General features: G+C 44.2%; 1 long non-coding RNA gene across 1 annotated transcript; it reads right to left on the reverse strand.

The window, feature by feature from the left end:
* Positions 1–5,485: 5,485 nt before the first annotated feature.
* LOC144264818 (uncharacterized) lies at positions 5,486–27,102 on the reverse strand. Its single transcript, XR_013346109.1, has 4 exons — positions 26,694–27,102; positions 10,320–10,436; positions 7,282–7,388; positions 5,486–6,927 (listed from the first exon to the last, which is right to left on the reverse strand). It is a non-coding gene; the product is annotated as an uncharacterized LOC144264818 (long non-coding RNA).
* Positions 27,103–72,089: the final 44,987 nt, after the last annotated feature.

Consider the following 72,089-nt stretch of genomic DNA (forward strand, 5'->3'; position numbering starts at 1 on the left):
AATTACAGGACTAATTTAATAATTGAACTGTAGCATCTTCCATAAGAGATTTTACACCATTTTAAAATGCTTGTGAGGACATTATTTTAAACATAAAAACACTCTGGGTGAAATTGGAGTTAATGGCAAAACTTTCATTGGTGTCAGTGGAATCAGGATTTCATTCTCTGGATCTAATCCTACAAGGTAGGGAATTCCAGACCTCAAGGAAATAGTTAGATAAGGATCAGTTGCTTCCTTTCTCTGGTCTGTAATGGGTATGAATGATTTTTAGGCTTATGGAAAATGTGTGAACTGGACTATCAAGGTGGAAAAGCAATGAAGGACTTCTTAGGGTAATAGAAGAATCTGCAGTCCCAATAGTGTGCCTAGACCTGAATTCAAACCACAATGTGTCAAAATGAGGGTGAAGATAGTTATAAAGCTAATGGGACATTCTTGCAATAACCTTTCCCTATAATATCAGCAATAGAACGATAATTGCCCAGATCAATGGGAATATAAAGATCTTCCTTTAAATAAAGGTGTCACAGACACTGTTAAGTGCAGGTGGTCACTCCTGGGATCTAAGAGAGGAGTTAATTACCACTGTAGGATGCCACAAATACTCCTGTTCTTTTTGCGGATACAGACTAACACGGCTGCTACTCTGAAACTGTAGGGTAGGCACTCCATGTCAGCACCATTACTTAGTGGTCAACAACCGATAAGGCAGGTAGTGGCCTGCAATTGCATAGCTAACACCATTACCATTACCACAGCTCCTATTCTGATTTATGTCTGCCTTTTAGTTTCCTCAGTGTATAAGAAACCTTAGCTGCCAGTAAGATCTGAGTAGGCTGTTGTCAACAACAAGTGGAGATGTCTATACGAGCCTGAAGGATAGACTCCCGTGTGGTTACTTTAGTACCCCTAGAGAATGCAGGAAGGAAGGGCCTTTAACTGTGCCCCTGAGGCTTGGCTTTCCTGCCTCATAATATTAAATCCAGAGCTACTGTTTGAACAAACAAGTCACCTGAGAGGAATAGGATCTCTACAACACCTCATCTTCCTTACCTTAGCAGCTGTGTCCAAGAAGTCATAAAATGAGCTTACTGCACTAACACCCGCACCCTAGCCTCTAATAAAGTAATTAAGTGATATGTGTGTCCTCCTGGCTGCAGAGACTGAATGATATTGGCTTCACCTTAAAATCAGACAACATGACACATCCTTGGATGGTCTAAAAGTAACAAGTAACCATCTGCATAGCTATCCACGTTAACATGGCATTTATAAACAAAGAAGACAAAGACTTGTTGCATTTTATCTCATCAGAGGCTTCAGTCGTTTGGGAAATTATAATTGCTGAGTGTGGAAAGCAATCAAAAGAACTTTGGGAACTCATTCACAGGTCACTCAGGCATCCCCCGGTGGAATACACACACTAATTTTCACAGTGGCAAATGTTGGAGACAGAGTGAAGATATCAGATCTAGCAACAGTGTAAGGTCATTAAAATAATTGAAACAATATAACTTGCAAAATAGACATGGCTCTCAATATTTTCAGCTACAATAGTGATCCACAGTTTCTTTCACAAATAACTACTCCAAAGCAAGTGAGTATATTATCAGGGGAACATACTAGCTTCTCTTAGATTATTCCTAACATCTAGACTATTTTATACTTCAGTGTCAAGCTCTCTGGAGGACTGGAAAGCACAACTGGACGTACAGCTATCCTGAAGATGATAAATGTTCACATCTCAAAGAGGAATAATCTCTCCCTGTGTTATCAACCTCAGCCTCTATTCCTCTCTAGTTAAAGCAGCTTGGTAATAATTCTGACACATGTTGGTGATGCAGAAGGATGAGGGCTCTGCAATCCAGCTCATTTGGAATTATCATTAATGACATGATTTTGGGGACAGTATATCAAAGTCTACAAGTGAAATGAGCAATGAAGAAATCTAACATTTGATCTCTTTTTTGGCCTTTATTAAACCTCAGCCAGCCTGAGCAAACACATGGAGTTAATGTAGCTTTTATTGGCATATTCAAGTGTAGGACAGTGTGGTGGTCTTTGTCCCTCACAAATGGCTGTATTAGCTGCGTCTACAACAGCTGTTGGCTAATGGAGTTACTCCTTTGGCTCAAGAGGCTTAGGTGTTGGAGGTCCATAGTTCAATACCAGCTGACAACAAATTATGGCTTTGGTGGGTAGAGAGTATTACTCAAGGAAACATATTGCATGACATAGTAAGCCCCAATCCACATTAGCGCTGTGTTATGTACTGGAAGATAAAACATATGGGTCAAATACTCAGTTTTTACTCACTCGTGCAAGCTGTCAGGACAGTGGGAATGCACCGAGTAAACACTTTAAGATCTGGCCCTGTCTGAGACGAAAGAATCCCACATCTCACTATTTTATAAGGAAATCCTTGACAATGTGTATGTAACTTTATGTGTACGTACCCTTCCGCTTACCTGAGTAGTGAATCCCTTATAAGTAGAACAAAAACAATTGTTCTGGGTTAGGTATCAACTTATCAAGATGTTTAGTGTAGTGTAGTAGCTAAAGCATTGACCGGGGAATCGGAAGACTTGGATGCTTGGCTAGTTCTGGCCTGCTGGGTGACCTGGGGCAAGTCATTTCCCTTTTCTATGCCTTCATTTCCCCATCCGTACAATAAAGATAATGATACTGACCTCCTTTGTAAAGTGCTTTGAGATCTACTGATAAAAAGTGCTCTATAAAACGCAGATGTTGTTATTAACTAATGGGTCTCTCCGTTGCCATTAAGCAAAGTGCTTGCCAACATAAACACTACAACACTGAACATGTATTGCTATTTGCTGAACTGAATGGTGCTTTGTGAGGTTTCCTTTAGCATTCTCTTTTTCCAGTTTGCATAGTTATCTGTGCAGTAATTTTTACTGCATTGTACTCTGCTCTCAGTTACTGTGGTGAGACACCTGTCACTTCAGGGAGTATGAAAATAATAATAAAAAAAAAAAGCAGACAATTGTGTCTGATCCAGTAATGATGCTCAGGGAAAGAGTGGGCACTGAAACTAATTTCCAGTACCAGAGTTTTCCCTCAGTATACTCCAAATGACAAGCAGAGATAGAGAGCCAAATTCCACTCTTTGTATAAATCAGAGCAGAACTTGGTTTGCCACATTTGTCTTTGCTGGTCACAAGTAAGCATAAGGCTATCATAGAGCCATAGGGCTAGAAGGGAACGCAAAGGTCATCTAGGCTAACCCCCTGCCAAGATGCAGAATTTGTTGGGTCTATACCATCCAAGACAGATCATAACTTTGAGGACATTATCCTACTGTTCTAATAAGTGTAATAAACATAATTGTGGCCCTGTGTAGTATATTTTCATTATACTATTTAATGAGTATCCAATATTCCCAGAACAATTAATTCCATAATCCCGATAATGGTGATAAAGAAATAAATATTGGTTTATAAATGGCTTGGCTATACAGTCTAAATCAGGGCCCAGAGATATGGAAGAGGTGCTGTTTCAAAAAGCAGTTTGCTGCTATGTCAGAGTTTTCTTCTGACCTTATATATTGCCATTGACTGTTGCACATAGTCTCCTTTTTCTAATTTTCAGACTAAAAATACAAAGGAAAGACTATTTTAAAAATGTATTTGTTTAATACTTCAGTAGTTAGGAGGTATTTGCTCATGAAAGGTATATTTAATCAGTGGTGATATACTCAGTTTGACTTGGAACCCTATACCTACCTTTCCTGATTTAGATCATCCAATCACTCAGCAATAACTAGCTATGCTAAATCTAAAAGGGTGTGTGTACTGCTGGTATCTTCAATGTATATAATGCTACTTGAAATAGTCAAAGTAAGTCTGTTCCTAAGCACAGAAATTGAATGCAGAACTAAGGCCCTAACCCTGGAACTGTTTATATACACAGGGGTGGCGAATTATATGGGCCTGTGGTGCTTATGCTCCAGGAATATTCAGGGCCCGGCTCCACCAATGTTTGCGACTGGGTCTCTCCTCCTGCCCCATCTGTGCACCTTTCCTGGAGCATCTCCTGGCCCTGCCTGCCACCCCCAGGCAATTTAAAAAGGGCCCTGGGGGAACCCGGCCACCACCGGCAGCACAATGGGGCTAGGCCTCGCTCTGCGCTGCTCCCGGAAGCGGCTGGAATGGCACTAGAGCCCCTGGAAGGGGTGTGTGTGTGTATGCTGCCCCCGCCCTGAGCGCCAACTCCACAGCTCCCATTGGCCAGGAACTGTGGCCAGTGGGGGTGATGCCTGCGGGCAGCGGCGTGCAGAGATCCCCTGGCCTAGGAGCTGCTGCCAGAGGGATATGCGGGTTGCCTTCCGGAGCTGCCTGAGGTAAGCGCCGCATCCCTCACCCTCTCCCCCTGCCCCAGCCCAGAGCCCGCACCGAGTGCCCAAACTCCCTCCCAGAACCTGCACCCCTCCCACACCCAAACTCCCTCCCAGAGCTTTAGGCAAGCGTGTGTGTGTGTGCGCGTGCAGGGGGTGGGTCTTGGACCCATTCTAGGCACCACCAAAAATTATACAAGCCTGCCACCCCTGTATACACATAACTTTCCTCCCTTGAGGTATCCCATACCAGTCAAAATGGGTTTTCCAGATAGGGCCTTAACAAAAGAGCAAACATTGCATCTGCTATGAGCTAACAAACTGCATAACTATTAGAGGCTTTTTGCACAGCCCCCACACTATAAATGTAAGTTGTGTGTGTTAATGTGGTGAAATGCATCTCTTGATAGTGAAAAAAACTCTCAGCTCCCCCAGAATGAGGACATTAACAGTGCCGAAATCCCACTGTCAACCCCACTGTCAACCCCACCACAAGAATCCAGTGGCATCACAGATATTGCATCACATAGTCTTGCATATCACACAGTCACTCTGCTTGGCTTGCTTGCTTTTGTCTTGAAATGTTCAGGTTTCTTGCTTGACACAGGGTGAACTGGCCCTTTAAGAGGGCTGGGGACACAGTCCCACAGGATGTTTAGATTGACGTATTAGCACATTCTGACCAAAAAAAGCTTTGAATTTTTTCTGAACAGTTCTAAACTGCTGTAATATCACAGCACAAACATGGCAAAGCAACATCAGGATGTAATGAGCACTCTGCCTGAAGCTTGACAAGAAGAGCACGTGGAGACTCAGGTCCCAGTCCAGCAACGGACTTACACACATTTAAACAGGTGAGTAGTCCCACTGAAGCCAAAGTTAAGCACCCACTTAAGTGCTTTGATGGATCAGGAATTTCAGTTGCTGATGTTAGTTATCAGCTTTTCAGGCAAAAACTGCAGCTAAATAAACTGTTTGAATATTTCTTGAAACTGACACAATATATTAATTGACTTCGTACAGAGTTAAGATAAAAATGTAATTGCCTCTTTTTTAACTCCCTTTGTGAGTAATGATGTTCCAGTTTTGCAATAAACGGGAGGAAGAAAAAATAAGGCTTTGACCTTTAACGTTTATAAACCAGACATGTTTTTATTCATGACTCTTTGGCACAAGTATATTTTATGCTGGACCTGGAGTTTTGCATTCAGGGGAAATTTTTGTTGCCAGCTCCAGGCGTCAGAATTGATTGACCCCCAGTTATGCTCTTCTCCCCTGGGGTTCATAAGTCAAATTGTTGTAAAGTGCTCTTACAACATTTGCTGGAAACTGTGACCCAAGAGTGGGAATTTATGTTGGATGCTTACCTTTAGAGAAGGGCTTTGTTACAGAGTGAGTGAGAGTGTGTGGGGCAATGGGGGTTAACAAGTGACAGTGAGAATAATTATTTCTACCCATAAAACTTCATATGGGGAAAAAACCCAACCAAACAGTCATACAAATTTTGGTGATGAACATTTTCTAAAGCAGATATACTAACAAATTATAAGTGCATTTAAGTACCACAGCTTTGTGTAGTATTGCGCCAGTAAATCCTCTCTCAACAGATTAGAAGACTTAAATAATTCTACTGTAAGATTAATTTGTCACTCAGGTTATTGGACTCTTCTTTGTAATGTCTTTGCAGAATTCAGCTGGGTGCCATTAACTTCCCTGCATGATTACTATAGTTGCATTGTGATCTATAAAAAAAAGTCTCTTTGGAATGGCTCCTGCATATCTGTGTTGAAACAAATCTTCCTTATACAATTACATTTTTTGCATGGGAGAGAGTCTTCATTCTCTAAAAACAGCCAACCACCAATACAAACGAGAAATGGGAGTGAGTTTTATGCAGTTATCGATTCATTTATCTTCTAAGAGGAAAACAATTTCTAAAAAGCAGACAATAGCTATTATTAAATGTAGTGTCCACACCAAAGCGCTGGTAACCTTGCTTGAAACTGTTCTAATACGGTTACAGCTAGACACTGCTGTTGTAAGTAGAGATGGCACCCACCCATAAAGCTCAGGTCTGAGCTATGGATCAAGAAACCCAGATGTGAACTTTCTGGGCCTATTTCTATTCTTAAATTGGTCTTACATCAGTGTAGCTGCTGTGCCTTCATTGGAGTGACTCCATTTATACCATATCTCTATGATGGGCCTACTCCAAAACTCTATATCTAAACACTTAAAAATGGGGGATAGAAATCTGGATCCAAATCTGAAGTTTCCCATATTCCAGGGTGCTTGATTTGGCCCATTATAGAGATGGGTTGGTGCTGTGAACTCTCATTCAAATCACCACTTAGGGCTTTGGTTAGGCTCATCCATCCATAGCTGGAATATGGCTTGCAGAACAACTGTACTTGTCTTGTTAGTTAGGGGTGTGTTGCTATCAGACTTAATCTTACAGGATGGTTATTAAAAATCACCAACCAGCCCTCCAGAGCACACTGTACGCTGGGTCCAGACCAGAGGTATATTCCCCAAACTGGGGGTTCTGCTTCCATTGTGGACAGGGCCTAAAAATGAACCGACAAGCACTCCATTAAAACATCTGGGGAAACTGTTCTTTGATTATGTAAGACATTAAGGGTGTGTATGAAATGGGCCAGATACTCAGCTGGTGCAAGTATGCATGGCTCCTTTAGATCTGGTACCCAACATTTTACAGTACCTCTCTCTATACAGCTTTGATCTTACTTCAGACTGATGGGATCCACCAGTATTGCCACTTCTTCCCAATGTGGTCAGAAGAGACCAATGTCAGCTTGGTAGCATGACATTTTACCTCCCTGAATTAAAAACCAAACCAAACCCACCTACCATTTAAAGGCAGAATTGATTTCTGTACCTTTGAGTCTCACAAGGCTTACCTTTTGTTGTTCTCTTTTTAAGTATTCTCCTGAGTATTCCAGACCACCCTTCACAGCAGCTGGCTTTGTTTTCTGCTCTCCTGATCAGTTTTTGGCAAATGGAAGAACTACAAAATAATGTACAGCCTTTGTAAGATGCTAAAACCTCTTGGAGCAACATCTTCTTGTCTTTAATAATCCTTCACCCTCTCACAAAAGCTGTGTCTACACAGGGCTTTGTTTGCTCTGGTGTGGCTCTACACTCATTGCAATATCCCAGGATAGATATTCTGGGCCAGTGTAACATGGATCTTGCACCAAGATGGCTTACCCTTGTTTGAAACTACAGTGATGGAGTTATACCACGGCCAAATCCCTCTGTTTAGTTAAGGCCAAAGGCTATTTCCCGCCTCCATGATAAAAGCAGGAAATATTAGAACTATAATACTGTTTATACAACAAAACTCTGCCATAAAGGAGATCCTGGTAGTTTACACAGCTGTAATTGGGTTTCCCAAGTGGTAGATTTTAATTTTACAGGAGCAAGGTGCTCCAACCTTTCATTTACAGAAAGGCCTAGAAATTCCCATTCTCTTTTCATAGCTTATAAAAGTATCCAATGAGAATGAGAAAAAGAAAAAGCATAAAGGACCCCAGAGAAATATCCTTTATTCAGTCTGGGATCCTGGATATTCTGTCTTTTAGTGACATTATCAATTCCTGGGGACTATATTCTCCCCTTGCTAGGGGAGGGACTTGATGTAATTGAATATTTCTTATCTTTAACTGCTATGATCCTAAGAACCTTTTACAAGCTCAGCTGAAGCTTTGAGAATGACTGATCCTAAGTCACTCTCCAACTTGTAAGACTGGGCTTTTCTTGAAAGATACTCTTCTTGAAAGAGTAGTTAATATTATGACATGTTTTGGTGCCCTTTATATAAGCTCTTTTTACTGAATTGCATGCCAGTGACAGGTGTAAGACTGACACCTGTGGAGAATGAATTCCTTCATTTAGGCACAGAACAGCAATACAAGTTTCCAAACACTATCCCCCCAAACCCATGGAAGGGCCAGTAATTTGCCACTTCTGAGACTGTGGCTACCTGTCTGAGAATTGGTCTGAGGCCACCAAAGTCTTAGCCAAATGCTCAATGCGTGTCAACTTCCAGTCACTACCAATCTGAGGTGGTGCTGTGGAGGTGAAAGGCTGGGTATCTAACTAGTCATGTGACCTGTCCAGAACCCATCTTCATTTTAAAGCTGTCTGACTCCCTTTTGGTGACTGGTTAGGATTGTAGGCTCTTTGAGGCAAGGACTTTTTTTTGTTCTGTTTGTACAGCACCTAGCGCAATGGGATCCTGGTCCATGACTAGGGCGTGTAGGTGCCACAGATAATACAAATTAATAATGATAAAGCCCTAAGCCAAAGATGAACTATCAAAACAGACATTTAATAAAATCTTTTGGGGGGCTTTGGCTACATCAGTTAGAGATATGACCAGCTTTTATTGCAGTGTCAGCACCAATGGTTTAAAAATAAAAAGCACGTTACTGATTGCAACAATTCCCTTTGAATGCAAGGTTGCACAGTGGGGATGATCCTCTGAGAAACACTAACTTTTCAGGTGCATTAGAAACAGGTTTCCTTTGTTTGTATCATCCATGTGCTTTCAGGCTTCTGCACTGACAGCATCTTTGGTGTCAGAGGAAGCCTGACCATTCCATGAGACTCTAGTGCAGCAGTGCTGGGAGTTATGTAGTAATCTGCTCTTTAGTAAGTCCATATCGCAAGTTAGAGGGACATGTTACCCTCGCTGGCTAACCAGCGAGAGTATCTAGGTTCATGCAGGCACAGCAAAACAAGAAAACAAAGGTTTCATTTCCTGGTGAATTTTAGCCTTTTCAGTTATGGCCTCCTTTCCTTTGTCTCTAGCAGATCTAGCTTGAAGACCCAAGCCCAGTGCTGCTAATAGTGATTTAATGGGGACAGTTGTGTGGGATTTCTTTAGCTCAGTAATTCCGATAACTCATGGCATCATCATCATCACTAAACATTGCAGTCTCTGGCCACGTTTAACTCGCTAACAACACTAACCTGAATCTACACCTATGCCTGAGACTCCCACTGATGTTTTTATTTCACAAGCTCAATGCTACTTTATGGTAACATCCCCCATAGTAGAGAATCCACTCAGCCACCTCCAGCCTGATCCACCTGCCATCACAACAATGGAAGGCCCTGTGCTGCATGCTCCAGCTGATGCTTCCCAGGGTGCCTCTGCCTCTTTCATCTGACTCCTCACCTAGTACATGATGGTGTTGTGATCTCTTCAAATGATATATAGCAACAGTCACTCCATTAACTATTGGACTATGGCAGAATCCTTATTTAGAACATCCGAGTGGACAGCCAATCTGCTTGCCAGAAAAGGAGGCATTTAAAAAAAACCCCTAATAGCTAATATGAAATACTGTGTAGAATTTACATACAAAAATTAACGCCACTGACTACATTTAATCAGTATTTCTTTTGATCTTTACTTGGCAGCTTCTGTGTTAACAGATGGGAACTCAGAGTGTTGTACATAATATATAGGTGAATTCCCTTTAATATTACCTAAATGCATCCATATTAAGTGAAATTTTAGTTACTACCATCCCAGTTAGGCAGCAGTATTGCAGTTTGCTATTAGGCTAATTGGATCCCGATTAAGTATCTCCTGCGTTTAATATAATTATGATAATGATGCATGTTCTTTAAACATAAGATCCAAGATCCTTTGAGCACCTAATAGCAGGGGCAGATTTGGGTTCAACTGCTGGCTTGGCCACTGACTTGCAGTACAAAGTTAGCAAGTCATTTAACTCTCTGTGCCTCATTTTCTCCATTGGGAGAACAGAGACATCCCTGCTTATCCATCTTTGTAAATCTGTTTCCAATCTCTGGACGAAGAATGCTGGGCAAATGGTATTGGTTTATAAATTGGATTGGTTTATTATGTTTTACAGACTATAACTAGAAACATAATATGATTATGTCAGAAAAGGAACATCACCTTATTCTTTCCTAAGCATGTGGGAGGAAGAAAATACATTAGAATACGGAGAACCTCACATCTACTTGCTGCAGGAAGGTCAGAGACTAAGGAGCACATTTTCTGAGGAGCCTTCTCCTGGAAAAAAAAAAAACAAACAACAAAAAACCAATCACGTCTGTTTGCTCCCATTTGGTCACACAGAATCCTCACTTGTGCATGCAAGCTGGAATTTGGGTGCAAAAGATGGTTCAGTGTTAGCCAAGATGATCAGGGATGCAACCCCATGCTCTGGGTGTCCCTAGCTGCCAGAAGCTGGGAGTGGACAACAGGGGATGGATCACTTGATGATTGTCTATTCTGTTTTCCAACAGTGACCTGTGCCAGACGTTTCAAAGGGAATGAACAGAATACTGGGCTAGATGGGTACATTGGGTAGACCAATGTGGCCATTCTTAAGAACAGGGACACTTGGCTTTTTTTGTAGACCCAGTTTAGCAGTCTTTGGCTGATAGAGTCTGCAATGTTTAAAATAAGGGCTTGTCTATACTTAAGCGCCACAGCGTTCAGTGAAGATACTTCCTCCCATCAGTGTAGGTAATCCACCTCCCCGAGAGGCAGTAGCTAGGTCGACTGGGCAATTCTCCCCTTGACCTAGCGCTGTCTACACTGAGTTAGGTCAGTTCAGCTGTGTTGCTCAAGGGTGTGGATTTCTCACACACCTGAGTGACATACTGTAGTTATAAGGACCTAGTTTCCTAATGTAGACCTGGCCTAAGTAAAGAGCACCTTTCAGGGCCTTTTGTATGACTTAGCGGAATGGGGTCAGTAACAGGTGGTATCGATACATGAGATTATCACTGTGTCCTAGGTCATTTGTTCAATACTGACCTATGTGGCCTAGTCCTGCGCTGGTAAGTCTCTCTCAAGCCTCCGCATGCCTGCTCACACATCTACAGGCTGGTCTACGCTGCCATTTTACATCGGCAGAGCTACGTCTGTCTGCCAGAGATGTGAAAAAGCCACATCTCTGAGAGTCATAGCTATGCCAACCTAACCCCCAGCATAGACAGCTCTTCATGTTGCCATTCTCTGTGCGCATGAGAGAGTGGGAGATGGTGAATGCAAACTAGAACTCTGAGCAATTAGTGTCAAGAGTTAGACTGGCTTTAGGCTCTGATCTCCTCAGGGTGTTGGTGAGGGGGACTGGGTCTTCTTTTCTCTTTGGAGAGTATCTAGCACATTATTGGCTCTAACAAACCTAATAACTCTCTTGCCTGCATCTTTGTCAAGACATCAGCAACTTTGACTCAGAGCAAGCTGTACATTTGCAGAGCGAGAGCCCAAACCTGTAGCTCTGACATGAGTAGCCCATTGAGTTCAGAGGGGCTCCTCACATGAGGTGAGACTATAGGGTCCTTGTTCCACATTAGTCATGTTCTGTTTTGAGGCTTCTGCTCTGTGCTTGCTGGGCTCCCATGGGAGACTGGCAGTCGCTCCTTTTAACCTCAGTTAAAAACAAACAACCCACTATAGGAGTCCCAAGAATTCGCTCACTATCCTCTGACTGGGTGTGATTTGCCTTCCTCATATCAGTTACTCTGGCTCCTTAAGCTTGTTTAACTTGCGTGGGTGACATGTACTTCACAGATAATACCAAAAATTGGCCTTGACAACGTAAGTGTAATATTTTCCCTCAAGAATTAACTGAGCATTTCCCCCCCCCCCCCAGCGGGTTAGTTACATACAGGCTGACCTTTGAGCATCAGTAATGCCACTTTCCTTTTAAAAGTGCAGTTTAAAAACTAATTGTGCATTAAGCTAGTGTGGCACTGTTAGAGGGGTCACTCATTGGCCAGCATGCCCCCTCCTGGCCAAGCATGGTGTAACTTCTTTGGATTTGGCCCTCCCTGTTAATGGTCACACCAAGTCTTTTCATGACTCAGCCCTCTGGCCCGATTGCTTATGGTCCCTCTGCTTCCAGGGTAAGAGTCCAATAAAGCAGAAATCTAATGACTGTCCCAGGCCTTCATCCCCAAGCTGGGCTCAGTAGTTCTCATCCCCATCAGAGTCATGTGTTTTTGCTTCCCTGCGGGGAATTAGACTATCCCTCTTCTCTGGGGTCCAGCCCAGGGACCCTGTAATTAAACAGCTAGAGTCTGCTTCCATAGACTCACTGCTGTTTTCCTGGCCCACTTCCTGCCTTCAGCCTGACACTGAACCCCCTCAGGTTTGGTGGCAGCATGCAGCCACTTTCAGAGTGAGCCTCTTCCAGCTTTGGGGGGAGGTCTCCCCCCTCGGACCTCCTCCTCACCTCTGGAGTTCTCCTCTCTGGAAGCTTTCTTTCTAGGAGCAGCACTGCGTCTCCCAGCTAGGGAAATAACTTTTCTGCCCATTTAACCACATAGTAGCAGCCATTAAAGGGGTTATACACCCCGCCACTGGCATACAGGTTTGAGTTCCCTTTAACAGCCCTTCTGTCGGCATTCCCAGGATACGGCAAGGCTGTTGCATGATTTGGTAATGGGGTTACAATCCAATCCAGACATCTGTACGGCAAGGCTGAATCATGTAGGGCAATTGAAGGCTGGGCAGCTTCCACTTTTTTTTTTTTTAATATATTGCAGTAGCACCTGGGAGCCCTGTTCCTGGACCAGGACCCTGTTGTGCTAGGAACTGTACAAATACAAAACACCAAACAAAATGATAGTCCCTGCCCCAGTGAGATTACAATCTAAGCATCAGGCAAAAGACAACTGATAGATACAGGCATATGTACGGGGAGCACAAGGAAGCAGGGAGACAACATTGGGCCTGCAGGATAGGCTGTGGCCTCAGCACACTGGCTGCCTAACCTGACAGCAGCCACTGGAGTGAGTGGATACTGATCTCTGTCATGTGAGAGGGGTGCCAACCTTTTGTAACCCTGACCCAGGTCAAGTGGCTGGGGGCAGTAAATAGAGAACTCTTATCAGCACTCCTGCCTGTAATGAAGGTGTGACAAATCTGCACACATGCCAAACAAATAAGTTCTGGTCCCTGTGCAGAGGGCTGGCTTAAGGATTTAGGACAGGGTTAGTAAAATGGGACACCCTCCAAGCAAATGCAACAGCTATTATTAGCCCAATAGTATGAGGCGTCGAATGCTCTCAGCTTCTGTTGTCTTTGCAGGATCAGACCCCATGCAAGCAGAATAGTTCACAATGTCAGATTTTGATCTCAGTTACACAAGGGAAAAAAATCTGGATTTTAACACTATTCAGTTTAATGGAGTGACTCCAGATTTACTCCTATGTAACAGTTCTGAATTTGGACCTAAGGTATTAAAACTGAGTTGTTACTGAAAGAAGGAATGTTGAGCAGGACAATGGCATTAACCCCTATGCTCTTCCAAAAATGGTCCAACAAAAGACATGGATTTATATGATACCTAGTTATTGTACAGCACTCTTCATTAGAGGATCTCAAAGCACTTTATAAAGGAGGTCAGCATCACTATCCCCACTTTACAGATAGGGAAACTGAGGCAGAGGTAAGCCAACTCATCCAGCAGGCCAGTGGCAGAGCTGGGAAAGGAATCCTGATCTCCTGAGTCCCAGTGCTGTGCTCTATCCACTAGGCAACACTGCCTCCCCCAACAAGTGTCTCTGAATAATCTCCTTCATACAAATTGTATTGTTATATTTAATTCTGTATTTCACAATGTTAAATAATGGATACTAGCAGAATGTAAATGAAATTAAGATGTATAGGCAAGGTGGTGAAAGATACTCTTCTGCTGAAGATGAGATGGAAAGTCAATGAAGCAGAGAAATATAAGCATAAGCAAAAGTGGCTAGTTTGTGTGATAGGACATATAGTGGGCTAGGCTTTGGTGAGGTGAGGGAGTAGAGCGAGAGTGGCAAGGGCCATGAGAGAGGCTGGATCAGGCTGGTTATTGGTGCACTTTATAAACAAAGAAATATAAAGTCCATGGAGAGTATTGGAAATAAAGGAGCAATGTTAAACTGGATCATGAAATGCATAGTGAACCAGTGGAGTTGCCTGAGGATGGGGTGAGAGGTTTAATCTCTCATTTTAAGGGAAGTTACCGTTAGCAATTCAACATGGCAATGCCACCCATGGATACATTTCTGGGTCCAGGTGTAGAATTTGAACTCATGATCTCTGGAACCATGAAGATGGTACCAAAACGATGGGATGAACTTTACTCCTGTGTGCAGGTCCATGTGTTCTACAGTAGGTGAACACTCGGAATGAGTATACTCCCTCAGTACAGGAAGGCAAGTATTCACCACCATTCTTGGTCTGAAGGGATCAGTATCATGAACCAGCTGGCAGAAACACCAACTGGAGGAGGGGAGGAATTAAACAGGATCAAGTATGTTGAGTCAGGACTTGCTCTACTCTTAATGGCCAGAAACCCTACCTTCCTACCTAGCTTAGCACCCACTACTAATTACAAAATTCCTAAAAAAAAAGTTGGGATAATCCACGTGGATTATCCCAATGAAAGCCTATATCCTATTTATACAGCTATACTTAATCCTGCCTCAGAGCACTGGGATGGACTAGGTGACTGCTTGACGTCCCTTCCAGCCCCACTTTTTTATTATATCCGGATCCTATTGTCTCCCCCCCCCTCCATTTTGATACCTAAGATACTGTAAAAGCTGGTTGCCTTCTCCCTCTGCTTTAATTCCAATTAGTTCCTCTTTGCCTGCAATTGTAAAATTAATATTTTCTGTCCCATGCGTGAGGCATAATGGGAGTTATCGGCTGTTAGCATATGCTTGAACTATTGCACCTGCTGCTAACAAAGATTCAGTGGGCTTAATTTGATGAACAAATGAAACATTTGTTAAAGATGGGAAGGAGGGGGAAGGGAAAGAATAACTGCAGAGTGGCTCTTCTCTCCACTGGAATGGTTTATCCTTCTTGACTCAATATGAAAAAGCTCATTCAGAGCTAACAGGGAAAGCTAACACGTGACGAAAAGAGGGCAATAAAAGAAAAATACTTCACATCTGCACTCTGTCACTGGAAAGGGAACTGCATGATGATGAACAGCCTCTAAAGGGGCATCAGAGGCCCTAGGCGTAGTAGGTCTTGCTGCAGTGTTTTGAAACTAGTGGTACTGCAACTACAAGATGTGCTTAACAAACCCTGCGGACTGCGACTCGGTCAGGGACTGATCAACTCCTGAGCGGCAGGACCTAGTTCCAATGCTGCAGTGCCCCAGGGAGCCTCCAGGTGAGGGGCCTCACGCCCCTGGATCTGAGGGAAACTATGCATGTAGGTCATAACCCAGCAGAGCATTTGAGCACCTGCTTGGGTTCCTTTGACGTCGGCTGCCGAATCAGGGCTGTGAAGAAGAATCACAGTTCTTACTTAAAGTAAGAAGAAGGCTTCTAGCCTCTTTGCCATGCTGGCCCTGAACATGTAAGTTATCTCTAGAGAAGAAAGCAGCCAGGTTTCATTTCCGGAACAGGAGGATGGCTGGGAGCTAAAATCTCCCCCACTCCACCGGTTTGTAAAATGTTTCCAGTCAAGCACTCTATTATTACATGAATTTCTGTGTCAGCTATCTGGGCACTTTTTAAATTACTAGTGTCGAACTCATTACTTTCTAAAGTGATTTCAGATACCTGGAGGATGAAAGATGCTAGAGAAAGCTATGATGTATTCTCCCTGTCTCCTGACGGGAGTGTCTCAAACTATGTGCAATATGTGTTTTAGGTTCATTTTGAGCCTATTGGAAAGCAGCTTTGCAAAACAATTGCACATTTAAAAAGGTATTTTTCCAAAGGAATGTACAGTTCATGAGAGGTTAATTAGCAGTGGTAGGAAATGAAGTTCTCCATTTACTCATAGCACTGGTAGCAATAGTGCAGGTATAGTACTCTGTACTCTCTCATCACCGTGCTTCAGTCCTAATCTGGAGGCCCCACCTTTAGGAGTTAGAGGAGTAGTTCAGTTTAGATTAACAGTCCATTTCTGGTGTGTCTGCCGACACCTCCAATAAGTGTCAAATTGGATCTTGTGAACAACCTAAGCCACCAAATGGCCACCCACTGAACACCACTGTTGGTCGCTAATGACGGAGCTCTGCCTTCTTCACCAACAGAAGTTGGTCACCCACCTTGTGGGTAACAGTCACATGTAAATTATAATAAACGTCACAAATCTGCAGCCACCCAGGACTTCATGATTATCACACTGCCACACACCTCAGACACTCAGAGCTTTGTGACAGAAGTAGGAGCAGAATTTGCATTCTCCTGCATCAAAGTAGAGGCCCCAAAAACCTGAGCTCACGGAGACTCTCCACCAGTTTTAAAAGGCCTGTGGGATTCAGAAATGCTCTGCAGTTCTATCTAGCAGGGAGCAGTGGAACACAGACATTTGCCAGTTCATTTATGTACTTAGCAATTTACATTTTCAAAGCCTTAACTAATTCTTACCACACTCCTGCAAGGTAGGTCTGTAGGTAAATACTATATCCCCATTTTCAGATAACAAGATCTGAGAAGCAAACTGGTTTCCTAAGGCTACTCAGCAGCTGAAACAAGATTATGACTCAGCAGTTCAAGTCCCAATTGCATGCTCATTTCTCCTATTAGTTCCCTACAGTCTCACTTTATAATGCACTCTCTTTACAGCTGCAGATGTTAGCACATTTTAGCTTGTTCAAGGATTTGACAGGATGTGTGTATGTCTTTCTAACGAGCATTTTGTTTTCCAGTTTTAGCACAGGAGCTCGGACCCTGTGTTTATTTTGATGGCACCTCACAATACCTTTTGCATTTTTGACAGCTATGGTTCTACAATTCTTGCACCTAGCATAGGGGAGTAATTTTTTTCCCCTCCTGTACTTTCTGGCTAGATGAAGGACTTTGAAATGTGCTAGTAAGGCAAATCACACATGGCTTCCTAGCTGTTCACAGAGTAGTCATTACCCAGCAGTACTCCAAGAGCTGATTTGGAAAAAATCAAATTATTGCAAGCAAAAGATTAGACCATAGGTGGGTCTAGGTGCCAAGGAACTAGTGCTCCACCCTGTCATGTGGAAGGCTCTCTAAAGAAGGGATTTCCCCTCTGTGATCCAGCCATCTAGAAAAGGTGTCTGCTCTGCCCTCACAGGGAACTGTCTTGGCCTAGCAGGCACTCTGACAAGTGCAGAGCTCTTCTAGCTCTACAATGGCTACAGGAACCCCCAGGGCTAAGTGTATTCTGGGTCAGGCCAGCACAGAGGGACATGTCAATGATGAGATGACATATCAGGGCAGTCTTGGGTCTTGCCTTGGCAATTCCCTGCTGCCACAAGAGCTGGGTTAAGGCAGTAGGGGACACAAGTTAGGACACCCCACAGGCTGCTCTAAGTTGCTCCAGGAGTTCAGTCCCAGCCTGCCAACCCCAGGACAGAGGTGACACAAACACTTGTTCTTGGTCCTTGTGCCAGGCTCTGCAGCAGTGCAGGGATCAGTTCCCCCTGGCAGCCTGCTCTCTCCTTCTAGACTTGCACTGGGTGGGAAGCTGGGACCATGGGATTGTGGCCAAATGCTGTGCCCCACATCACACAAACAGTGACCCCACCCCTGGGAGAACGGAGCCTGGAATACTGTTGCCTGGGAGGAGTGCAGGTAAAGGAGTGTGCTGGGGGAAGCCAAGAAACTGATGCTGAAAATTAAACATACTTGGGCATACTAGTGATTTTGGAGTCATGAAATCCAGTCCAATCTTACAGCTTAGCTGAAAACATTTCATGCTGACATAACCCTCAAGACAGCACAGAGGGCCAGGTTCAGTATATCTAGGCTTGGGGCACCAAAGCCAGGGTGTGCACCTGAGTGCCCACACAAACCCTGGTGGAGCAGAGGCAAGAGCAGGGCCAAGAAGGGCTGGAGCCACTGTAGAGCCACTGTAGAGCCTAGGATCAGGTTGGGGGAACAGGGTGTGGGACCCCAGGGGCTGGAGCAAGCCCAGGAGCAGCTAGGAACCCCTGGGACACTCCTCAGCCTGGAGTTTCTCCCTTCACTCCCCCACCATCCCTCCAAGGGAACTGCCACCCCCTGTCTAGGATCCGTTGGGACAAATAATTAAACTGACGTTCGCCCCATCCAGAAACACTGGAAAATTAAACATAGCTTCTTGAGGTGCCATTTACAGGCAGAACTCTTCACACACACACACACACCCCCCCCAGCCCAGCACTCAGACCATACATGAGCAGGGAGATCTTTGTTAGGGGAAGGGGAAGAGTCATAATCTTGAGGGGAAAAAAAACCCAAAACACAAAAAACGGTGTGCATGCATATATATATATATATACACACGTACACACACACAGAGTAAAATAACCCCCGCACCCCAGTAACTTTGGGGGATCAATGGTCCATCCAAGTCCCTTCCCACCAACTGGTGGGAATGCCCCTTTGTCACATCACCTAACCCACTCATCGATCAGCCAGCAGTAAACCAAGTGCCTCTTTGTAGGCCTATCTCCATTCCCAAGGGAGGTGCTTGGCCCTATCACCCATCCCAACTTAGTTATTTAGCTTTAAAGTGCTGGGTAGGCAGGGTCCCATTAGAGTCCACTGAGCTCTGCAGCGATCCTCTGCATTGCCTCTTGCTGCAAAGTTCTTAGTCTGTGTGGTCTCTCCCTATTAATGCCTCACAGGACGGGAGCCAAAAACATGTTAGATGCTTGAGCAAAGACCCAAATGTTTGGAAAAGGCTTCTGCACCACACCTACTACCTCCCAAAATCCATAGTCAGAACCAGCATGGTGACTCCCAAAGGTCACTAAAGGAATGGTGGGTAGGTAGCCTGGGCAAATACAGCTCTGGCATAGTTTTTCTTTTTGTCACCTCTAGATGGGAGTAGAGAGCTGTTTCATCTCTGGAGCTTCTGGCCATAGGGTTTATTTGATCCAAGATAGATGCAGGATACCGGTGCAAAAGAAGCACAGAGAGATCTGTTTCCTTCTACCCCAACCAAGAAACTTTACTAGCCGTGAGAGTCCTTTCAGGCCTTCATCACAGACCACACCCACCCCAAGTCTCCTTTACCACCACATTTCAGTATATTCATTTAGGGGTGACCAGACAGAAAATGTGAAAAATCAGGACAGGGGGTATAGGAGCCTATATAAGAAAAAGGCTCAAAAATCAGGACTGTCCCTATAAAATTGGGACATCTAGTCACCCTATATTCATTCAGCAGGCCACAGCCTATAGTGTTATTTTCATGTACTTACATTCTACAGCCAGCTTCCATATTTGCCTCTGGTGAAAGGGCTCCCCAATACCAGCTGCAGGCATTTCATCCTCTGCCTTCCTTCAGGCTCCTTCCTGTCAGTTTATATAATCCTATCTGCTGAGATTGCTTCCCCTTCACTGAGCCCTACAGCTATAGTTCTACTCAGCTAATTGACCCCCTCTGTCAACTACCTGTCTTCCAGCTAGGTCCCAATTAATATATACTGCTGGGTGCTGAGTTTGTTCCTGACTCAGCACACACTGTTACACAGCACAAGACAAACAGTATTATCCCTCACTGATATTAACTCCCTCTGTGTCTGCCTCATTGTGGAGCTTCTGCCTGAGACCTTCCCCAGCACCTCCTGCTACAGAGTGAAGGAAACAGTATACCTATTAGCACAGGATGCTCTAGTGTCTAAATAATCACTGCTACCCAGGGACCTTCAGAAGTAAATTAGCTGACAACCTAAGGGTGGTTCTTGTTTATAAGGTAACATCCAAATCCTGGGATAAACACTCTCTCTGAGGCTGAAGATCTAGCTGTTGGTTAGCTCTCAGGATAAGGTTATTATTACTGAGTTTAATGGGGAACATTGTCAAGTTACTGGTATAGTAAAGTATGTCAGTTTCTTAGAATCTGAATTTTTTTCCTCAATGCATGAAATGAGTTGCTTAGGTGGACATGTTTGTTGTGGGCATACCGATGGTGAGATCTGAAAGCAGCAGTAAGTTACTATAACCAGATCTTGGGTAATAAATACCTTAGCCTTCAGTCTAGGAGTTTGTTTAGAGTGGGACATGCTTTTGTTTGTTTGTTTTACATCCCAGAGTTATAAAATGTAAATAATATCCAAAACACAATTGCTCTTCATTTAATACCTTTCCTCTTGCAATTGGACTTTTGATACTATCATGATGAATGCTTCAGAAAAGCTATATTTATTGAGCTGTTACATAAAAGATTTTCTACAGACTATCTCTTGTAGCTTGATCTCTGTATCCAGGGAAACTTTCCTTCCTACAGTCCTACCGCTATAAACTTGCCTGCCCGGAACCCAATAGGACTGAAAACTTGCCTGCAATTGTAGTCAATTGTACCACGGACACTTTCCGACTTTGTGGCTGTAGCAGTTATGAGAAGGCATTAAATATGATCCTACTTTGGCTTTGTAGTTGTCTTCTAAGAACTTTAGGAAAGGACTTGCTTTGGAACGGTTCCTGTGCTTCAGATATTGCATCCATTCTAGGGTTATGAATTCTAATTCACTTTGGTAGTTTGCAGTTACTTGTTTTGAATGTTGTATTGATCTTAATAAAGTGGCCTTAGGAGGATTTTGTCAAATTAATTGAGCAGGCAAAAATAGTGAAGGAGAAACTTATTTCTTTGTCACCCATGAGATGGTTATAAATCTCTTTCTGCAAGTGTAAAGGAGAAGTTAACCTGATTTAGCTCTCGAGAGGGTCTCTCACAGCAAGCTTTAAAAATAAAAGATGTTACTGGTTGCACCATTCAGGCAGAGCCTTGAAGATTGAATGGTGTGAAGCTGCCCCACACTGGAGGATGTGGCAAGGGTATGTTCCGTTTAATAGCCATCTGACCAGTATGGAAGACAATGGCCCTAACTTCACCTTGCTCCTTTTGGGAGGCTGGCCTCTGTTTCTGCTGTCTGCATCCCTTCCTTCTGGAATGTCCATGCAAAGGCCTAAACTCTTGACCTAAATGTATTTCCCATGTTTCCTTTGCAACTATCCATCCCTCTCTTCTTGTCATGTCCTGTATCTCCTTTCACTCACACTCTATGCATGGAGCAGACCCCTGCAACCCTATATGCCTCCTTCCACCCTCTTCTTTTGGCCATCATTGGCCTCTGCACCTATGCCATCTACTTCTGCCATTGTGCCTAGCATTATCATCCTAAAAGGGAGTGGGGATGAAAATATTCAGAGCAAGACACATGCATGCTCAACCTGACAAAACAAACCCATGATCTTTATTTGTTCCAACCTCCCACCTGCCACCAGAAGAAAGAGGATGATCTTGTGGCTAAAGCACACGGATGGACGTTTGGAGGTGTGGGTTCTACTGTCTGCACTGAAACAAACTACCGCAGGACCTGCATCAGACCACCTATGTTTTGCAACTTTTGGCATCTAACGAAAAATGGCCAGAGCTCCGGTCACTCAGCCCCTCTGATACTCAGGCCATTATATGTGTAGGTGCCCAAATGTAGACTTATTTGGTACCTTAGTTGGGAATATTGACCACAGTGACTTGATGAGTTTGTCCCTTGCTGCACAAATGGCTCTGAATGGCATCACAAGGTATCAAGCAGATCTAAGGTGTTACATCATCACCTGACCACATCTGAGAAAAACAAGTGACATTCACTTTGCGCTCAGGTGTAAGTGGTGATTTTCTCCATCTTCCCTCATAACTATCTGCAAGTAGCAAAAGCACCCTCCACTTATGTTTTTTGGCTATTTACTGTTTTAATTAAGCCTGGGATGCCTTGCTGTGTGGTTTGTCACTGTGTGTGAAGGGCACATTATACACTGGGGGCTTTCCCTGCTGTGACAGGGTTTTGCAGCATAACAGAACACTCTTTTATATGGGACTCAGGAGACTTCACTTAAAATCTGTTCCAGGCTGGCACTTTCATCGTTGATGTATGGATAGTGGCTGCACTTCAGGACTTTTCCTCTCCTTCTTTTTATCTGGTGGTTGTTCTTTTCTTGCTTTTGATTCCCCATCTACTATTCATTTTTTAAAAAGTAATCCAATCCATTACTTCTCTGATTCTCTTTCCCATGACCCTCCCCCGCCCCACATCCTGTGAACTTTGGCTTCAGAAATATCTTATAACCATTTTCATTGTTTTTCAGTATGCTAATAATAACTTACTATACTAGGAGAAGATAGGTAAATTACCACAGGTTGCTGCATGTGTTTTATACATATTTAATCCTCGTCAGCATAGGCCTGAACACTTCCACGATATTTATCAATTTAACTTCACATCACATGAGTGAAGTAGGGAAGTATTATTATTACCCCATTTTATAGATGGGGAACTCAAGCACAGAGATTGAAGTACAGACCATGCAATCCTTGCTCAAAGGTGGTGAACACTTGCTCAAGTTGGTGGAATCACATGTGTGAGTTAGGGTGCATAATACAACCTTAAATGATTTACCCAAGGTCACAGGGGAAGTCAGAAGTGCAGCTAGTAATCAAGTCCAGGTCTCCTGAGTCCCAGTCACTATGATAACCATGAGACCACCTAGTTCTGTGTGAGTTCCAGGTTCCTGGCTGGACTTTCCAACTACCAAAGAGGCTACCTGCAAAGAATAGTTCCTGGTGTTTATACTGAGTCCAATGCATGCTCAGATAGGATTTGGGGAGTTTAGAGAGGGCAGTATGAATGATCTTGCAGACATGATCAATAAAGCTCATTAGCTACTCTATGATCTTCATTGTTGAGTCTCGGTGCTTTAATTTAAGAAATGCCCAGTCACTAGAGTCACAGCAATAGAAAGTCAGGAGATCCTGTCTTTTCATCTGGAACTCAGAGCATGCACCGAAGCCAGCATCCTTGCATTGCTTCACTGCTCAGACGCTGTTCAAAATACAGGAAAGAATTGAGAGTTGCATAAAATACCACTTATGCTTTAAGCAAGGAATAGCTGCTTATCTGCTTTGGGAAATAGGGACCTTAAGATGAAAAGTTTGTTTAGAAGAAACTGTCAAGCATGAAAGCTTTCAAAAACCATTTTCTTGTGAAATTTGTTATGATTTTTCTACATAGCTCTGTCATTGATTTCATAGAATCATAGAATATCAGGGTTGGAAGGGACCTCAGGAGGTCATCTAGTCCAACCCCCTGCTGAAAGCAGGGCCAATCCCCAACTAAATCATCCCAGCCAGGGCTTTGTCAAGCCTGACCTTAAAAATATCTAAGGAAGGAGATTCCACCACCTCCCTAGGTAACGCATTCCAGTGTTTCACCACCCTCCTAGTGACAAAGTTTTTCCTAATATCCAACCTAAACCTCCCCCACTGCAACTTGAGACCATTGCTCCTTGTTCTGTCATCAGCTACCACTGAGAACAGTCTAGATCCATCCTCTTTGGAACCCCCTTTCAGTAGTTGAAAGCAGCTATCAAATCCCCCCTCATTCTTCTCTTCCGCAGACTAAGCAATCCCAGTTCCCTCAGCCTCTCCTCATAAGTCATGAGTTCCAGTCCCCCAATCATTTTTGTTGCCCTCCGCTGGACGTTTTCCAATTTTTCCACATCCGTCTTGTAGTGTGGGCCCCAAACTGGACACAGTACTCCAGATGAGGCCTCACCCATGTCGAATAGAGGGGAACGATCACGTCTCTCTATCTGCTGGCAATGCCCCTACGTATAAATCCCAAAATGCCATTGGCCTTCTTGGCAACAAGGGCACACTGTTGACTCAATTTCCAGCATTCACTTGGTACCATTTACCCAAAGCAGCCATCTTCTACCATATTAAATTCCCTCTATTACAGGAAACAACTTCCCTACTATACAAATGACATGAATACACAAGACCAAATAAACATTCAAAATGGGGCGGGCAATGTATTTCTTCTCTGGAAACCTGGGAGACTAAGAGTAAGGGTGCACATAAGATATATATATAGTATCAATCTATATAAAAAAACTCAAGAAGTGTGGTTTTGAAATTTCTCACACTTCAAGCTTGAAAAATGAGCTGGTCACTTTGTGAGGTCTCTTTCTAAGGGTTTTAATCCCAAATTGATACACAATAATTCTCCAAGAGGTTAGCAGCTCTAGGGCAATATTGTACCTCAGTTCAACTCCCATTAACATCATTGGGCTGATGATAGCAGTAGACTGAATTCTGCTGTTCCATTTGAGTAATTCCCATTGGTTTCAGAGGAATCTCCTATAGAGAGACTCACCCCCAGAAGGGAATGCACCTGTGGAAACCAGAGGTACTATATGCATATGTAAAATGTGAACAATGTATTGCAGTGGAAAAAGTATATAACTGATAAAGTATGCTCAGCCCAAAGCTTGATCCAGCTGTGTGGGACAAATGTACAATGTAGCCGTATGTTGGAAAACAAAGCTGAATGGAAGAGACCTATAAAATGCAATAGGGTTGACATCCTTCCTGGTCTATTCCAACCCTTACTTATCGTCTCTTATACGCTATTGGGATGTCAATTCCCACTTCCGCTCACACCGATGCTAGTCTTGATTGCCTATCTGTCATATGTTTCAACAAATACCATCCCTTTGCCATCTCCTACGGAAGGAAAGAGGTCCCTGTAAACATTTGCACAGCCACCTCATTGTCCTCATTCAACTCCCTTGGCTTTACTGTCTACAAAAAACCCTCAACAATGGTTAGGCAGTTGCTGTATTGTGTTCACTGCTTCATACTTTCTTTGTAATTGTCTCCTTGTCTCTTTGTGTTTCTTCTGTTTGTTACATCCATTTGTTGTCTCATCTCATGTAAACTCTGGAACGGGGACTGTCTATTTGTACAGTACTTAGCACGTGTCTCTCATCCCTAATTTGGGCCCCTTAGTGCTGCTGTCTGAAATTAATAAACCACCACCACAACAAGGTTATGTAGAAATTACTCCAAAAACTCTACATATTAAATACAATATCCTTTCTGTATGTATTTTTAAAAGCATCCTATGGAATTCTATAACAAGAATAATAATGTCTATAGAATGACTCAGAAGATCTATTAAAAAGTTTGTCTATTAAATGCAATGGGATTTTTTCCTTAAGGAAATGCTTAAATGAGCTCTCTAATGCATGGGCAGAAAGAGACACACATCTGAAAAACAATTATGATACTTTGCACTTACATACTGCAGCATTTTAGATAGCTCTCAAACTAATTTAAAAGCTGGGTGAGCAAGTAGAGCTGAGTGAATAATTGATATTTTGGCTTGCTGGCTGAACTGAAAAATCTGAAACACATTGTTTCTGATGCTGAGCTCTCAAGAATGAAGGACGTCACAAAGCAATGGCTACTTTTGAATATTTGTCATAAATCAAGTCACACGGCTAATCAATGGCAGAGTTCAAACTAGAACCCAGCCTTCCTAATCTCAAGTTTGGTGCTTGGTTTATTGGATCACAACTGCCTACGTAGTCCAACATACATGCAATGGAGGGCAGGAATGGACCTTAAACAGGGAAAATGGAAGCACCCTGAGTTATCATTTGAAGTCAATTAGTTAATGTTTGGAAAGAGAATTGCAAGTTTTAGTATTAAAGTGAAAAAGCGAGAGCATTGTGATCATCGGTGAAGTGCTATCCAAAACTGTGGCTATGCTATCTCTAGGGAAGGGGTTTGAAGCTGCTCTGTGACCTTACTAGTGTATAAATTTAACTCCATTTTCTTTGTTAAAACTACACCCACGTGTGAAAATGCTTTTCCTCAAGTATGCCACACAGATACATGCAGTAATTAAATAGACTTATTATATAACTTTTTCACATCTTCAAAAATGTGATGTATGAAACTGAGAAAACATGCTTTCAACAAGTCCATCTTTATGAGGCTGCTAACGCTTGCATACTTCGGCAAGAGTAAAGAAAATAAGCAGACCTCCTTTGGATAGTAGCTCATTTTGGACAAATATCTCAAAGGCATCATTCTTTTATATCGTGAAGTCATTGGAACAACTTTCAGTAACATCAATAGTAACATACAGAAGAATAAGGCATGACAGGGTGGCGTGGGATGAAGGTTTCATTGGCATGAGCTTGGGATGTGTATGTTATTCACAACGGGGGAAGCCACCAATCAGTTACCCAGGTCATCAGAAGAGTTCCAGTGAAATCTTTTTTAGTTTATTAGAGAGACAAGGTGGGTGAGGTAACATTGTGACAGATTTTTGTTACCAATCTGCCTGGGGCCACAGTTGATCAGGCTGGGGCCACAGGATCTTTTTTGGGGAGGAGATGACGAGGCACACCAAGTGTCTAAATTTTAAAGTTTTATTAATGAAATAATAAAATAACAGCCGAGAGTGTTGGGAATGCTCCCACGTCACTCAGGGGAAGAAAGAAAGCGTTAATGCCCCAAGCCCTAACCCACTTTCATACTCACACACGCATGACCCAGACTGGCCAAGACTGGGTGTAACATCAGAAGAAAGGGTGTGGGGGGGGGGAAGGTGGACGGGAGTGCTGTCCTGGGCCCAGGTCATCCAAGGATCCGCTGTTGATCTCCAAATTGCTCCAGCTCTCAGGAGGGTTTTAAGTCCTGGACTCCTTGTGGGGGCTGGGTGGTATTCCACTCAGGGACCTCTGCTTCTTGTGCTCTTTGGGCCAGTCCAAACCGGCTTGCTGTGGCCTCCTCGGTTTCCCAAAACATTCCGGCTCTGGAGACTTTGTTTTTTCTTCTCTTGGCCTTTGCTGTCGCTGTCTTATTTGCTCTCACTGTTTTTGCTGCTATCTCTGCAGCTCTGCTCAACTTAGTTCTTCTCTTCTCACGGCTGGGCAGCTGCTGATTTCTTGTCGAGCCCATGAGCTTGGGCTGGGGCCAGCGTCTTATCTTCACATGGAGCTAGCTGAAGTGTAGAGTTAACCCGTTCTCTGCTCTTCTTCCTCTCCCCCCTGGCTTCTCGTATTCTGCAAAGAAAACTTCCACTCTCCACTCACACACATTTGACCTTCCCCAAAATGCTATGCGATATTTGCAACAGGGCTAGTCACATACAATGCTGATCTGCCTTCCCATGGGAACCCCTGAGGTTATGACAATATCTTTTACTGCAGGGGTGGCCAACCTGAGCCTGAGAAGGAGCCGGAATTTACCAATGTACATTGCCAAAGAGCCACAGTAATACAGCAGCAGCCCCCCATAAGCTCCCTCTCACACTCCCAGCGCCTCCCACCCACCAGCAGCCCCACTGATCAGCGCCTCCTCCTCCCTCCCCACAACTCCCAATCAGCTGTTTTGTGATGTGCAGGAGGCTCGGGGGGGGGGGGAAGGGATAGGAATGAGGGCACGGCAGGCTCAGGGGAGGGCAGGGGTGGAGTGGGGGCAGGGCCTGTGGCAGAGCCAGGGGTTGAGCAGTGAGCATCCCCCCAGCACATCGGAACGCTGGCACCTGTAGCTCCAGCCCCGGAGTCAGTGCCTTTACAAGAAGCCGCATATTAACTTCTGAAGAGCCGCAGGTGGCTCTGGATCCACAGGTTGGCCACCCCTGTTTTATTGGATGAGAGAGACAAGCTTTTCAGCTACACAGACCTCTTCTTCAGGTCTCGGAAAGGTACTCAGAGCATCACAGCTAAATACAAGGTGGAAGAAATTGTTTAGCGTAAATAATTAAGACCTATTGTAGAAAACCATTCCAGGTGTAGTGGCCAGTTAACTCCTTTGCAGTAATAGGACAAAAAAATAAGAGTGTGTGTGTGTGTGTGTGTGTGGATTAGTGGGTTAGAAATTTTTGTAATAAACCATAAATTCAGTGTCTTCGTTAAGACCAGGATTTTTATTATCTAGCAAAGTTATGAATTTAAGCTCCCAGGCTCATCATTTGAAGGCATTGTGTGGATTTCCTTGGAGGAATGAACAGTCACTCCATATTTGACCTATCAGTCCTTGTGGAGGAAAAAGTCCAGGATTTATGCCATATACCTGTGGTCCTCAACCTTTTTTGGAGCATCAGTGTTTACAAATGGGTCCTGGCCAGTCCCGACCCAGTAAATAGCTTAAGTAGAAAACACACCAGTATTTTGGTCCCCAAATACTTATTACCCATTACATATAATAAATATTAATTATTAACTACAATAAATTAAAGCAGCTCAACAGTCAGAAAGTTAAAGGCAGAAATCAACATCAACAGGAACATATTAACAACAGTATAATAAATCCTAGGTTCCACTTCATGAGAAACTTGAGCTTGCTTCTCTTTGATGAGTTTATCAAAGTTTGGTCTAATTGCAGTCAGAGCAATCCGAAAGTCGTGGACAACATCCAGTCTGTTCCTGCTTTTATTCTTCAGTAGAGTCAAGGCAGAGAATCCAGTTTTGCACAAGTATGTTGTACTGAATGGCAAAATGACTTCAATAGCCTGGCAATCAAGAATAGGATATTCTCCAGCAGCGGCGCTGCACCAAAACCAGAGAAGGCTCATTTCAGTATTTTTTCTTGGTAGACTGTGATTGCAAGGTAACTTGACCAGCTGAGATTCTTCCTCCATAGGTAGACTCCTGCTTTTCAACACAGGTCCAAATGGATCCTGTATCCATTCTTCACCCTTGGGTTGCTCATCTGGAAAGTAATCGCAGCATCTTGTGTGCAATTTAGTTAAATGATTACGGATTGTTTTCTTCAGTGCTTCCTGGCTAGCGGAATCTTTCCACTATTTTGTTTCTAGAGACTAGGGTGACCAGACAGCAAATGTGAAAAATCGGGACGGGGATGGGGAGTAATAGGAGTCTATATAAGACAGACCCCAAAATCGAGACTGTCCCTATAAAATCAGGACATCTGGTCACCCTACTAGAGACACATTATGAAACATGTCCATGCTTTCATTTGAAACATGTTTGTTCCACAAGTTTTTTTTAATGCAGCAGTTTTGTCAGTTTGCTCAGAGTGATTTGCAATCACTAAAGACAAATTCAAATAATTCAGATGATTGAATGTATCTGCCAGATATGCAACACGAGCAAACCACTTGTCTTTACTGAAGTGCTCTGCCAGACAAGCCTTTTCTTCTTCAAGAAAAGCTGCCAACTCACTTTTAAATTTGTATACATGAGACAACAGTTTGCCACAGAACAGCCATGGAACCTTAGCATGGTAAAGCTGATGTACATGTGTATTGCCCATTTCCTGACAGAAAACCTGAAAGCATCATGAATTCTTGGCATTTTTTAAATGTAATTCACAATTTTGACAGCATTTTTAAGAGTTTCGTGAAGCTCAGATACCATGCCTTTACTTGCTAATGACTCCCTGTGTAGAAACCAGTGGTTCCATGTTGCACTGGGTGCTTTGCGAAAGGATTCTTTGAACAACTCCTGAATGTTTCCCTGTCATTGAAGGGGGTCCATCAATTGTAACACAAACTCACTTTAACCAGCTCAAGCCCACTGTAGCCTTTTATTTTATTTAAAGTGAATTTTGTAATGTGGTATTACACCACTGTGGGTTCAGCTCCAGTGGCTACAGTTTCAAGCTTATCAGAAGTGCTTGTGGCACCAAAAATTTGCAAGTCCCTAAGGTGCCACAAGTACTCCTGTTCTTTTTGTGGATACAGACTAACACGGCTGCTACTCTGAAGCTTATCAGAGTGAAAGATACCTCTGCTACTTGCTTCAAATTTAGAGCCTCTAGGAACACGTTAAAGCCCAAGGGTAGTGACCACACATACTATCACAAGTACACAGTCTAGTCTATTTTACAAGTTTTATTAGAGTTACAATTAAAGTTATGATTACTCAAATGGTGGTGGAATTCTATAGAAATTCGATACAGATCTATGCAGAAGTTTCAAATATAGTTATACCCACATCCTTAACAATTGTGTTAAGGTCTGATGATTCTCTCATGGATTGATCATCAGTAGAGGGATGGTTCCTGATGGAGTTTCCCCGTAGGGAGCTCAATTTTCCTGTTCTGGGCACCCCCTTTTTATAATGTAATTCTGACTATACCTCATTAGCATTTATGCACATTGTGCATCCTGAGGTTAGGGCATGTGTTAGAAAAATGTGGCTACTGGGTATCTTGTAAGCAAAAATGACTTAAATTTTTGCAATATCACCCATTGGTACATCTTTTTCCTTAGTCTTAGGGCATCGGGTTATTCTTTGGTCACTTACTTATATCAGCATTTCTTAGCTCCCAGGCCTAGTATGGCTAAGCTAAAATCTTACAGGCCTCAGCCTGTAGGCCTTGACTTTCAGCCCTACTTACTTAGATACCCAATACATGATTATTCCCTCTACATACTGATCAGTCTTATACTTTTATAATCCTACAACTTAACTCTATTTAGCATACAAATGATTATATATGACATGTTAGTTAATTGTAACATCACACAATAAAGGAACAATAAACTAAAATCATTGGCTATACCACTGACTCCAAGTAATTACCCAGTGCAATAAATGTATCATCATCAGAAATAGGCAAATCCTCAGTAAACAAGTACTGTTCTTGAAAATCACTTTCCCTAGATGCCTCACATAAAGCCATCTAGATAGTGCAGTTTGATACATCTGTAGATTCATCTGATTGTAAAGCAAAACAGTTGCTTACTAAAAAACAATCAGTTGTTTGCAGTCTTCTGAGATATTGCAGATTCTTCTCTGTATTGTATTGCTGGAGAGAGGGACTGTTTTTAATTGTTTTGTAGCTGACTCGCCCAACAATTCAGTGCACAATAGCTGGGGGTAAAATTAACTTCTCAGCAATGGCATGAGCTTTTCTACATTTCACAATGCGGTGTGCAACAAGGGCCTTGTCTACACTGCCCACGTTGGCGACAACAGTCAGCTTTCGTTGACCAAACAGTGGAGGTGTACACACAACAATGCTCCTCCCGCCGATTTAAATCCCCTGCTATGCTGACAAAATAAAACCACCTCAACGAGTGGCAGAGAGCTTTTTTGCGACATAGTTAGAGTGATGTAGTGCCAGTGTAGACGGTGTACTTGCTTATGTTGCCCTAAGTGGTCTTCAGGTGGTGTCCCACAATGCCCATCAACAGTTTGAACTCCACTGCCCTGCAGGTACATAGGCATGTGCCCCTCCCCTGTTTAAAGGCCCTGGTATTTTTGAAATTCCACTTCCTGTTGCAGCATGGACTATTCACACAGCATCTACCCAGCTGACCATGCTGGCTTTCCACAACAGACATGCTCCCGCATGGAGTACACTGGAGCTGTTGGATCTGCGGGGAGAGGATAGGGTGACCAGACAACAAGTATGAAAAATCGGGACAGGGGATTGGGGGTAATAGGAGCCCATATAAGAAAAAGACCCAAAAATTGGGACTGTCTCTATAAAATCAGGACATCTGGTCACCCTAGGAGAGGAGGCTGTGCAATCACAGCTTCGCTCTAGCCATAGGAACTTTGATATCTATGGGCAGATTGCTCGTGGCATGCAGGAGAAGGGATGTGAAAGGGACATGCAGCAGTACCATGCTAAGATCAAGGAGCTGAGGCAGGCATACCAGAAGACAAGGGAGGGCAACCATTGCTCTTATGCAGCGCTGAAGATATGCTGCCTCTATGGGGAGCTGCACTCCATCTTTGGTGATGACCCCACCGTCACCACCAAGAGCCCCGTGGATATCTTGGGGGGAATTGGAGGCAGTGGCCTGCGGTGTCAACCCCGAGGATTAAGTGGTGGATGAGGAAGTGGAATGGGAGGAGGATGTGGGACATTCGATGGGGTCATCCAGTGGCATGGCGAGTCAGGGCCTATTTTTGACTCCAGAGGGGTCTAGCTAGTCCCAGTGCTCCAGCTCTGGTGCTCATGAAGCTGGAGAGGCAAGATCTGGTAAGCATATATTTTGCTTTGATACTGCACAGTGATAGGAGATTGAGCTCTCATTTACTTTGTTATGTGATAGAGGAGGGATAAGAGATAGAAAATACCAACAGAGCTTATGCAGCTACACAGTTCAGGACTGGTGGAAAAGTTTGTTAATGTACAACGGGATGTCCCGGGAATCCTCCAAAGAGATCTCTAGGAACACTTTTGCGTAGGTAATCTGCAATCCTCTGCTGAAGATTCCTTGGCAGAGCTGTCTTGTTTCTCCTCCCCGCAGTAGGAAATTTTGCCACATCAACTGGCAGTTATTTCTGCAGGGACCAAAGCGTCACACAGGCGAGCAGCATACGGACCTGGTCTGAAGCTGCACTCAAACTGCATCTCATACAGGAGATGCACTCTTGCATCCTGGGGCTACCCTCAGGAGGGAGATATTGGGTTTGATTACCCCAGCCTATGGAAAAGGGTGCCAATATTCAAAATACTCTCCCTACATGCATGTAATAACCCTCTTCACAAACCACCCAGACCCTTTCGTCCTTTCTCGCCCATTCCCCCTTCCTAACGCTCTCTCCCGGACTCCAAACCCACTGCGTTTGGGACTCTCGCTGAGTTGTGTGCTAGCAAAGGGACAGCCAGAAAGAGGTGTATGTGACTTCTGTGATTCACAGCTTTGAGTGCACTCATAATACCATTTCTGTTCATGGTTTCTTTGGCTTCTGCAGATGTGCCCTTGAGGACAACTCCTACACACCAGCGGATCACCTCCATCAGATAAGGAGGGGAACTAGGTGGAGTAAGGAGCATGTTTAGAGAGGTGCTGCAGTCAACAGATGCAGCACATAGTGAACCAAGAGCACGGAGGGAGGCAGTTAATTAAAAACTCAGGCTGGATAGCCTGGAAAGGAGACATGGGCAGGAGTGGGTGAAAGATGGGCAGGAGTGGATGATAAAGGTAGTAGGAAGGGCCAGAAAAAGATGCTCAAGTCTCTCATAGCCTGCAGTCTGAGCACATCTGTGCACGACTCCCCCTGCAACCAGTACAGAACACTGTTCCAGATCATTCCCAAACTCCTCCACTATATTCCTTGCATGTTCCCATTCTGTCACAGTACCCCTTGCAATCCATCCCTAGACTGGTTTCCTGATGAAAGCTGGAGTTATACACAGCTGTGAGAGCCTGAACTGAGAGACTACTCCACATTGCCATGTCCCTGTTTGCAAAATAAAATAAAATAAAATAAAAATAAAATAAGTCTTATCCTTTAATTAATGTCTAATCTTTGAAACAAAATGAGTGGGTGTCACGCACTTGGTAGTTGCTACTAAAATTCAAAAACAGTGGCTATAGGTAGGAACATTTGCTCACTACAATTAAAGTTCAGGAAGCAGGCATTACAGGGGATCATATAAGGCAACATGTAAACATTGCCTGACCAAATGTATCACATAAAAACACATTACTGGTGCTCATTGTCAAAATGCTCCTTCAGAGCCTCCCTGATTTGAATAGCCCCCCACGGAGCTCCTCTAATTGCCCTGGTATCTGGCTGCTCAAAAATCAGTAGCCAGACAATCCACCTCAGCGCTCCACCCCTGGGAAAACTTTTCCCCCTTCACTTTGCAAATGTTATGCAGAGCACAGCAGGCTGCTATGATCATCAGAATATTTTCCTCACTGAAGACTAACCTGCCAAAAAGGCAGCGCCAGTGAAAGTCACATTCAACAGTCACTTGGCATCTGCTGAGCCTCTTGTTGATTCCCAGTGCAAGCCTCCATGAGCCATGGGAACAAGGGGTAGGCAGGGTCTCCCAGGATCACTATGGGCATTTGCACATCCCCCATGGTATCATCTGGTCTGGAAAGAAAGTCCCAGTGCACCGCTTCCCATATAGTCCAATGTTCCTAAAGATGCGTGCATCATGAATTTTCCCTGACTGACCCGCATTGATATCAGTGCAATGGTCCTGGTGATCCACCAGCGCCTGCAAGATCATGGAGAAGTAGCCCTTTCAGTTGATGTACTCCATTGCAAGGTGGTCTGGGGCCAAAACCGGGATGTGTGCCAACTATCGCCGCCCCGGCAGACAGGGAATCCCATTGCTGCAAAGCCATCTACTATTTCCTGCACATTACTCAGTCACAATCCTTAGTAGCAGGAGGTGATTAATGGCCCTGCACACTTGCATCACTGCAATCCCCATGGTGGACTTTCTAACTCCAAACTGATTCACCACTGAGCGGTAGCAATCTGGGTTTGCCAGCTTCCACACAGTGATCGCCACTTGCTTTTCCACTGTGCGGGCAGCTCTCATTCTGGTTCCCTTGCACCACAGGGCAGGGGCGAGCTGTGCACACAGTTCCAGGAAGGTGCCTTTGCACATCCAAAAGTTCTGCAGCCACTGCTTGTCATCCAATATATACATCATGATGTGATCCCACCACTGAGTGCTTGTTTCCTGAGCCCAGTACCGACAGTCCACCATGTGCAGCTGCTCTGTGAATGCCAGCAACAATTTTAAATTGTTTCCTTCCATTGCACACAGCTCTTTCCCAGCTCATGAAATACTGCAGGACCAGCTGCGTTGTGTTCATAATGCTTATCACCAAACTGGTCGGCAGTTCAGGATCCATGCTTTCAGGCAGAGATGGCGAGCGCGCTTTACAGGGGTTGTTAAAAAATGGCATGAAACAAAGTCGGAATCCCATGGAATGATGGGATGGAAATAAATGCATCATGGGACTGTGAGCATGCCCTCATGATGTACTGCGATCTGTTCCCAGATCTCCTAGCGGCAGAGGGTTCGCTCAGTGGGATAACTATCCTCTGTTGATGTAAGAGCGCTGACTATGGACACACTTCGCCAACACAAGGAGCATAGTGTGGATGTGCACTACAGATGTAATTAAACAGTATATGGTCGTCAACGTAACTTAAGTCGACTTAACTCTGTAGTGTAGAAAAGGCCAAGGTAAGAGGCATGCAATGCTTGCTCCCAGACAGTAGATACATGTTCAAGTGTTTTTGTGACATTTCCAAAGCTTTGCTTTTTCATTTATAAAGACAAGCCTTTTGATTTTTTTTAGCTAGAATGCTTTGTCTCCAAATGTGTATGTAACTTTGATGGTTTTATGCTTTCATTTGCCAACAGTTCACTGTAGATGACATAGTGTGGCCTGTGTTCACCATTTCACTCCTCCATAAATGAAAACCCAAATTTTAAGTAAGCAGGGTTGTACCTACGATTACTTTTCTTCTGAGGTTGTGCTGAATTCCTACTATCACTGGTACTTGCAGTTGCAACAAAACAGTTTAAAAATTTATCCATTTCACTGACTAAAGGCTCACTTAGTGATTAATATGCACACTCTTCACTGGAGTTCTACATGGAATATTCTTTTCCCATAACTCTTCCCGCGTTGCATTCAATTGGCTAATCAGTAAGGCTACAAGTGGGTCATGGATGTCAAGAATCCATGATTTTACATGACCTCCGCGAATTCAGCCCCCGGCGGTGGAGCTCGGGTGGCTGCAACTATTTCATACATTCTTGTGACCCACTTTTGGGTCATGACCCATAGGTTGAGAAATACTGCCTTACACATTTAAAACCATCTTCCTCTAACAAGGACACTCTACTAGAGAAATAGATCACATCATGGAATGGGACACTGAAATATCCAGAGAGAACCTGGTTCAATATGGAAAAAACCCCCAAAACCCTCTGACTACACACCCCTACTTGTCACCTACCATCCCACACTGGAACTAATAGGGGATATGATCAAACAATTACAACCCACCACTGATGGGGACCACATCCTGAAAGAAATCTTTCCTGAAGCCCCTTTTCTGGCCTTCAGACAACCCCCCAGTATTGCCAAGCTCATCATCAGAAGCAAGCTCCCCACAGGCCAGGGCCCACCAACTAAAAGCAGCACTATAGCCTGCCAGAACAGATGAAAAACCTGCAGATGTATCTCCATTGCTACGATGATCAATATCCCCCACAATCCACCTTTCAAGATCCACAGGTCCTACACATGCCTATCACACCAAATGCCCCAGCAACCACTATGTGGGTGAAACCAGACAATCACTACGCTCTCGAATGAACTCACACTGAAAAATGATAAAAGACTGTAGCGCCGGGGGCAAACACTCCAGTACCTTGGGGCCAACATATCTACAACAGCACCACAAACTTTAGGTTATTATGTGATTTGTGCTAGAGCATGCAGTCAGGGATTGGGGGCCCTTTGGGCTAGGCACTGCACACAACAACTGATATTCTTCTTACTTCATTAGATTTATAATGATGTTAAAAAGGCACATAACCTACTAACTTATGTTCTGTATGCAGGATGATACAGAACACAGGGTAAGCTGAAAGTGTCACCTCCTTTTTGCTAGCAGGGTGTGAATGCATTTTTATTCTGGCTAATATTGACTGGGATGAAAGGGGTTACATGCTATTCTTGTATGCTGTGGACTAGCGCCATTGGCTAACCCAGCAGAAAGGGGCGTAAAGCTTGGTCTATCATCTTCAGTGGGGTCAGGATTTCACTGAAGGTCCAGCTTGATCCAGATTTGGTAAGTAACCAGTGTAGCAACTGGAGCACAAGAGTACAGAAATAAACTTGATTACCTGTGTCTGCCAGCAGCTGGGTTGCCATGTTCTGCACCTGCAGGAGTTACTGTAGTGCCTGTGGATTCACTCCCAACCAAAGAGCTTGGCAATGGTCAAGCCTGGAGGTTACAAACTGTTAATAATGGTGTACCTCTGAAAGCTAGGCCTTCTCTGAATGCACGTCTGTATTGCCCAAGAGCCAAGGAGAAAGCATGCTGGAAATATAATAAGAAGCTTAAGAGCTTGCATGTACTTACTTGCTTTGGAATCAGTGCTTAGCTTACTGAAAGCCAGATTTAAGCATGCAGTAGCTGGACCTTTTAAGGAGGACTGCCTTTATTCCTACCATTAACAAGCAGAGTTTGAGTCATCACCACCTTGTGTCTCTCCACAGCTTCCATGGAAGTGTGGTTTCCACGGATACTGCTGTGAGATGATAAATAGCAGTACTGGGAGGTCTCCACCAATGGAGAAAAACAGTTTATTACTTCAGCTGGTGCATTCCCTTATTAGAAGGCTTTTTGACGGGAGGGAATTTTCAGTTTATTCAAAAGATGACAAACTCTTCTAGGGGGTGGAGCTGTGTCCATTTTGTGTCTGCCCCACCTTCCCACATGGCCCTCCCTTCATTCCAGTTATTCTGCTATCTCCACCGTCAGTGCTACTTATTGTGGCCCAGGATGTAGGCAGTCTGGCCTAGTTGTCAGAGCAGAGTCAAGTCTAGTGGGTGGAGCAGGCATCCAGGTTGGGAAACCAAGCCAAGGGTCAGCACCAGAGTCAACTGCAAATTACCAGAGCCAGGACCGGGAATCAAAGCTGAGAGTCTGTGCCGCGGTCAGGTTCCATATGCCAGAGACAATGGTCAAGTCAGAGTCAGGGTCAGAAGTTGGATGCTGGGGTCAAAGCCAGGACTGGTAATTGATGATTGGAGGACAGGCAAGGATCAGGTCTGGAGCGGGAGCACGGTGGGAACAGGAGCAAAGGCAGGTGTGGCAGGAGCCAGGAGCGGAGGAGGAATCAGAAACAGAGTTGACACAAGCAGGATCCAGTGCAGCCACAACAGGAAATCACCTGGTTGCTCAGACAGATTTCCTGCATAGTGTGGTTGGACCAATTGGTGAAGCTGGGCGATCCTCCAATCAGGGATCCTGTGGGTGGTGCCTTGGCTGAGGCTATAGTCCTACTAGCTTCTCAGCCCACCAGGTTTCAGCAGATGTTGGGTGGGGTCCAGGATGCAGCAGCTGTCTTGGGAGTCCCAGGCCTAGGTTCAAGACCTAGAACATCACACTTCCCTTCTCTCTCTGTCACCACGCCACGCATCTTGTCAATCCATAGCCATCTGCTTCCTGGGCACCAGACACCTCTGAAGAAAGTCCAGGGACCGTGTGGACTTTCTCCACCACACATTTGTTCTCTTTTCTTTCAGTTTGGCCCTTGCCAAAGAACTTCCTCTCTCTTCCCTAATTGGCTTCTGTGCCCATCACCTCTTCACTTTTCTTCCCTTCATCCCCCGCCCCCTCTTCTTCTTCTTCCCCTGCCTTCCTCTGGGCTCAAGACATTGCCAACATTTTCAGAGGCAGGGATGACACTACCAGTGGTGAGCTCCATCCCCCTCCTTGCCTCTATCCTCACTTCCTGCTCTCAGTCGGCACCAGTCTGTAATGAATCCAAGTGCGGCAAACAACAGCCACAATGTCAGGGTGAATCTCTCTCCTCTGCTCTCTCACATATCCAGATCCTTCAGCTCCAAAAGCATAGGCTTGTACCACTTGGGCTAAAAGAGGTCTTCCACAGTTGGAACGCTTCCCTGCCAGACAGCCACTAGAGGGCAGCATCACACCAGCAAAGGCAATACACTACATTGCCTCTGCAATGGCTTTTCTCCTTCCTTCTCCTACCCTTGGGCCAGTGACTCCCCAAGTTCTGCCATTAGCCCCTTCTTCTTCATTCTGACTGTCCCCCTGGGAGAACCCATCTTTCCCATGACTTTACCATCGGACCACCCCCATTACTACCAACCCCAAATGTTTAAAAATAATGAGATTGCCTTTAAATCATGAGTATTTTTAACATAAAAATGTTCTTTTTATTTGCCTTCTGCTTTCTGAGCCTCCGAGGTAGAGCTGGGCGGGAAACAGTTTTCCTGTCCCTTAAGGATTTTTGAGATTTCAATCATTTTCACAAACCCATAATCCAAAATGTTTCTGATTGGGTCAAACAAAAACTTTGTGTGATAATTCTGAAAAGTTTCATTTCAGTTTAGCCCTTTTTTTAGAACAACTTAGCTAGAATTTCAAATGAGAAGACTTTTGAATAAAAACCAAAACTTTGTTTAGAAAATGTCAAAATGGAACATTTTGGCAATTTTGAAACTTTCTTCATTTTTTTTTCCAAAATGGGAAATTTGGCAAAACCAACCCTTTACCATGAACAGGGTAGGTTTTGATGAATTGGCATTTTCCAATGAAAAAACATGTCAGAAAATTCCCGACCAGTTCTACTTCAGGGTGGATTTGCTTCACATTTTCAAGCTTTTCTCTCTAACCAGAGGGGCCTTTTTCTTTTAAATGAAAACTGAGATTCTCAGGCACTGTCACATAATCATAGAAATGTAGGGCTAGAAAGCTCCTCAAGAGGTCTTCTAGGGTAGTGGCTCTCAACCTTTCCAGACTACTGTACCCCTTTCAGGAGTCTGAGTTGTCTTGCATACCCCAAGTTTCACCTCACTTAAAAATGACTTGCTGACAAAATCAGACATAACAATATGAAAGAGTCACAGCACACTGTTGCTGGAAAATTGCTACTTTCTCATTTTTACCATATAATTATAAATCAATTGGAATATAAATATTGTACTTACATTTCAGTGGATAGTATATAGACCAGTAAAGTCATTGTCTGTATGAAATTTTAGTTTGTACTAACTCCACTAGTGCTTTTTATGCAGCGTGTTGTAAAACTAGGCAGATATCTAGATGAGGTGCTCCTGCCTGGAACTTGACAGCCACTTCCTGCCCTTCCAGTCCATCCAAAACGTTGCCTGCGAACTCCTCCTCTTCCTCTCTCACAATGTCGTCCTGTGATGGGGTGTGACTCACCACTGCAGCGCCTCTTACTGGCTGTCTTGGGAATTAGTTCTGTGCCCTCTACTGGTGGTGTCTCGCCCACTGTCGCCTCTGCTCCTGGACCCATGTCACGCCCAGGACTGTGGCATCCTCTTCATGACATTGCCCTCCAGCTGTGCCACATTCTGTGTTCTCCTTTTCTGGGGGACCTGCAATCTCTTTTCCAGCCACTACCTCAGTGGCAATTACAGTCCTTTGTCCCAGGGCCACTTCCCATGTGGCTCCAGCACCCTTTTCTGCCCTTACCTCAGGGCCTCAGCCTGCAGGCTCTAGCAGCCCACCTGGAGCTTTCTGTAACTCCCCTGCCCTGTCCCTGCTTGCAGCACTGAATTGTCCCAGGTACTGGGGCTTCTTCCTTCTGCTAGGAGCCTGGTCTCCTCCCCTCAAGCTCCAGTCAGCTACTGAACTCTACTCTCCCTGCAGCCCTTGTTATACTGGCCTCCCGGGCCATGACTGGCTACTCCTCTCAGCCCCCTTCTAATTGGCTGCCTCCGGCGCAGCCTCCCTAGGGCTGCTTTTAACCCCTTTTCTGCCAGTGAGGGTCAGCTGCCACATCACACACCCCCTTTGAAGATTTCTTCACTGGCTTCCCATTTGCATCCAAAAATCCCAAAGTCCTGACCCTCACCTCAAAGCTCTATAGAGCTCTGCCCCGCCCACATCTCCTCACCTCCCATTTTGCCACTTGGGCTTTGTGCTCTGCCTACTTCTTTAAACTTTCCACTCTTATCCTTCTCCACCAAGTACCTCGGTGCTTTCTTCCATTCTTCTTCCTATGCCTAGAGTGAACTCCCTGATCATATACACCATGCAACCCGCCTCCCCTTTTACTCCCTCCTAAAACTCCCACTTCTCCAGCCCTGACCACACTCTCTTACCAACTTAACAAAAATCAACCACATTAATAAAGGAACTCCTCCTGCGTACAGCAGGTAACCACATGGCCTTTTTATTGTGTAAACCTCTCTATCATTTCCACCCTGCTTGTCTAGTAGCCTCTCTCCCTAGGCCATACCATGCCACACATATTCTAGAAGACTGTAAAACCTTAAGCACAGGGACTCTGTCCCTTATGTGATGGCAGGTGCCATGGACACTCCTGGTGCTATATTCATAAGTAATAATTCTAAGGAAGAGACATCGCATTGGCTTTTAGGTGTATGAGTGACAGTGTAACGTTGTCCTTCAGTAGTTGCTCCACAGAAAGAAGAGAGGACTCACTACCATTGGCAGCAAAACTCTCCTTATTCAGGTGGTAGAGGCCTATATATTTAGAGCTGAAGGACCAGGGTTCTAGCTCAAGCTATCTGTATGTCTGTTTGCAGAACATGGATTCATTATAGCATGAGCCACATACAGCCCATTAATCAGGTTCCCTCCATGATACAACAGGTAACTTCTCAGGTTTCTCTGGAGGGCAGATTATAATGTGTCGGTGCCTCAGGAATTCACTTTGTAAATTATGCAAATCTGATTCCCAAACATCCACTGCCATATATCATGGAATATATTCACTTAGGTCTGCCTGAATAGCACACTGTTATCCTGGGAACTCTTCATTAGTTAAGTATTATCACACTGCTGACAACATTTCAGTTTTATAAGGTTATTTAAGCTTTTGTTTACGGTGGTGGTAGTTAGAGTGATATACACTAGAATCACAATTTGCGAATAAGACAATACTGTATTTTACTCTTATTTTATATCCCCCAAGAGTCTTTAAAGTTATTAAAGATAACGGTGACTGTCAAAGCAAAACCAATGCCACCTCTTTTTCCTGTTACTATTAGAGCTCTTACTACTTTCCTAATCTTCTCCACATCTCCACATTTGTTTCATGTGCTATGGGAAAGGGTCTTGCAGAGAATCAGACTTCACCAAATCCTTGGTAGGGAGAGAATGCTATTAGAGTGAATGACAGGGTACGAAGCCTTCTGCAGTTGGTCACTTTACCTCTTCTAGCTCAGCTTAAAGAGCTCTGCTGAGGATTGTTAAAGGTCCTTCCCACCCAGGGGTATCTATCTACGTTACTGGTAGAGTGCTTGTCAAGAGAACTTAGAAGCTTAGTCCTGTAGGGTGCTAAGCACTCTGGCCTGATCTAATAATGCATCTAAGCATACATATGCTTAACATTAAGCATGTGATTAGCTCTGTTGACTTCAGTGCTTAGAGCAATTAGAACAGGTGCTAGCAGTTTCAACAGTGGTGTAGACTGCTGCCATAGTGTAGAACGCTGTCATTAGTGCCATTTGAACCAGCAATATGTTGGAGGGATCCCCTTGTTAAAAATGTGCTGGCAAAGTAAAAGGAGAGTAGGTTGCTGATTCAGCCTGGAACAGATTGCAACAAGAGTCTGGTATTTAAAAGAGCAGAACTCCAGGGAGTGGATACTCCAGGAACATCCTGGAAGGACTAACCCCCCCCATCCAAATCCATTTCAAATTGCACAAGTCAAACACTATGCCATACTTGCAAAATACTCCATCCATTTCAGGATAGTATAAACAGTTCCAGTGCATTTAATATACAGTTATTTGTCATGTGCCATTGTCTTCCTCAATGGGTGTAGTTACAATGATTTGTTTGTGTGTACCCAGCAAACAGTAGTATTACCAGGTCTCACTCCTTATTGCGATCAAGTAACTAAAAAAGAGAAGTAGACACTGACGATGAATAATAAGAACATTCAAAATTACATCAGATAGAATAACACATATATCTTTGTAAAAGGTCTATAAACTGTCATGCTTCAGGGAATAAACCAACCACTAGTGGCAGGGGTTAGGAATATGCTTCCCTTGTAGGCTGGTTCTTCCATATTTGACCACTTGGGGGTTTCTTGTACCTTCTTTTGAAGAGTCTGGTAGTGGCTGCTGTCAGAGACAAGACCCTGGACTAGATGGACCATTGGTGTGAACTCTGATATGGAAATCTTTATGTTCTGCTTTTAGTACACATAGTTTACCACAGGCTGTAGGAGAAAGTATTTGTGTGGGAGCACCTCACTGGTATATTGGTAAGCACACTCATTGGACACATAATGGCCTCAAAGTGATACCAGAAATGTGTGAAGCTTCTGCTTTATACATCAAGACATATGGGTAAACTGGGAAGAAGGAAGCGCAATTTGAGTAAGGCTCTATCCATGCTATGACTGAAGCTGTGCTATCGTCAGGCAGTCAGATACATGGTGATGGTCTTCACATGTGAACCTAGATAGAAATCATTCTTACCTTTTGGCAGCATTCCATGTCCCTGGCAGGATCTTCAACTAGGACTCCAATTCTGCAGCAGGCCAGATTTGGTATAGTTGTATGTATGAAATCTTCTAATGTATTTTTTTCCTGTCAGCAGCAGTCTGAAACATCTAGCATAAAGATAGCAAGTATTACATCGATAATTGCTCTTGCATTCTTACAGGAAGTTCACTTGAACTTCCAAAGTTGAACCCAGTCATAGGTTGCCACATGTGCTACTCTCTCCAGTAATATTTTGTTCAATTAGCTGCAACAAGTGGACCTTTCATGGGGAATTCATATCTATGTTTCCCCACATGGGACAGGGTGTTTTCTTTAGGATGCATACCAGTAGAGTTTTCTGCCCATGAAGTCAGCAGAATAATCTCTGGAGGACAGTATAGAATATGTATATGATATACAGCAACAGAGCAGGTCAAGAAAATTATTTGTAGCAGACCTGACTAGAGATGGAGACATTTTTTGAATAATTTATTTGATGATATTATTTGACCATTTAGAGACTCAGTCAAATAATAAAAACATTAATTCATAAATATTTAATGAATCATAGACTTGTAGGGCTGGAAGGGACCTCGAGAGGTCATCAAGTCTGGCCCCCTGCACTGAAGCAGGTCCAAGTAAACTTAGACCATCCTTGACAGGTGTGTGTCCAACCTTTTCTTAAAAACCTCCAAAGATGGGGATTCCACAACCTCCCTTGGAAGCCTGTTGAGGCTTTGTCTACACTACAGGGGAAATTCGATCTAAGCTACGCAATTTGAGTTATGTGAATAGTGTAACTCAAGTTGACATAGCTTAGACCTACTTACTGCGGGGTCCAAACTATGTGATGTCGACAGGAGACGCTCTCCCGTTGACTCCCCCTACTCTTCTTGATCCGGTGGAGTACAGGAGTCGACGGGAGAGCAATCTGCGGTCAATTTCGCATTGATCGCCGCTCGTCGGTCCCCCGGTAAGTGTAGACAAGCCCCTAGAAATGTTTTTCTAATATCTAACCTAAATCTCCCTTGCTGCAGCTAAGCCTATTACTTCTTGCCCTACCTTCAGCAGACATGGAGAACGACTGATGAATTTCATCAGGTCCTGCTGACTTGAATACATCTAACTTGTCTAAGTATTCATCAACTTGTTCTTTCCCGGTTTTGGTTTGCATTCCTTCCTCCTTGTTAATAATAACTGTGTCACCATTAAGCTTTTTAGTGAAGACTGAAGTAAAATAGGCATTAAAATCCTTCACCGTCTTGATGTCATCAGGTATTAGCTCTCTTTCCCTGCTAAGAAGAGGACCTACACTTCCCTTGTCTTTCTCTTGCTTCTAATGAATTTAAAGTGAGCGACAGGGAGACATTCATTTAGTATATTATTTATGATTATTATTTGCTCAGCTCTAGAAATAAGCCCCTTCCTGTTTAATAAATTTGAATTCTATCTAAAGCTTCAGAGCGGGCATTTTCTTGAATAAATTTGCCCTCCATCCATCTTTAGGAATTCATTTTCCATTTCCATTTTGTTATTACAGCACTTCTCATTGCTCAGGGGATACACTAGGATATGTGCCCGATTAGTTCGTTTGCGTTACTCCTCTGCAGAGGAAATAAAATATTCTGTTTTACTATTTGAAGATTTACACTTTAAAAGAAAAAGACTTCTCACCAGTGAGAATTTTGAGGCACTCCTGTTTTATTAAACGCATTCTGCAGTGTAGCAACATGGCAGAGTTGAGTAAATAATTCCCAGTGAATAACGGAGTCAATTAATTTGACTCCGTTTTTCTGTCTCTTGATTCTCCATAACCAGCTTTCAGTTTTCAAAATGTATTAGTGTCACAGGGTGACTGGCTCTTTAAGGAGAGTTGGGACGCCATCCTCCTCTGTGACTTATTTGCTATTTCCCAGCTGAGACTGATCAGCTGGGCATCAGGTGATTATAGAAGCAGAAAATGGGCCAGTGGGGGAAGAGCTGCAGGGATCAGAAAAGTTCCTGCAGGAGAACAAGCAGACTTGCTCGCTTCTGGAGCAGGGGGACTCCTAGGCAAGTAGCCTGAAGACCACTAGACAATGCTGCCCAGAGCAGGGAAGGTCTGGCAGGAAGTTGCTGGGCCAGGTGGGAAAAGCACTATTTGTGGTTGTCTCTGAGACAGGTGGCCTGTACAGTGGAAACCTGTAAGGAACAGACAGACCTTGGGTTACAGCTAAGGAACGATTGATAGGCTGTACTAGTTTTTTATGGAAGAAATAAAAGCTGAAGCTCCGAGAAAAGGGCCTGACTCAGACTCTGAGCGAGCCACATCACTCTGTCCTGGGCTGAGGCAACAGCACAGCTGCCTACACTTAGTTACTTCACACTCAAATTGCCAGGTAATTTCAGCAAATAATTTGCAGCATGTAGGGGAGGGATCGCTCAATGGTTTGAGCATTGGTCTGCTAAACCCAGGGTTGGCAGTTCAATCCTTGAGGGGGTCATTGAGGGATCTGGGGCAAAAATTGGGGATTAGTCCTGCTTTAAGCAGAGGGTTGGACTAGATGACCTCCTGAGGCCCCTTCCAGCCCTGATATTCTATAAACAGTGTGTTGTGCGTATTTGAGCTGTGTTGATTAATATAATTTGGAGGCATAGGTCACTTGGCATTGTTTCTGGTCTTTGTCTGGAGAAGTAAAGTTTTAGAACCAGGTGTCTGGGTTGAACAATTGTGATTACAAAGTGAAAATGTGCTTCCCATGAATATTCTCCAGTAACAGTTGCCTAAAACGATCTGTTTCTGTAAATATGCCTAACGCTAAATTCACCTGCTCAAATATTTATAGAAAGCAAACAGAAAAGGGACACAAACACAGCTGAAGCAAATTCTTTAGAAGCTTCTTCTGAATATTTGTCAGCCTTTTTTAAACAGTATTTGCCCAGCTTTGCAAGAAAGCAGTGTCCAAACAATATAATTGGAACCCTCGTCTTCTCTTTGCAAGCATACGGTTGTAGGTTGAGAGGAGATAGTTAGCCTCAAATTAATTTATGGCAATAAAAGAAAGAAGTAAAAGATATTGATGTCAATGGCCTAGACATTAAAATTTGCAATAACATATGGAACCAAACACCGTTATACACAAAAATCATATGCATTCCTTTTTATGCACACAGCAGTGCTCTGCTGGGAAACAGCCCTCAGCCAGACCTCTCCTGTCAGAATCTCCCCAGACTCAGTCTTGCCCTCACCCCTTCTGGCAGACCCTCCCTCAGGCCCTCTGGACTCAGTCAGAGTTAGAGCCAGATGGAAATTTTTTGACTAAAAGTTTTTTCCTCAAAACTGAAACTTTTCATGAGAATGTATCCGTTTGGAACTGCTTTTGGTGGGAAAGATTTCCCAGGTCCAGGGGGAAACTTCTGGTGAGAGACCCTCCCCAGAACGGGCAGGAGGGCAGAGGACTCACATGGGATGTGGGAGACACAAGTGAGTGCCCTGTCAGGCTGTGGAGTAAATCTCTCATGATGGAGCTATTCCTCTACATATAAATAGGTGTATGTCGGAGAGAGACTAACTCTATAGCTTGGTTGCTTGGGCACTATCAATCAAGCAGAGTGGGGCCTTGAACCAAGGTCTCCCATAACAGCACCATAACAACTAGGTTAGTGGGTGTTCTGGGGATGTGGGAGGACAGTCTCCCTCTCTCTCATGTGTGAAAAACCTTGACAGCTGAGATTCTTGTGTAAGCACGTGACCACGGGACCAGGTGCTTTAAGAAAAACACGATTCTCGCAAGACTCAAAATCATGAGACTGGGTAATGCAGACAGGCTCATAAAAATGAGCTTTTTTTGCTTTTTGGTCCGAGGTGTGCTGAAAGAAGGGCTAAGAGAGCTAACGATGGATAACCAATAGCTTGAATTCCCTGTGCATGCGTAGTACCTTACGGGTGAAAGGCAGCTACTTTCTCTCAGTGCTCTTGAGTCCTGAGTTGAATGGCTTTCTGCACCAGGCCCTGCCCTCTCCCCAGAGATGGGAGGCACCCGGCCAGCCAAAACTCCATTACAATATCGTTAAGGTTAGCGGGGATTCTTTAGGGTGGTAGCTCGCGATAGTACCACCCAGGGTAGCACTGCCCCCATAGCACACACTGAGTATTGGAGCTTGTGGTGCCTGCCTAAGACCAAAAACATTACTGTTGCAACAACACTTCCTTAGTGGGGTCAAGCTAATTTGGCTCACAAGGGTTTAAACCCAGCTCATGTTCCCTATTAGAGAGGGAACAAGCAAATGGATGGGGAGTTCTGCTTTGTAAGGATAGCAAGGACTGAAACCAAAGGATCAAAGAGTGACATCGCTATGAATTCCTGGCAATTAGCTTTCAGTTCTCTGGCTGCTTCTGCTCTTCTAGTTCCCAAACTGAAGTGGAAATGCCAAATCTGCCACAAAGCAGGACTGCTCTTGGGTTGTTTCTGGCCCAATTGGAAGCAGGAAATATAGGATAGCTCACGAAAGAGTAGGGATCTCACAAGATTTCTGCCTGAAAGTGGCAGCCCCAAACGGTTTGGATAATTCTGATAAGCAGTTGAACTTGTGTTCCTATCCAATATTTGCCTGCTGGGCTGAGGTTCACTCATAATTTCATTTAACGGGGAACTGTTTCCCATCATCCAGTTGCATAATGCATCTCCCGTTCCTCTGAAAATAAATGGTCATCTAAGCAGCAGTCAGCTAATGAGATTTAAGGTCAGAACCACCCAATTCACTTCCTTAGCTGGAGGTATAATCACAGAGATTGTTTTTCAAGCCTGTGTCGCCTAAAGAAATTAATGAAAGTTTATTTTAATTGGGAACTGTGCATACTGTTTAAATGGGCCTGCTGAATTTTGAAACCCACAGTAAGAAGCAAAGGCATGTGATCAGAGTTAGCAGCAGAATCCTCCCCTCTAAGGGCAACAGAAGCACAACCATCTTTCTAAGTCTTTAATGACTGCGTTAATCAAAGGAAATGATTTCAAAGAGAATGAAAACCGTGCACACAGGGAAATCGCATGCAGAACACAGAGGGTTAAAACACAGTCACTCTGACATGAGTTCTGAAGAACAGGTCCCAACAGGCCTTAACATAAGTAATTCTTTCTTCCTCCTTTAATCTTCCATCTCAGTTGACAATTAAGCACATAATCCTTCATTCATTATTTCTCCATTCCTTTCCGCGGCTCCCCTTTGTTCTATGGGAGCAGAGAAAGACGAGTGCTCCAGGACTGGGCTCCTGCTTCAATAGAACAAAAGATGCAGGTGTGCACTGTTCTGGTTAGCGCCTGCTTCCTTTGGGCTCAGTTCTGTTTTCTGCAGGAGTCAGTCGGAGTTTTGCATTGATTTCAATGGGAACGAGATCAGGCTCTTAGAGTGCTGAAATGCTAAGAAAGTATAACCCTAAGGAAGAACTTCCAGTGGTTAATTATGTAATGTTTAAAAGTAATTTCCTGGTGTCTCTTATAAACGTGTTGCCTTTTACTGAAGCTAACTGTCCTCATTCTTGTGTCATGAGAAAATTCACAGGAGCAACCAACTCATAGTGTCATTTTATATATGTTTATTTACCTCTTCACTCACCTAAGTTGTCCTAATCTTTTAAAAATCTTTCCTCCTATGGAAGCCTTTCTATGCCTCTAATTATTTTGATTGGCTGTCTTTGGATCTTTTCTGCTGAGATGGGATAATCAGAGCAGAACTCAGTATTCAAGCTGAGAGTGTATTCTCTGTTTATATCAATCATATATTATTCTTTATCCCTCACTTAATGCACCAGAGTATCTGCTTTTTTGACCGCTGCTGCACACTGAGCAGATGTTCTCATTGAGTCAGGTAGAGTCACAGTTAAGATTTGTCTACACCATGCATGACTGGTGGCAACGTGTAGGGTATGTGTAGCCACACGCTGCCATGAAAAACAAGCTGCATCCAGACTGTGGTGTGTAGCTACACATGCCAGTGAAAGGCTCTGGCAGTAAGGAGGCAGCAAGAAAAGGCTCTGACAGCAGGGAGTTGCTGGAGCCGTTCCCCACTGCCTCCCCCCACAGAACCATTCCCCACTGCTGGAGGATTTACTAAAGCAGGGAAAGGCAGCGGGACACTACACTGCTCAAAATAGCAGTGTAGATGGGGGAGGCAATACGTGGGCATGTAGAGAGTTGTATAGGTTATATACCCTAAGGGTTCAGATTTGTCTTTACTCACCTAAGCAGTGACTCACCGTCTGCACTGCTATTGATACTCATGCTAGGGATTTGTGCAATGGATGTACATTGCATGCTGCAGTAAGGAGTGTGCAGTGTGGACATACACCTAGATCCTTCTCCTAATTACAGCAGTGGCTGGCAGCATCCCTTTGGTGGAGACATGATGTGACAGAGTGCTCCACTCACTGCTAGGATGGCGCCTCTGCCTGGTCACTCTGGGGAAGATCTTGTCAGGTCAACGCTCCTTCCCGTGGTTGAACACCATACTCCGCCTCTCTCTGTGGGTCTGCAGCCCCTCTCTTGCTCCACGGGCTGGGACTTCCTCTTTGTAACTCAGCCCTTTGGCCAGGTCACTACACACATTTTCCCCTTCCAGGGTACCAAAGCATTTCTCCAGCAATCCTGGCCAGTCTTCCCATTCACTGCCTCATAGTGCTACTCTCTCAGTGGCTGGCAGGGGAACCTACACCTGCCCTCTACCCTGGGCTCCAGCTCAGGGATCCCCTAGTCAGCAATCAAGGTCTGTTCCCTTTTAGACCTTACCACCTTTCCCGGAGCCCTTTCCTTACCATCTGGCACTCCCCCCTCGCTGGGTTTGCCAGCCTCCTAACTCCCTCCTCTCAGGGGAGGGACTCTAGGCTTCTTTTCTACGCAGCCCCCAAACATTCCTCCCTTCTCCCAGGGAGTGGCTGCAGAGTTTCCCAGCCACCCTGAGCATCCCATTTCCTGTCTTTATAAATCCCAGCCCAGCTCACTCCTCCCTAGCTGGGCTCCCTCACGCTGTCAAGGGATTACTCAACCCACCTGATTCCTGTCATCTGTGGCCTGCCTGGTTAATAAGCCCCCTTCTCAATCTGCTTTAGCCCTTTCAGGGCAAGTGTGGGGTAAACACCCCCATCACATAGCTTCCACCTCAAAACTGCAACCCTGGGGTGGGCAGGTATCTTCTTCCCTGGAGCGCTCATAGATAGGTCCAGAAGTTGTCTGGCTCGTGCTCCAGGTCCTCCACCATGAGAAGCCACTTGCATTTCTCTTCCATGGCATCCCTGAATTTTTCTTATCTGGAATTCTTCATCTTCTCGCAATACTTGCAAGGCCAAGTCAGTGGCTTTCAGTTTCTCCTATAGCCCTGGCCCTTCCTCTGTAGGCTCTCCCAGCACCCCTGCTCCCAGGGTCTGAGTTCCCAGCTCCCTCGATTAGTCTCCACATTAGTTCCCATATCCTTCAACTTGACCTCTGAGGGACTCTTCCTTCTCTCTAATCTCTCTTTTCTCTTCTCCCTTTCGGCCCCTTTGGCCTTCTCCACCACCTGAGTGCACATTCTCTGGGCATCTGACACTTCCTTCTGGCCCTCTCTTGACCTTGTCCTGGCTTGGGTCTCTTTTCTAGTCCCTTGTTGGGTCCCTTCCCTAGGTTACTGTTCTGTCTGTGAGGCACTGCCTCCTTACATGTCCTAGTTTGCCACAGGTGAAACAAGCACCTTCCCCTTCCTGTCTTCTTTACAGGTCGGACACCTGGGGCTCTCCTTCTTGCTTTCCTTTTGGAGCTAAGCTTCTTATTTTCCCAATAGGGGCAGTCTCTCGTAAAGCGTCCCTTCTGACCTCAGGTGTAACACTGCCCTGCTCGAGCTTCTGGCCTCTCTGGCCCCTGCTCACCTCTTGGAGGATTTCAAGCAAATATCTCTATTCTTCAACCAGCTGTATCATATAGTTCTGTGCCTCCCACTGTTGACTCTGTTTTGCTAAGACCTGTCTCATTAGGGCCTGTGTCCCCCTTTGTTGCTCATCAGCCCCCTTCATGGGAAGCAGCAACTCTGTGGTCCAGCTTGAGAGGGTACACCGGCCTTCTGCAAAGAAAGCCTCCACACATGGCAGCTCCAAGATCCCTTCACCCCAAGTGTCTCTTCTATAGCCTTTTGTACTCCCCTTGTGTCAGGGCAGCTGTTTTTCTCTCACCCTCCCTGCCTTTGTATCAGAGGTAATCACCTGCATAGTCTTTCAAACTCCCCTTGTATCAGAGGTGACCATCAGGCCCACATTCTCTCCCAACTATGATTAGATTCTCCGCTTACTGCTAGGATGGCTGTCACGGGGGTCACTCACTGCTAGCGAGGCCTCCTGCTGGTTGTCCTGGGAATTAGCTCCTCCAGGCTTGCTTTTTCCCTCTGGTGGTGTATTCTCCCTGTCCTGCATCGTCTATGGCCCCTGCTCATTCCCGGATCTGCAGTCTCCTCTTCATGGTTTGGCCCTCCAGGAAGGTCCTCCCCTTCTGGGGATTTCAAAATCCTTCCAGACCCACTGTCTGGCTGGCACCTCTAATACCCTGAGCCATTTCCCAGTGGCTGGTAGGGGAACCCAGGTCCAACCTCTATGCTGGATTCCAGCTCAGTGACCCTATAACAAGCAACCAACATCTCTGAACAGTCCTACCGCTTGCTACTCTTTCCCTATGCTTCTTCCTACTTTCTTCATACTCATCTGGCTTCCCCTCTATCTGGGTTTGTCAGCCTCCCAACTCTCTCCTCTCAGGGACTGGCTGCAGCCTGCTTCCCTGCAGCCCCTGTCTGCAGCCAGCTACCTGGCTTTATACAGACCCTGCTTGTTCCTGCATAGGTGAGCCCATTCCTTTACTTAAGGCTTTCCCCTCAGCGGTCAGTCTACCAGGTTAATTGACCCATTTGGCCTCCATTAACCCCTTCCACTCCTGTGTGGGGTGAAAACCCCATCACAACAGCACTTCTTCCTGATCACTCTGGAGAACAGTTTGCTAGGTCGATGCCCCTTCCCACAGTTGCGTGCTGTCCTCCGCCTCTCTCTCTGGGTCTGTGGCCCCTCTCTTACTACACAGGCTGCTGTTGTCTCTTTGTGACCCAGTCCTCTGGCCACGTCACTACACAGGTTTCCCCTTCCGAGGTCCTAAAGGATTTCTTCAGCAATCCTGGGCAGTCTTCCCATTCACTGCATCATAGTGCACTTCCCCAGTGGTTGGCAGGGGAACCCAGGTCCCCCCTCTACTCCAGGTTCTAGCTCAGGGACCCTCTAGTCAGCAGTCAAGATCTATTCCCTTTTAGACCTTACTGCCTTCCCCTGAGCCCTTTCCTTACCATCTGGTACTCCTCCTCTCTGGGTTTGCCAGCCTTCTAACGCCCTCCTCTCTAGGCTTCTTGTCTCTGCAGCCCCCAAACGCTCCTTCTGTTTCCCAGGAAGTGGCTGCAGAGTTGCCCAGCCCAGCTCATTCCTCCACTGCTGGGCTCCATCATTCTATCAAGCCACCTGATTCCTGTCAGCTGTGGCCTGTTGGGTTAATTAGCTCCCTTCTGTCTCTCCAATAGTTATTTCTTGCTTTATCTTCTTTTCCTTTAGTTGCTTTTCTTCCCCCTGTGGATCCGAAGGTGACATGCAGCTCGACGTTGGGTGAATGTCTTTTGCGCATAAGCAGAAGATTCTACAGCTGAACTGAATGGAAGAGAAATCCCAACCCAGGAGATATAGTTGGCCATGGGAAGAGCTCACATTAGGGGCCTGTGTGGGAGCAGGAAGGAAAGAAGCATAGCTTACAAGCAAGCACCTGCTCCTTTACCAACAGTCGTAGGTTTATCTTTGGGAGCATGAGTTGAGACAGTGGCTCTCCTCCAGTACTCTGGTACAGTTGCTAATTTTAATAAGAGATTACATTTTTTCCCATCAGCAGCTCAGACACTCAATTCTTCAGATCTTTCATCAATTGTTAGATAAATACCATCTGGTTCCAGTGATTGCAATTTAAATGATCAGTTTGTTTCAACACTTCAGTCCCTGATCATGCCACACATTTATTAGCAAAGAGTAGCTCTGGGGTAGGCCTCTCATCATCTTTCTTTGACTCAGACATTTTTGCCTTTGCTCTTCTATAGCACCTCACAAACAATGAGCCATGTTGTTCTCTCCCATGTGAAAAGCGACAGGAGGGGACTTTTGGGGAGGAAATTTCTAAGGATTCCTCCAGATTGTCCGGACGGGGGAGTGGCCTACAGGGACCATGGGGCTCAGGGGGAGGAGGATTATGCAGGAAAGATAATGCAGTTAGGGGCTGTTCTCAGAGGCGACACATAACTGTTGATCGTGAGGGGCATAGTTTAAAGGGTCTGGGGAGGCATGTGACCGCCCACATGTCGCCTCTGGATCTAGAACAGCGGCTTTCAAGCTGCGGGGCACGGAACATTCGAGGGGGCGAGTGATGACAGCCGGTGGTTTGGGCCAGCCCCGCACAGCGTGCCTCAGGCTCGGGCCTGTGGTGAGTCAAGGCAGTGGAGATGGCACTCTCTCCCTGAGCCCTGCCGTGCAGGGCTGGCCCGAGTCAAAGTTGTTGCTAAATGGAAGGCAGAAATCTTGGACCCCCCCACATACATCACCTCTGGCTGTTATATTTTCTCTGTAAGGTCAGTGGGATTAGGGGATATATATTCCACCCTCCCGCCTCTACCACAGACCCCAGACAAAATAAAGAAGACTCCAGTGGGTCCTGGGGGAAGGGGAAGATGGCATCACAATGGTGGTTGAGCCCTCCAGTCTCACACTGGGGGTCATGGTCTAGCCTGATGAATTTAGCCTCCTAACACACCTATTTCAAAGAAGAGGAAATGGAGGCAAAGAGAGACTAAGGCCAATGTTTTAAACACGGATGCCTAGCCAGCAATCTAAATCCAGTTATCTCTTAGGTACCTAAATAGAGGGTCTGATTTTCAGGGTTGTTGAGTACTTGCAATGTTAGCCTAAGTGACTTGTGCAAGGACACACAGGAAGTGTGGTAGAGCTAGGAACAGAAGCGACATCTCCTGATGTTCCTGACCTTTCCTTAACCACAGGTGAGCCCTCCCTTCCTTTTTTTATATTGCTTCCTGAAGACTCAAGCAAATGTCTGAATTCCGGCTTCTTATTTCTGTGTAGAAATAACACATGGTGTCAAGGTTCCTTCCCCACTCTGAACTCTAGGGTACAGATGTGGGGACCTGCATGAAAACCCTCCTAAGCTTATTTTTACCAGCTTAGGTTAAAACTTTCCCAAGGTACAAACTATTTTACCTTTTGCCCTTGGACTTTATTGCTGCCACTACCAAGCGTCTAACAAATATATAACAGGGAACGAGCCCGCTTGGAAATGTCTTTCCCCCCAAAATCCTCCTACGCCCTACACCCCCTTTCCTGGGGAAGGCTTGATAAAAATCCTCACCAATTTGCATAGGTGAACATAGACCCAAACCCTTGGATCTCAAGAACAATGAAAAAAGCAATCAGGTTCTTAAAAGAAGAATTTTAATTGAAGAAAAAGTTAAAAAATCACCTCTGTAAAATCAGGATGGTAAGTACCTTACAGGGTAATCAGATTCAAAACATAGAGAATCCCTCTAGGCAAAACCTTAAGTTACAAAAAGACACAAAACCAGGAATGTACATCCCATTCAGCACAACTTATTTTATCAGCCATTTAAACAAAACAGAATCTAACGCATATCTAACTAGATTACTTACTAAGTTCTAAGACTCCATTCCTTTTCTGTTTCTGGCAAAAAACAACACACAGACAGAGAGAACCTTTGTTTCTCCCCCACCTCCAGCTTTGAAAGTATCTTGTCTTCTCATTGGTCATTTTGGTCAGGTGCCAGTGAGGTTATCCTAGTTTCTTAACCCTTTACAGGTGAAAGGGTTTTTCCTCTGGCCAGTATGGATTTTAAAGGTGTTTACCCTTCCCTTTATATTTATGACACATGGTGTCTGTTATTTCAGAATGCTCTTGACAAAACATCCATAAGAACAGAAAAGGACTATACTGCACAGATAACATCTTGTGGTTAGTGTAGACAACTCCTGGGTTTTGTTCCCAACTTTCCAACAGTCTCATTCTGTGATCTGCTCTTTCTGCCTCAGTTTCTTCATTTCTAGAACGGGAAAAATATTGTTACTCCTTAGGCACCGGTCTGTAATATGTGGAAAGAAAAATTGTGTTGTTATGGGAGACTTCAGTTTTGGGGACGTATGCTGGAAGTCTCATGCAGCCAACAGAAAAACATCATTAGAGTTTCTAAAAATTATAGATGATAATTTTCTAACACAAAAGGTATTGCACCCAACATTAGGTAACTATTTTGGACCTCATTATGATGGATGAAACTGAATTGATCATTGAGCTGGAAGTTGGTGGTTGCTTAGATCTGATCATGATCTGATTGCATTCAGTATGGTCAAACAGAGGACAGGCCCCAACCCAATAAATATAATTGGTGGTTTGAAAGGGCTAATTATGCAAAGCTGAGGAAAACTATGAGTGAAATTGACTGGGAGGAACAATTTAGACAAAAAATGTGAATAAAAATTGGTAGTGTTTAAAGAACATTTTATTAAATGGCTGAAAAGTCACGATTTCACCATCAAAAAAGAGTAACTGGCTAAAAGCCCATCCTGTTTCAGTGCTGCAAGGAGGGCAGCAATTAGAAATAAAAAAAATCAATATATAACAAATTGAGAAAAGGGGAACTAGACAGCAAATATAAATGATTAGTTTTGAAGTGAAGAAAATTGATAAGGGAAGCTAAAGGTGGGAAAAAATCTATGTCTAGCAGGGCTAAGGATAATAGAAAGGAGTTTTTAAAATATATTAGGAACAACAGAAGCCCTTTACTAGATGGAGATGGTAAAACTATTAATAATGCAGAAAAAAGCCAAGGTGTACACTAAATATTTCTGTTGTGTATTTGGAAAGAAGCAAGATGAAGTACTTGTATAACATAAGGATGTTGAAGTACCTTCCAGTCCATTATTAATCAAAGAGGATGTTAAACAGTATCTATTATGGATAAAAAAGAGCTGCTGAGGACACCTCTGGATGACTGATGTTAATTTTAAAACTTGGAGTGCCAGGAAAATTCCTGAAGACTGGAAGGGTGCTAATGTTGTGCCATTATTTTAAAAGGGCAAGTGAGATGACCTGGTTAAATATAGGCTGGTTAACCTGACATCAGTCCCAGGGAAAATAATGCAAAAGCTGACATAAGCTTCAGTTGATAAAGAATTAAAGGACAGGGATACAATTAATGCCCACCAACATAGTTTTATGGAAAATAGGTCTTATCAAATAAACTTGATTTCATTCTTTGAAATTATAAATTTGGTTGATAAAGCTAATTGTGTAGCTGTAATATACTTAGATTTTGCAAGTGCCACATGACATTCTAATTAAAAAAATAACTACCAGTCTCAATAAAGAATACATTAAATGGATTAAGAACTGGCTAACACAAAAAGTAGTGGCCAATGGGGAACCATCATCAAATGGGGGTGGGATTCCACAGGGATTGGTACTCAGCCTAATGCTATTCAACATTGTCACCCATGTCGTGGAAGTAAACATAAAATCACTACTGATAAAATTTGAGGAGGACTCAAAGATTGGCAAAATGGTAAATAAAGATGAGGCTGGGGGTAGTCATACACAGCAAACTCAATCACTTAGTAAGCTGGGCTCAGCCAAACAAAATGCATTTAATACAGCCAAATGCAAAGTCGTACACCTGGGACCCAGGAATGCAGACCGTACCTACAGAATGGGGGAACTGTATTGTAGAAAACAGTAACTCTGAAAAGAATCTAGAGCTCACCATGGACAAACAACTCAACCTGAGCTCCCAATGTGATGCTGTGGCAAAAAAGGGCTAATTGTGAACCTTGAATCTATAAACGGGAATAGTGAGTAGGAGCAGAGAGGTGATTTTACCGTTGTCCACTATTTGGGGAGATGGATAATGGAATACCATGTACAGTTCTGGTGCCCATATTTTTAAATGGATGTTGAAAAATTGGAGAAGGTGCAGAAAAGAGCCAGAAGAATGATTGGAGGGCAGAGAAAATGCCAGACAGTGAGACTTAAGGAGCCTGATCTGTTTATCTTATCAAAAGGATTGCGAGATGACTTGTTTGGGGTGTATAAATACCTTCCTGAGGAGAAGATACTGAGTGCTAAAAGACTCTTTAATCTAGCAGAGAATGGAATAGCAACAACCAATGGCTGGAAGCTGATGCCAGATGAATTCAAATTAGAAATAAGGCACAAATGTTTAACAGAGAGGATGATTAATCATTGGAACAAACTAGTAAGGGAAGCGATCTAATCTCCATGTTCAAATCAAGAGTGGATGCCTTCCGGGAACCTAGGCTTTTGTCCCACACAAGTTATTGGACTGTATACGGGGGTAGCTGGATGAAATGGAACAGCCTATAATAAACAAGAGATCAGACTAGACAATCTAATGGTCCCTTCTGGCCTTACACTGTACGAATGTATGGATTGTTAACTGCTGTAGGGCTCACTCAGTGTTTGTAATGCACTCTGAAATGTTGCTCAGGTTATTCTATGGTGCCTATTGCCTATACGAGAGTTTTTTAAAAAGCAGCTACATTATTTTCCATTTCTCAAAGACTGAATTCTTAGCTGTTTCCTACCTGTGTTCCTTTTAGCACCTTCAATTACATGGTCACTCTGTAGGAAAGGAGACGTCCCTATTTGCCAATGGAAGTACAGTAAGCCAAGGTCAGCGCATTCAGTTTCCATGTACAGCTTTCAACTCCCATCTAGCCCAAAAGCTGCCAGAGCGTCTTCGCTCCAGGAACATTCTGCCTTTGAGTCACTGTTCAGACACACTACGGCTCTTTTTCATTGCCTCAAAGCTTTCTGCTTTTATTTTTTTCCATCCGTGCTGACTCTGTCATTGACAAATTTTGTTCCATCCCCATAAACTTCTTTACCGTTACCCATGGAAAGCTGAGCCATCCTTTTCCTTCAATTCTGCAGCACCGCTGTCTGTGCTTCAGGAACACTGGAGTCCTTTGTGGTACCTGGTACACTTTCACCTGCTTTCACTGATGTCTCAACTCTAGTCTGTTTCTCATTCCGAAACATGGACCAAAGTATTCACTGGGTGCTGGGTGCTTTGAACGCTGGAGCTAGTGATCTTCTAAAATTCTTTTCTTCTTGATTGTGCTCTAAAAGAAACGCCAGACAGCTATGTAAGATTACTTGGCATTAATATTGCATTTTATGCCTTAAGTGGTGTATGATAAAGGGAGAATATTGAAGGCAAAGACTAAATACACACAGGAATGTGTGACAGCACTTTAGATCAATTCATTCCGCACGCTGAGAGAGATAAAACTGAGTCCGGGAGGGAGACTTTAAAGTTTGTAGCCCCAAAGTGTTAGTCATTCAATTGCAAGCCCTTTGGGGGTGAGACCTGTATTATATTTGGCACTGATATTCCACTACACAGCATTGCATACAGCACACTTACAATACTATGTGTGTTAAGCAGATACCTGGCATCTCCAGACAAGCACCCATATTGCCCGGGTCTAAGGCTTTTATAATCCCTTGTTATAGGAAACCTTGTCAGTGTAAAAGTGAGCAGATATTGTGGCAGCTCAGTGTTGCCTGCAGTTTCAGAGGGTTTGTCCTGTAGTGTATTGTTTGTATAGAAATGAATTATGGCTGGTTTAAGAGGCTTTCCTTGGGAACCCCCACAAAACCAGGATGTGTATTTCCTGGGGGATAAATGTTTGCAAAACTACCTCGTTGTCCTTCAAATCTCCCCTTATAACCCTCTTTTGCTGTGATGCCTACAAAAAACTTGACAACAGGTAGGCAGCTGCCTCTCATGCTGCCTCTCATTATCTCATTGCTCCCCTGTCTGTATTCACCTGCTGTCTCTTGTCTTGTACTGAGACTGTAAGCTCTTTGGGGGCAGGGGCCATGTTTATGTTCTGTTTGCACAGTGCCTAGCACAATGGGGTCTTGGTGCTACAACAACACAAATGATTATTATTAAATAGAAATGATAATTTTGTAATTAAAAGGGGACACGAATCTTGGAAAAGTCCCATCAAACGCAGTAGGAATCATGGGTACATAAGAAATTCATGATAGGATTCAAAGTGATTATTTTCAATAGAGACGTTTGCTTCTCCTTTGCACATGATGCATTGTTATGCATTAAAAAATATTTCCCTTCCTAAAAATGCCCAGGCTGGAGCAGCATTTGGGTGTGTTGATCACTCAGATAAGGAGTTACTCTGCGGTCGAAGCGATTACAGGTACCAGATGTATACACAAACTCCAACAAAAAAACCAAAGGAAAAGAGGATCAACTAAGACCAACTGGATAACTATTTTGTCCCACTATAATAGGACTACCTTTTACATGGAACTTGAACCTCAATGTGCTTCCTTACAGGACCAAGGAGAGGCCTAAAAAGGCTTGCTCCCAGTATCCAGTTAGCAAGAATATGTCCCACAGAGGTACTCTTGTCTTTGTCACCCAGAAAAATGCCAAGAACTTCAATCCAGGGCATCACCTGCACAAGGACTATGGGGCAGATCTTCAGATGGGATAAATTATGATAGCTCCATATGACTTCAAATACGCTATCATAATTTACCCCAACTGTGGATCAAACCATGAGCTTCCCAGTTTCCTCTATGAGAAAGGTAACAGGGCTCCTTTATCTCTCGGGCTGGTGGTCTTGATGGCTGAGGCTCTTCTCATTCCCACTAATCTGCTTAAAACAGCAAAAGGGCTCATAAGCCAGGAAGTCTGCAGTACAGAGGCTTGTGTGTTTTCCACACGCAGAGCCATATGATTGCTGCCCCACAGACACATCAATCTCTACTTGGTGTCTTTTTAGATTATAGCACTGGAGAGAGTCATAACATTATGAGATTCTCTCTCAGGAACTGAATGAAACTGGCTGAAACACTGTTGGCAGGTTGGTACTTTTTTCAGGTTTTACACTTAACATATCAAAAGAGAACGGGGCATGACATGGATAGTTAATTGGCAACTTTTTAAAAAGTACCTAAGTTCTTGGCATCCTTTATGGGCAATGTTCTGTTACTATCTTGAAGCGGGAACTGATGAAAGAAACTGGAGCAAGAACACATCAAGGACAAAGCCCGAATCCAGATTTTTAATGATGCAAACATAACCTTTTACTGTGGCAAACTCACCCTGAGTCCGTCACAAACCTGATTAAAGCCCACACAGCTACTCAGTACATTGTTTAATTATAGCAGAGCCTGTGAGCTCCCTTGGAGTTACTGATATTCAGACTTTCTAATGAACTTCTCCTTTTCCCTCCCCAATTTTCAGCGGAATGAGCGTCAAGCTGAAGCTTGGGAAATATACAATTATAACGTGTTTGGTCTCTGCCTTCAGGTGATGTTTTGGGGGTTTTTTTGTTCAGGGAAGGGGGAGAGCCACAAGTTTGAGAAAAATTCCTGGGAAAAGTGAAAAAAAAAAGTTTCCCATTTTGAAAACAATTCTAATCACAGTCTCACTGCCAGCCCCCTAAACAGGACAACAGCAAAGATGCATGAGCTTGTCAACTTGATGTTTGTAGTATTCATTCAGGACATGTGTCTGCTGTGTTGGAAAAACATTAGTAAACACCCCTCCAACTGCACCCTGTTTTAATGCATTTCAGTTTTCACAGTTAAAATTACAAACAAATTAGGCAAAAAGTTATGGTTCCAACTGGCTACGTTGTGTGGGGACATCGGTTCATTGCAGGGCTGTGTTTATTACTGTGGAGGTAATGTTGTTGTTAGAACCGTAACTTTTACATTTCCTGACTTATTGTGATTTTTGATTCTTCAGTCTTAATGTATTGAGTGTGGGTGTATTTTATACGCACACAAGTTGTGTATTTCCTGCAAACTATTGGACTATGTAAATCCTACAGCACAAAGCAATCTCTTTCAGATAAAAAGAGGTGTTTATATGACTGTTTTAACTTTGCCGCAATTGGTTGCATTTGTTTCAGTGCTTTATAATGTCAGTAAATTACCCCGAGCATCTCTATGAAGTTAACACTAGCTTCTTCATTGGATCTTTTGTTTTAAAGTGCTGGAAATTTTTCTTTTCTCTTTTGGAAAATCAAAAAAGGATCCACTTTTGCAACTTTATCCTGTTTCCTCCTCCTGTCTTAATACTGATTCACTTCTAGTGCCTAGTTTGCTGGCTGCTGGCTCATGTCTGTTTTAGGGCATTTTTGACTGGATGGCAATTCATCAATTCAGTCATGCCCAAGCCTCCTCTGCCTGCCCTTTCCAAGTCTTCCTAGGGTGCTCTCCTTCCACTGCTTCCTCCCACTTGATGTTACCGAGTCACTCCACTGAAATTCAGTCTTTAGTTTTCTCTCTTATCTCACCTACAGTTCTCCTGTGTCATAGGACACAATACAGTGCTTTTCACAGTGAAAGCGTCCCCAAAAGAAGCAGATGACTTCCTGCAGGAAAGGACACAAGTAAAAGCTATTTTTCCTGTGGGCTTTATCAAAGCACTTGTGAGCTTGGGAGCTGTAGTGTGGTCGGCGTTCTCTTCCATAAGGGCCAGATTCTCAAAGGTTCTCAGCATCCAGCATAGAATCATAGAAGATTATGGTTGGAAGAGACCTCAGGGGGTCATCTAGTCCAACCCCTGCTCAAAACAGGACCAACCCCAACTAAATCATCCCAGCCAGGGCTTTGTGAAGCAGGGCCTTAAAAACCTCTAAGGATGGAGTTTCCACCACCTCCCTAGGTAACCCATTCCAGTGCTTCATCACCCTCCTGGTGAAAAAGTTTTTCCTAATATCCAACCTAAACCTCCCACACTGCAACCTGAGACCATTGCTCCTTGTTCTGTCATCTGCCACCACTGAGAACAGCCTAGCTCCATCCTCTTTGGAATCCCCCATCAGGTAGTTGAAGGCTGCTGTCAAATCCCCCCTCACTCTTCTCTTCTGCAGACTAAACAAGCCCAGTTCCCCCAGCCTCTCCTCATAAGTCATGTGCCCCACTCGCCTGATAATTTTCATCACCCTCTGCTGGACTCTCTCCAATTTGTCCACATCCTTTCTGTAGTGAGGGGGCCCACAATACTCCAGATGTGGTCTCACCAGTGCCGAATAGAGAGGAATAATCACTTCCCTCGATCTGCTGGCAATGCTCCTACTAATGCAGCCCAATATGCCGTTAGCCTTCTTGGCAACAAAGGCATACTGTTGACTCATATCCAGCTTCTCGTCCACTGTAATCCCCAGGTCCTTTTCTGCAGAACTGCTGCTTAGCCAGTCGGTCCCCAGCCTGTAGCAGTACATGGGATTCTTCCTTCCTAAGTGCAGGACTCTACACTTGACCTTGTTGAACCTCATCAGATTTCTTTTGGCCCAATCCTTCAATTTGTCTAGGTCACTCTGGACCCTATCCCTACCCTCCTGCGTATCTACCTCTCCACCCAGCTTCATGTCATCTGCAAACTTGCTGAGGGTGCAATCCAGCCCATCATCCAGATCGTTAATAAAGATGTTGAACAAAACCGACCCCTGGGGCACTCCACTTGATACCGGCTGCCAACTAGACATCGAGCTGTTGATCACTACCTGATGAGCCCAATGATCTAGCCAGCTTTCTATCCACCTTATAGTCCATTCATCCAGTCCATACTTCTTTAACTTGCTGGCAAGAATACAGTTCCCCTTGAGAAGAGTGGAGCATCCCCAACGCATCTCCCCTTGAGAACAATAGAAATTGCTGAGTGCTGAGAGCACTTTGGAAAATCTGACCCTAACTGCTTAGCTCAGGGCAGGAGTTAGAAAAACCCAAGGTGAAACCCTGCAGCTATTGAAATTAACAGCAAAACTCCCATTGATTTCCAAAGGGCCAGGATTTTACTCCTGGAGCAGCAAGGGCTGTGATTCGTCATTGGAAAAGAAGCAGGAGCTCCCAAGGAGCTATGGCCCCTTTAAGAGAGTTTTGTGTCCCCTTGTTCATAGCAAAGATCCCTGGGTAGCTCTCTGCACTCTCTTGCTCTTTAGGGCACGTGGGGTCATGAGGCTTATACAGTCTGGACTCTGTTAGGAAAATATCGCAACATCTTGCCTACCAATTGTGTGCTCTGCCTCCTTTGTAGAAGGGCTTGGACCCTGGCTAACAAAGGTTTTCTCATGAATCTGCCCAGCAGCTTCCAGCTAGCTCACCCGTAGTGAAATTCAGCCACAATTTCCTTGTGAATCAGGAGCTCAATGCTTTCAGTGCTCCACTCAGTGGGAAAATATTTGCATTGTCCCCTCAAATATTTTATTATTACAACTTGTTCTGAACTGGGTCCAGTGCCAATAGAACGTCAAACTATAGTATTCTGCTGGCCAAATATAGAATACATTTCTGCTGCTCTTGTAGGGAGAGGACGCTTATCGCTTCACACATAAATAATAAATTCCGAGTATTAATAAGGGGAAGAAAGCAAGCGGATACATTCGGGACAGTTCTGCTGAGTGAGCTAGGAGGCAATGTTTAAAGAGCATAATTACACTCATTCTTATTGTAATAGCCCGGCTCTGCAATTTGGTGGCTAACGCAATCGATGTATTTTTTGGAAGATTTATTAGAGCCAGGAATAAAGGGAATGCTTTACCAGCCCCCAGCCGCTGTGCAGAAGTAGCATGTTAATTACTGCAAATTCTCACTTAGCAAATAAATAATGATGAAATTAAAATGTGCAAGAGCCTTTTTTAATTAAAAAAGTGTCTGTTGCCTTGACACAATTTCAATAAACTTGAAGCAGGTGAATGGCTATGAAAGAAGGGCCCGATGTTGCAACCTTGACTCATGAGAAATGCGAAGGTGCAATTAAGTGTATGTTCAGCAAATATTTGAAGAGTTCTGGTGATTTCCTCCCCACCCCAATATAGAAGTCTAGGTAGGAGCAGAAGAGATGACATCTGGGAGGACTGGAAGAGCCAGGGTCTTGTCTACTCTGGGGATTTGCTCCAGTTTGGTGCCTAGCTGCCAGTGTAACTGCACCAGCACAAACTGCTGTTTGTGGACCAGCAAAGTCACTGTAAGCCAGGATTTGCACCAGCTAAACGTAACCATACTTGAGGCTGGCATTAGCTACGCTGGTGCACATTGTGCGTTACAGCTGCTCTAGCTATCTACACTAGGGGTTTACCCCAAGTCAGCTAGGTTGGTGGCTGGCCACCAGTAACTGAAATCATTCAGTGTAGATAAGACGTAGACGGTGGGTAAATTGAAGGAGCTTGGCAGGAGGATCTAGAGCAGAGGTTGGCAAACTACGGCCAGCATTGGAGCACCAGAGGGGGCTATTGGAGCACGTAGGAGCCGGAGGGGGCTTCCGGGGTGCTGAGTTGGGGGTTCCATGCAGCTTCTGGAAGCCCTGCTCTGGCTCCTACGCGCTCAATGGCCCCCTCCGATGCACCAATGGGAGCTGCAGGGGTGGTGTCTGCGGATGTGGCAGCGTGCAGAGCCAGCTGGCCGCGCCTCCGCATAGGACCCTGAGAAGGGACTTGGTGTGGTGGCGCCAAAGCATGGTCTAGGGAGCCAGCGGTGCCGTCTTTTAAGCAGGGAGCTGCACTGGGGGCTGTGCCGCCATGGAAGGAGGGAGCAAGGGGCTAGCGAGAGAAGGAGTTGGCAGACTTGGGGGCTCTGGGGCCGACAGGTGTGTGTGTGGGGCACTCTTGGGCTCTCACAGGGCCTTGGGCACCACTGCAGTAGGGGCTGGGATTAGCTGGATTTTTGTTGGTAATAAACAGATATTATAGCTAAGAAAACATAGTGGGACCCCTACACTGAGCACAGAAGGGGATTGGGATAGCTCAGTGGTTTGAGCATTGGCCTGCTAAACCCAGGGTTGTGAGTTCAATCCTTGAGGGGGCCATTTAGGGATCTGGGGCAAAAATTGGGGATTGGTCCTGCTTTGAGCAGGGGGTTGAACTAAATGATGTCCTGAAGTCCCTTCCAACCCTGATATTCTATGATTCTAAGGGACATGCTGCTGCTTCTGGGAGCCACTTGGGGTAAGCACTGCTCTGAGCCTTGCCCCTGCCCTAGCCCTGATCCTCCTCCTGCTCTCCAAACTGCTCAATCCCAGCCCAGAGCACCCTCCTGCATCCCAGACCTCTCATCTCCAGCCACACCCCCAACCAGAGCCTGCACCTCAACCCCAATTTTGTGAGCATTCATGGCCCACCATACAATTTCTATTCCCAGATGTGGCCCTCAGGCCAAAAAGTTTGCCCATCCCTGAGCTAGAGAGATGAATGGAAGATCTCAGAAGGGAACAGAACGTGGTTATTTGGTTTTTATTTTTTTTTTGTAAAGACAAGTTTGGGGAAGGGGGGAATTATTGGAATCATGACCTGGACCAATCTCTGGTTGTTTTTTTATTAGACATTTCCCTAATGGAGACAGACACTTTGCTTAGTTATTATATTAATTTATTAGTAATCATAATCTTTATTAATGGTACAATTAATTATTGTTTTATTCTAGTTTATTATTTGTTACTCGTATTTATTAGGTATTATTAGTATTTATTTGTATACACATAGCACCTAGAGGAATGATCAGGGTCGCAGTGTGGTAGGAGTTATAAGTACACATACTTAGACCATGTCTACACTAGAGCCCTTACAGTGGCACAGCTGTACTGATGCAGCTGCGACGCTGTAAGATCTCCTGTGTAGACACTCTACAGAGCTTTCCCGTTGACATAATTAAACCACCTCCAACAAGCAGCGGTAGCTCTGTTGATGTGAGAGCATTTCTTGTTGACATAGCGCTGTCCACACTGACACTTCTGTCAGTGTAACTTATGTCCTTAGGGGTGTGTTTTTTCACACCCCTGAGCAACGTAAGTTATACCAACAAAAGTGCTAGTCTAGATGTAGCCTAAGAAACAGTCCCTGCCCTGATCACCTTTTAATCCAGACGAGCAAAACATTTTACAGATGCACAGAGAGATTAAATGACATGTCCAATGTCCCACAGGAAGTCAGTGGCTGACCCAGATATTCTGAGTCTCAGTCCAGCAAGACCACAAGACCATCCATCCTTTAATAGGCTGTCTGCTGGTCCCCTTCATTAAAGACAATTCTGCTATATTAGGTTTCAAATTCATTTGTTCATGTACTGGTTTAAACAGTGTGAATTAAAGCCATTCAGATATATTGCTTCAATTACAAGGCGGTTAGGGGGTAGCAAACCACATGACACAGGCCACCTCCAAGTCAATAAAATCCTTTCAGAAATCAGATATTACAATATGCTCTCACTCCTCTCTCACAAAAATATTTCTGCTCCAGTATGCCCAAGTACATCGTGGTATTAAAAGGTGCCTATTAATTATATTTAGATAACGTAATTAAATGAGGCTTACAGAGAGTCAGAAAGTTAGTTTCAGGGTGACAGGCTTGTTTGAGTGCACATGAGAATTAGATTGACTACATTAGAGCCAAATAGCAAGAGAGAAACTGAATCCTTGTCACTTCTCATTTTAGTTATATTGAAACTGAGAGCAGCTGCAAAAGCTAAGGCATGATATGGCTCAATCCTAGGGTAACAGGAGGCCTCACTTCTGTTCAATGGCTCCAGAAAAGAAAAAAAAGGCACATACTTCATATTTCAGAGGGAACCCATGTTAATACTTATTTTTAAGCACCTCACACAATTTGTTGTGTGGGCTAGTGGTGAAAGCAGATGACTGGAGTTGGGGCTTCTAGGTTCTATTGTGGACTCTGCCACTAACTCACTGGGAAAGTCAGTCAACCTCAGTGCCTCAGTGTCCCCACTGCAATATTTAAGAACCTCTGCCGCCCATGTATTTTGAGACCCTTAATACGGTTATGCTGAAAGGTGCTAATGGCTGCCAGTGCGGGGGTGGTCTTAGTTCCAAAGACAATCAGAAACTGCATTACAGTCACTCCGTTTCAGGTCAACTGAAGGAGAAATCCAACCTGTTTATGTAGTGAAAGCAATTGCAGACAATGAAGGGCAGGGACTGCCCAAAGCAACAGGCCACATGGCAGGTCAGAGCGAGGCCATGCTGACAAGGGGGTTTCCTTGGTTACAAACATAGGGGCGAAGGTATCAGTTGCAGATAGACTCTATGTGTTGGAGGCTGAAAAGCCAGGAGAAATAGCTGTTGTGACCCTGAGAGGAAGGAGAGGGACCGGGCTTCTGGGGCACAGAGCTCAGATGTGGGGATGTCTTGAGTGAGGAAACTGCCTGCTGCATCCGATGAAGTGAGCTGTAGCTCACGAAAGCTTATGCTCAAATAAAGTGGTTAGTCTCTAAGGTGCCACAAGTCCTCCTTTTCTTTTTTCCTGCTGCTGTTTGTTTCTCTGATATTCAGGGAAGCGGTAGTTTTTGTACATTTTTTTGTAAATAAACAAGATTACAGGAACAAACCTGGCTCATGTCACCAATTTCTCATTCTAATGGGATGCAAAGCCCACATTTTGGCTCACTGCTTTGGCCAGAACAGGCAACAATATTAGCAAGACTTAGCAGTTATATATAGTAATTTTCCTCTTCTAATCGTTTTACAATTCTTCCAACCTCTGTAAATTAGCTAAGTATTATTCCCATGCTACAGACGAGAAGGAGGAAACAGGGATGTTATATGATTTGTCCCAGGCCACACACTGATTCAGTACTAGAGCCCAGGATCACAACTCAGGAGCTCCTCCTGTGCTCAGACTGACACAGACAGCACCTCTCATCCTAAATTCCAGATTGCACAAAATATTTTTGACCAGTTCTACCTATGGTTATACCAACCCCTTCTATAGCCACTAGGAGGTTCATTACCCACCACCTTGAGAAGAAAAGAGGTTAGTTCATGGAGAACAGTGTACCTCATATTGGGAGACTCTCCTGCTGCAAAGCATCTAATCTCCTATCAGGATGCTCAAGCAAATCCAGAAGAAACTGAAACACCAACTCAGCTCACCCCTGGTTACTCTCTTCCACAAGTGATCTTGCAGCTTTTCCCATGCTCCTAGCCTGGCAATATCTCCCTGTGACCATATGCACTGCACAGCCTCGCTCTCCCTTCTCAAGAACCATTTTGCTTCCAACACCAACCTCCACACTTGACTACTTACCTTTGGCTGGACTTCACTCCTCCAAGCCAACATACTGTATTGCCCTGCTGCAAGGAACCAAGGAGATGTGCATGTAACTGAAACATCTCACTATCCGTTGCTGTTGTAACCATCTGCCTGAGTGCCCTGCCTGTGCTTACACTCTGCCCTGCCAGCCATGGGAATGAAGGACTGAGTTCAGGCCTGTTTTTCTTTTAAAGGGAAACAGGAAGCCTGCACCCCATGCAGTCATTTACACTACTGCCAAGTGGGTGTGAAACACGACCAGTGCACATGACATAATAAAGAGCAGGGTGATGGAGAATCAGGTCTGAAGCATTTAACCCTTAGAGAGCTAAGGGCTTGTCTACACAAGTTTACCAGCAGAGCAAGACCAGGATATTTATACCACTGTGGTTGTACTGTTACACCTCCCCATGTGGATAGTCTTATTCTGGAATAAGAGTGCCCTTTTCTGGTGTAGTTTATCCTGCTTTCAAAGCAATATAATCTACACTGGAAAAAAGGTTTCAGAGCAGCAGCCGTGTTAGTCTGCATCCTCAGAAGGAAAAGGAGGACTTGTGGCACCTTAGAGACTAACAAAAGCTTACGCTCAAATAAATTGGTTAGTCTCTAAGGTGCCACAAGTCCTCCTCCTTCTTTTTACTGAAAAAAGCATTGTTAGGGCTCATCTACATGTGGAAATTGACCAGAATAGTCATTTCCAGAATATCTCCCTGTGTGGATGCACTGTTCTGGAGTAAAAGTCACTTTTATCAGCCCAGTTAGAGTGGAATTGTGTTCATGCAAATTGTGGACATGTTATGTGTTCTGCTGGCCGATTTCCCTGTGTCAACACACCCTAACTAGCCCTAGGTAAGCCATCAGGAGACTGGCTATTTTCCTAGATGTTTGGGCGGGGGGTACTGAGGAGCAGGGAGACAGGGGCAAACTAGGTCTCTAGGATGGAGCAAGTGGCCCCTGCTCGCGAAGAACTTTCCTTGCTTTCAGAGCCTGCACTCCGGCATGACATTTACCTCAGTACAAGGCCCAGTAGCGGGAGGTGGATTGCAGTGACAGGGGGAAAAAACAGCCCAGAGCAACTCATTGCATGGAGACAGAGAAGGGCAGCTGGGCAGAGAGAAGAGGTGAGGTTCCAGGACTCAGTAAGGGCGTGATGGAGGTGGGAGAAATGTCCTTTTGGTTGTAGGATGAAGGTGGAAGCTGTGTTGGGCGACAGAGTCCAGCAGGATAGTGAGTTTGTGTGTGTGTTTTTTGGAGGGGGGTGAGGGGGTGAGAGAACCTGGATTTGTGCAGGAAATGGCCCAACTTGATTATCATGCACATTGTAAAGAGAGTTGTCACTTTGGATGGGCTATTACCAGCAGGAGAGTGAATTTGTGTGTGGGGGGGTGGAGGGTGAGAAAACCTGGATTTGTGCTGGAAATGGCCCAACTTGATGATCACTTTAGATAAGCTATTACCAGCAGGACAGTGGGGTGGGAGGAGGTATTGTTTCATATTCTCTGTGTGTATATAAAGTCTGCTGCAGTTTCCACGGTATGCATCCGATGAAGTGAGCTGTAGCTCACGAAAGCTCATGCTCAAATAAATTGGTTAGTCTCTAAGGTGCCACAAGTCCTCCTTTTCTTTTTGCGAATACAGACTAACACGGCTGTTACTCTGAAAAGAGTCTAGTTGATGTATTGAAAATGAATATATTCAGTGTGCTCTGTCTCTCTAGTGTGCATGGTGTTACCAGGAGAGCTAAGAGTTAATATGAACTCATCACAAAGTGTGCTACATAAACACATTGGCTGGCAAGTGCTATCAAATGGTAATTCTTTAGATTTGCATAAGTATAGGTGAATTCATCTGTCACAGCAGCTTCCTTAGAGTCCGAAAACCCCAGCACAGCGTGTGTATGTATGTGTGTGTGTGTGTGTGTGTGAGAGAGAGAGAGTGTGTGCATGTTGCTGAATGGCAATGGAGGTAGGAGGAAGATCACCAAAACCTCCTGGATCCTGTAGCTTCAGACTTGTATCCCTAAAATATACTGGTGACATTGGGCATCCTGGTGGACATTTGACAAATATTTCACAATTGCTGAGAGCTGAAGAGGCCAACCATGGGCCCCATAAAAGGATAATAGAGAAGAGGATCTTAGCAGCATTGCTGCAACAACACATCAAAGGGACTTCAGCAGTGGCTTCTCAGCAAGAGAGGTAATCATTCCTAGAGGTCATGAGGGCTCTTCCCCTCCCCGTGCTGGCACTTAAAATAATGAGAGCCAAGCTAGCTTTACAAGGGTAGCTTGGCTACTCTCAGATGTGTCTGTGATTGACACATCTCCCATGTCTCTGCCACACCATCATGTATTCCCTTGGCCTGTGTTACAAACAATAGTCCTTACACTGCTGAAGGCAATTGTTACATTTTACAGACGAGGAAAACAAGTCCCTGTCCAAGGTTACAATTCGAGGCATGTGAAGAAATTCATTTCAGGATCAGTTCTTGAAAACTGATCCCAGGAACAAGGCTGTGAGGCTTGTTTAGTTGGGACAAAACTCTGAAAAGCACTTGTAAGAAACACTTCAAAGCTAGGTAGTGAAGTGTTTGGCCCTGACCAAGCTAGATGCACCTACATGCTCTTTATTGGGAGAAGAGTGTTGTTGTTTTCCAGGACATTCCTTAATCCATTTTACACTCCAGGAATGATATTATAGGTATGGCCCTGAGTTGGGACTCAGGACGGGAGCCAGACAAAATATTTTGGCTGAAACTTTTTCTGGCAAAAAAATGCAAATTTGGGTACACTGAAATATTTTGTGAATTTGTGTAGGTTTTGCTGAATTTTTTTTTATCAGAAAACTTGCAGTCTATTAATTTCATTGGGTGACTCCTGGTTTTTGTATTGTGTTTATTCACTTTTTCCACCCATTCATGATTTTATAAACCTCTATCATATCCCCCACTTAGCTGTCTCTTTTCGAAGCAGAACAGCCATAATCTTTTTAGTCTCTCCTCATATGGAAGCCATTCCATACCCTTGATCATCTTTGTTGCCCTTCTCTGAAGCTTTTCCCATTACACTATATTCTTTTTGAGATGGGGTGACCAGAACTGGACACAGTATTCAAGATGTGGGTGCACCATGGATTTACATAGTGGCATTACAATATTTTCTGTCTTATTTTCTAACCCTTTCCCAATAGTTCCTAGCATTCTTTTAGCTGCTGGTGTGCATTAAGTGGAAGTTTTCAGAGAACTATCCACAGTGATTCCAAGATCTCTTTCTTGGGAGGTAATTTAGAACTGTCATTGTATAAGTACAGTTGGGATTATTTTTTCGAATATGCATTATTTTGCATTTATTAATGTTGAATTTCATCTGCCATTTGTTGCCCAGTCACCCAGTTTAGATCCCTTTGTAACTTTTCACAGTCAGCTTTTGACTTAACTTTCTTGAATAATTTTCTATCATCTGCAAGCTTTGTCATTTCACTGTTCATCCCCTTTTCCAGATCATTAATTAATATGTTGAGTAGATCCTTGAGGGATTCCACTGTACTTATCTCCATTGTGAAAACTGACCATTTATTCCTACCCTTTGTTTCCTGTCTTTTAACCAGTTACTGATCCATGAGAGGCCCTTTCCTCTTATTGCTTGGCTACTTAGTTTCCTTAAGCACCTTTGGTGAGGAAACTTGTCAAGGCTTTCTGAAAAATCCTAGTACCCTCTATCGATTGGAGCACCCTCATCTACATGCTTGTTGACTTCCTCAAAGAATTCTAATAGATTGTTGAGGCATGACTT

The sequence above is a fragment of the Eretmochelys imbricata genome, chromosome 5 (assembly GCF_965152235.1).
Source record: "Eretmochelys imbricata isolate rEreImb1 chromosome 5, rEreImb1.hap1, whole genome shotgun sequence".
Taxonomy (NCBI): domain Eukaryota; kingdom Metazoa; phylum Chordata; order Testudines; family Cheloniidae; genus Eretmochelys; species Eretmochelys imbricata.